The 55,085-nt window shown below is 48.2% G+C and overlaps 2 protein-coding genes across 7 annotated transcripts; both read right to left on the bottom strand.

The window, feature by feature from the left end:
- Positions 1-658: 658 nt before the first annotated feature.
- PRG2 (proteoglycan 2, pro eosinophil major basic protein) lies at positions 659-3,986 on the bottom strand. Of its 5 annotated transcripts, XM_002799553.4 has the most exons (7): positions 3,938-3,979; positions 3,442-3,546; positions 3,228-3,297; positions 2,329-2,636; positions 1,865-1,996; positions 1,052-1,163; positions 659-831 (listed from the first exon to the last, which is right to left on the bottom strand). In XM_002799553.4, the coding sequence occupies exons 3-7, from the start codon at positions 3,283-3,285 to the stop codon at positions 773-775; spliced, it is 669 nt and encodes a 222-aa protein (XP_002799599.3). In that variant the 5' UTR covers positions 3,286-3,297; positions 3,442-3,546; positions 3,938-3,979; the 3' UTR covers positions 659-772. The 5 variants fall into 5 exon arrangements, with proteins under 5 accessions (XP_002799599.3, XP_014969648.3, XP_014969649.3 ...); XM_015114162.3 differs by lacking the exon at positions 3,442-3,546 and having other exon boundaries at positions 3,821-3,986; XM_015114163.3 differs by lacking the exon at positions 3,442-3,546 and having other exon boundaries at positions 3,934-3,986.
- Positions 3,987-20,260: 16,274 nt separating this feature from the next.
- On the bottom strand, positions 20,261-41,516 carry SLC43A3 (solute carrier family 43 member 3). Of its 2 annotated transcripts, none has more exons than XM_015114161.3 (14): positions 41,346-41,516; positions 40,502-40,567; positions 39,901-40,266; positions 39,451-39,580; positions 37,897-37,943; positions 35,211-35,287; positions 34,875-34,967; positions 31,722-31,861; positions 30,536-30,633; positions 28,892-29,065; positions 28,574-28,690; positions 23,283-23,469; positions 22,521-22,644; positions 20,261-21,231 (listed from the first exon to the last, which is right to left on the bottom strand). In XM_015114161.3, exons 3-14 carry the CDS (start codon positions 40,082-40,084, stop codon positions 21,127-21,129), a joined length of 1,476 nt encoding a protein of 491 aa, XP_014969647.2. In that variant the 5' UTR covers positions 40,085-40,266; positions 40,502-40,567; positions 41,346-41,516; the 3' UTR covers positions 20,261-21,126. The 2 variants fall into 2 exon arrangements, with proteins under 2 accessions (XP_014969647.2, XP_001102854.2); XM_001102854.5 differs by lacking the exon at positions 41,346-41,516 and adding an exon at positions 40,979-41,339.
- Positions 41,517-55,085: the final 13,569 nt, after the last annotated feature.

The raw sequence follows: 55,085 nt of genomic DNA, 5'->3' as shown, positions 1-55,085 counted from the left end.
CTCATTCAGAGTCTGACACATGGCAAGCTGTCTTATATCAGGTTTCCCCAGAAGGAGATCCTGAGACAGGGAGTTGCGTACAAGTGTTTATCTGGGAGTTGCAGAGAGTAGGAAGGAGCAGAGAATGCAGCTGAGGAAGGGAAGGCAACCCATAAAATGCATGAAATAAGGCCAACTAGCACAGCAGGCCACTGGGAAACGGTGCCCAATACATGTTAGGTTTATTCCACTTGAGGGGTCGGGGATTGGGGTACTTATACATTCATTCCTGAGAGTTGTGGACTGTTCTCAGGGACATGTTAATTTCCTTACATATCAAACCAACCACAGTTCTGGGGTTGGAGAGAGAGAGAGAGAGAGAATGCCTTTGAGTACAGAGACGCAAACTGGGCCATTGGGAGTCTACCTACAACCTTGAAAGGCCCTAGCAGCACCTATTTAGGTGCCCAGTAATGAGATGTTCTATGAAAAGAGCCAGCTGAACCCATTCCTCCATCTCCAAAAGGCTCCATAGACCCAACTCCACCCTCCATCCTCCTCCTCAAGGAGTGTTAGCTTCTGACCCTTCTATGAAAGGTGTGGTGTGGGGAGAGATGATAAGGAAGAAGTTTCAATGAGGGCTAAGTAGAGTGGATCAGCAATCAGATGAGAAACTAAATCTGTTTTAGTAAAACTCATTTTATTGCAGGGAGGTGGAGGGAGAAACGGCAAGCAGAGGAGGGGAGGCAGCTGCCCAGGGGAGGATAGCTCTGAACTGCTGGCTGGGACCAGCTCAGTAGGAACAGATGAAAGGAAGTCTTCTGAGGCAGTGGGCTCGACGCCAGTGGCCTCCTGTAAAGGCAGAACAGAAAGGGACTTTCAGCCTCTTGTCCACCCCAATTCAACCCACAGGAGGGCCTCTTCTCCCACCCACACACCACTGTGGAGTCGAAGTATACAAAAGACCCAGGAAACCTCTCCCTCAAAGGGTCAGGCTCTTCGTAGCAACTCCTCCTTGGGGCACTTCCCACCTCCCAGACCTTTCCATCGTTCATCCCCAGCCCCACCTCACCTCGGGTACACAGGGACACACAGTGACCACCGCGGGACCAGGGCTGGTGAGCAGCCCAGTACGCAAAGTTCCAGCGGCTGCCGTCAACCCACTGAAAGCGTCTGCAGCGACCCTGGAGAAAGCAAGAGGGGAAGAAGGGATGGGGCAGAGGGAAGGCAGAGAGGCAGATCTGGCCCTGTATCTGCCAGCTCCTCCTGCTGCCCACTGGGCAATGGGCCCTTCCCTGCTGGACCATGATGGGAACTGTCCTGGTCATCTGAAATGCTGATCCATGGCAATCATCACCATCAGATTCTATGCATCCCAGTGACAGGCTTATCCTTCCAGCCCTAACAAAAGGTTGGCAACAGGGGTTGCCAACTCATCCTAGAGAGGAGGAAGCAAACTCACGGTCTTGTTTTTATTTATTGTTATTTATATATTTTTTTGAGGCGGAGTTTTGCTCTTGTTGCCCAGGCTGGAGTGCAATGGCTCGATCTTGGCTCACCGCAACCTCCGCCTCCCAGGTTCCAGTGATTCTCCTGCCTCAGCCTCCCGAATACCTAGGATTACAGGCATGCACCACCATGCCCTAATAATTTAAGTTACGTAGATAGTGAGAGATGGAAAGGAACTTATACCCAAACCTCCTGATTCTAAATTCTTAGCTCTTCCCTGAATGCCCAGGCAGCCCCCTCGGTGTTGTCTGTGGGTGTCCATCTATCCCCGGTTCGTCTGGAGATTATAGAGGAGAAAAACAGACAAATCTGCCGCAAGTTCAGTACTGGCTGAGATCAGCAGGTGCACACCATTTAGTGTTCACACCTCTCTTACCGAGCCTGTGATCCTGCCTCCAATCCAGACTTGACCCTGGTTGAGCGCTCTGACTGACCACTGGATTTGGGAATTAGTATTGAAGTTGTGGATGGAAGCCAGGTTGCCCCTGTAGCACCTCTGGCAAGTAAACTGCAGGGCAGGATAAAAGACAAAGAATGGAGCATCCTTCCTACATGAATTCATGTGGGTCTTGAGTTCCCACAATTCATGTCCTCCCTCCCTGCCACAACCATTTAAAGGTTGGAGACCAAAATGCCACCTCTGTTTCTAGGTGGACTTCCCCTCTTACCCCAACACCTCTGTGAGGCTCAGGTTCTACTGAGCCCTCACATCTACTGAGACAGGGCCTCTGGGACATCTACTGAGCCTCAATGGGGAAAAGAGCCAGTGATAGCAATGCTGGAGACATGTCCCACACCCCTCCCATGCTCCCGCCTCAGCCTCAGCCACAGGTCACTCACCCAAGCTTGGTTAAACGTGTGAGGACTTCTCACCAGGAGGTAGCGGCAGGTCGGGCACCCAGGGATGCCCACCACTTTTACTGTGTCCTCTTCCTCAGGACATGTAAGGTTTTTGTCTACCATATCTGGGACTGAGATCAACTTAACAGCCCCATCTTCCTTGGAGGCATCTTCACTTCCAGAGCCCCCCTCCTCCTCTTCCTCCAGCTCCCTGGAAAGGATCTCCTCCACCTCCTGTTCTGGCATCTCCTCATCCTCAGGCAGGGTCTTAGCACCCAAAGTGCTCTCAAAGGTGGAAGTCTCAGGCCCTGGCAGGGAGGATGGCCAAGTGTCCTTCCTTCACATCTCCCCTTGTTCCTCCCCAGAACCACGGACAGCTCCCACCTTGCCCTGGGCATCAGAGTGCTCAATCCTGCCTGGGAAGAGGAACCCGGAACCCAGTCTCCATGAGGGGAACCCAACATGCCTGACAAGGTCAGGGTGGTTAAGAGTATGGACTTAGAGTTGGACAGTCATGGGCTTGGGTACTGGTTCTATCATCCACTAGCTTTATTTATTCATCTGTGAAATGGGTATACAATACCACCTACTTCATGGAGATGCTAAGAGAGTTAAAGGAGAGAAGGCATGGAAAGTGCTGTGTACCCAGTAAGCTCAAAGTAAGCATCATGGAGAAAGGACAAAATTGGGGGTGTCACAGCAAAACCAAGACCACAGACATAACAGAGGCCCTGAAAAATTCTTTCAACTCATGGCCATAGGGTCCCCATCCCTTTAAGCACACAGAAATTCAGAAATAGAAGACGATCAAAGAAGGGGGTGGGTGTGTAACTCTGATCTCATTTACTATAGAAAGGAAAAAAATGGAGAAAGAAAGACTGAAGGCAAACAACACTTACTCAGATGAAGAGCAGAAACTGCCCCAAATAGAAGAGCCAGAAGTAGGAGGAGTTTCATCTTGGCTTTATCCTGCAATGGAGAACACAGTTTGTCATTGACACACACAGACACACACACACACACACATCACAATCACACCATTAGGGGACTGTGGGAGTCAGGTGGAGAAAAAGAAGGCCTGAATAGAAATCGGGATGGGCCAGAAAATCTCACGCCACGCTCAGCTCCTGATGCTCCAGGATCCGGAACACAAGGACCTCTTTCCAAACAGGACGCAGCAAACCCTGAGGGGTGGCTGAGGCTGGCTTTCCTTCAGGCCTGGAAGTAAAGAAGGAACTATTACACTTGTTTGTTTGTACTTAATGGGTCCCTCAGAGTCTATGACATAAAAGAGGAGGGAGAAGCAATGATTATTGGCTTTCCTAGGAACACACAGGACTTAGAAGGTATGTCCCCTCCTCAAAGCTCAAGAAGCCATCCATGCTCTCCTTCATGTCTCCACCGTCTTCCCCAGCCAAGGAGCGCTTTCACATCCCACAGAAGGAATGTGCAAGGCAGAGGATGCAGGCTGCCCCTGCCGACACCTCGTAACCTGAAAGCCACTGGTAGACCCCTGCCAGCCCTCCAGAAACCGTCAGCCACAGCTAGGGACCTCCTGGGAGAATAAACTGTCGCCAGCTCCACCACAGCAGAGAAAGCACTCACTCACCTAGAGACCTTCCTGGGTCTTTAGATCTTCCCAAAGCCCAGGTCATTCTCGGCTCCCTCTCACAAAGACATCTTATATAGAGGCCTTGGAGGAACTTCCCCCAGGGGGAGAGAGTTTGCCTGTGTCAGAGGGAGATAGCAAGGCTGATAAGGACCATTTCATCACTTCACTGGGAAGTCCACTCATTCAGTGAAGATTTCTCTCCTGGTACCTCCTTCAGGAACCCAGGGACCATCTGCAACAGCCCTGGGCAATGGTTCTTATCCTGGTCTACACTTCAGAATCGCCTTGGGTGCTTTTCCAAAATGCACATCTCCCCTGCTTTACTGGTGTTTTGAATTGCCACAAACATTTTGAGAGCAAATCTGTCCATATCTATTAGAATAAAAAATGCACATTTGATCAGTTTCACTCTTTGGAGACCATCCTTTAGACATAAAAGCACCTATAAGTAAGAAAACTTTTACAGAGTTGTGTTACTGCTTGTCTGTTTGTAGAAATGAAAGCAATCTTGAGATCCATCAATCGGACACTGAATAAAATGTGTTCTCTCTCTTCTACAGAAAGTTATATGGCTATGAAAAGAAGAGCTGGACCTGTATCTATAAACCTGAAGAGATGTGTGCGTGACATTATGAAGTGAAAAAAGGCAAGATACTGAGGAAAGTATTTAGTATGTGAATAGTTTTACAAGGAAAACAAACCCACACAGGTGCTTATCTGTGGGCGTCCTTATGTGGCCATTGATGGAGGGAATGCCAAGAGGAATCATACCAAATAGTTGACCTTGTTGCCTCCAGAAGCAGGGGAGGAGAGGGAAGAAAGCGGGAGGCAGATTGTTGTTTATCCTCTTTTTATAACTTTGCACTTCTTCAGTGATTATGGCAAATGTGTGCTGAACCTGTAATTTTGAGGCTGCCTTAGTAAATATTTTTTAAAATATGCAGATGCCCTGACCAGAAACTTCTGATTGGCTAACAGGTCTAGAGTGAAGGTCAGATGTCTGCATTTTTGCTTAAAGTTTCCCAGCTGATCGTGATGGAAGATGGGTCTAGGAGTGACTGTCCTGAGGATATTCAAGTACAGGAAATGTTCACATACGTCTAACTGCTTTCCTTCTGAATCACACCACTGAGTTGGCCAACCTACCAGCCTTCATGTGGTAACATTTACTGAACATTTTTAAATGCCATGCATGGCAAGCGGCTGGATGCAGTGGCTTATGCCTGTGATCCCAGCAGTTTGGGAGGCCGAGGTGGGCGAATCATTTGAGGTCAGGAGTTTGAGACCAGCCTGGGCAACATTGCGAAGCCTCGTCTCTACTAAAAATACAAAAATTAGTCTGGTATGGTGGTGCCTGCCTGTAATCCCAGCTACGTGGGAGACTGAGGCAGGAGAATCACTTGAACCCAGGAGGTGGAGGTTGCAGTGAGCTGAGATTGCACCACTGCACTCCAGCTTGGGCAACAGAGTGAGACTCCATTTCAATCAATCCATCAATTAATCAATAAAATGCCATTCATGGCAAGTATCACCTCATTTAGCCTCTTTTTAAAAACCTAGTGAGGTAGGTGGTTGATACCCCATTTTCCAAGTGAGAAACTCAGGCTCTGTGTGGCTCCTGACCCCCCCGCAACACTGCCCTTATTGGATCAATGCCCTGTATACACCCTTTTGTAGCTCCAAGGGCTTGTCCTTATCACAGTCATTTTACTTTTCTTGTGAGATTACTTGGTTAATGGATTAACATCGGTCTTCCTTCATGATGGAGAAGGCTGCATCTCTTTACTCACCATTGTATCCTTGGTGCTTAGTATAGTGCCGGGCACATAGTAGGTACTCAATAAACATATGTTGAAGTAATTAATGGTTAAGTAACGTGGTCAGGTAAATAACAGGGTTAGAATTCAAATCCAGTTCTTTCTGGCACCAAACTTCTCTCCCCTCCCGTGTGTCTGCTTATGTGTCAAAAATGATGCTGTCCAGGTGGAGATAAAAACAGAGCGAAGCATAGATCCTGTATTCAATTTGCTTACAACCTAATTTGTAAGATGAGTAAATCGACGTCAAACAAAAGGAAAAGGGTTAAGACCAACCTAGGGAACACCCTCTGCTAATTCAGAAGGAAGTCCATCCATAGTAAAAGAGAGCAGAAAAGGCTCCATGAACCAAGGAGCTGATTCCTACCTGGATGGAAAGGTGCAACTAAAAGGGAAGGAAACAGGCATTTCAAGTAGAAGGAACAGCTTGAGCAAAGACGTGGAGGTTGGACAACCTTGGCGTATGCACAGGACACTGTTATTGCCTTCATAACTAAAGTTAACAGTACACACATTGGGAAGGAATCAGCAAAACAAGGAAGGATGCATTTCATCTTGAGCCGAGGATGGAGATAACCGTCCACTGTCTCCATTGATTTAAAAGACAGAAGCAGAAGAGGACAGACTCAACAAGAGCCTCGTCAGGAGCTTCGAGCTGGGTTCTGCCCACTCCCATCTGCAAGCCCTCCCCGCAGGGCCTCTTTGGCAGTTGGACAGAGGATTACCGTCAGAAGGTGATGAGAGGGAGCCCATTCTTGGAAGCCAGTTGACTGCTCAGGGACACTCACCCCTAGGGAAGTCTCTCTTTTAGGTCACACAATCCAGGATCTGAAATCCACAGCTTAGCCACCCTGAAAATTTCATTTCATCAACATTCACTGGAAGTATACAGCAGCGTCTGAGAGGGTGGGTTCTGGAGTCAGACAGTCCAAGTCAGACTCAAAGTGACTGGGTCTAGCTCTTAATAGCTGTGTGTCGTGTCCCTGGACAAGTTCGTTAAACTTTCTGTACTTCATTATCATCATTTATGAAATAGAGATGACAATACCTACCCCACGGGGTAGGGTGAGAAATGAATGAGATAATTCACATGTAGCATGCATGCTGTGAGATGCCCAACCACCTCACCCTTTTCTGTGGTTTCTGGGATTCCATTTCTTATGGATCTTGGTGGAGGGTAGGCCTCTCATTTTTTAAGACAAAAGTGCCTAATAGATTTCCAGCTTCCTTTGCAGCTAAGGCATATGACTGGGCTCTATCAAAGAGAAGAAGCGTCTGTTCAAGACTTTGAATCTGGAGCTAGTGACCAAAAAGATGGAGGCCAAGAAGGCCTCTCTCTGGCAGTGGCGTTGGCAAGATTGAGTACCTGGAGTTGCAGTACCCACAGAGGCACTGCAGGATACATTGATCCAGGGTCTGAGCCCTACAACATCCTGGGTGCCAGCCACAAGGTCTAGGTCTCAGCAGCAGTGGGATTCTCCCTAGACCTGTTCTGCAGCCTGACTTTGGCTCCATGTCTGGTTTTCTGGCCCTTCCTGCAATTTCATGAGCTACTCCATTTCCTTTCGGTCCTGGATTTTTCTACTCAGATCTGCCGTGAAGAGTTTCTGTTGCCTGCCATTAAGAGCCCCGACTGATGCAGCATTTAGCTCAGGAACTGGTATTTAGTTATTGCTTAGTAAATGAATGCTACCCAGGGTCTTTGGGTGTGACCGACATTAATCAAACTCTCAAGAGACTGATGTCTGCTTCTGGTGCCAATGACATAAATGAGGTTGAACTGTACTCACACGGGGCCCACTTGCCCAGGCTCTCTGATAAGTACATTCTCTCTCTGCATCACAACTATGGTGTGCTCAGGACTTGAATTTTGAATAGGAGCAAAGAGCTGGAGGCCTTTGGGTCCGGTGCCTTTGAGCAAGAGAACTGATACCCATCATCTCCATTTAATCCTCGGCCCTGCCTCCTTCCCCAAGAAATGTTGACTCAACACTGCAGGATCCTGAATCTTAGGCATCCTCCTTTCTAGCCCTAAAGTTACTACAGAGGCTTGGAGGTTCCTCAACAGACTCAGTCAATCCTCTCCATACCAGCACTCCCAAAGGGGACCTGACAGATCACCACTGCATTTAGTCTTTTCTGATCTCATTCTCGGGGACTTGTGGGAGAGTGTGCTATAGCCCCTGGTACAACCTGTCTAGTGTCAGACCTGGCACTGAGGGATCTGCTCCTCTACAAGGGTAGGCTGCTGCAACAGGAGAAAAACGTGTGCACCAGGCAGAGCACAGATCACCTTGGAGATGGTGCCAATACCAAGGAGCTCTCGGGATGCCCCTCGCATGCCCAACCCCCAACACATGGCAGCTTAAAGACTAAAAAAAAATCACAGCTCTAGATACGCAGCTCACACTATTTAGCCCTCACCTCCACCTGCATCCCTCCCCACACCCTGCAGCAGAACTTTTCAAACTGGAAACTACGAATAGGCTTCAAGGGACCATGAACCCTGCAATTATAGACAACATATGGTGTGATGTTTCTAGGGTGAGGGTCCAAACCCTCCATGAGATTCTGTGATGACTTCCCAAAAGGCAAGAGAACCTCTAACTTTACTGGGTGATTTTTTTCCAGAAGAACCAAGAATGACATCCCACTGTTCTTCACCAAAATAATTCTTCTTGGCCCTTTTGATAGGCAGGATTCAGTTGTCCCCTGGTGCGCTCTGCATAATCGCTGGGACTGTAAATAGGATGGATTTTACTCCTGTGGTTGTGTGATGTTACATGCCACAGTTGACTTTAAGGAAAAGGGACTGCCCTGTATGGGTACGATCTAATCAGGTGATCCCTTAAAAGGCACAGGGCTCTCTTCCTGAGGTCAGAGATTCCAACCATGTGTGTGATTCAATACAAGGGAAATTCTCCATTGCTGGCTTCAAGGATGGAAAAGACCACGCACGTGGCAAGGAATGTGGGCAGCCTCAAGGACCTGAGAGCAGCCCTCATCTGACGGTCAGCAAGAAAACAGGACCTCAGCCCTGCAACAACCCCAGGGAACAGAATTTTGCCACAACCACATGAGCCTAGAAGAGAACCCTAAACTCTAAATGAGCACACAGCCCAGACAACATCTTGATTTTAGCCTTGTGAGACCCTGAGCAGAAAACCCAGCCACGCTGGGCCCACACTGCTGATGGACTCACGGTGAGCTAACAAACATGAGTTGTTTGAAGCTGCTAAATTTGTGGCAATTTGTTATGCAGAATAGAAGACTAATACAGCCCTCAAGGCCCATCTCCCTCCCATGGTGAAATTTACAGTGGGTGCAGGAATTGGCAGAGAAGGGTCCCACAAGAATGGGCTGAGCAGCTGCTGGAAAATAACCCAGGGACAGCAGAGAAGTAAGATGGACAGTGAGAAAGAGAGGTTTGATTCAGGCCAGAGATCTCACCATTCTCTCCCTCAGACCACAGGAAGCCAGGTGGCCCTTCTAGTTACAAGTTCTGCTCCAGGATTCTCTCCCTGCCCTCAGAAAAGTGATGGACTCCAGGGACCTGCCCTCTGGGGCTGATCAACTGCTTGTTAGCTGGGCTTGGCCAATATCCTCACGGGGCAGATAAAAGCTGGTGAAAGTGCTAACACCACCGCAGGGGCGAGTGGCCCGGGAGATACGGACTGGGCTGTTGTTCTGTGAAATTGGCCTGGACAACAGTTCCCCATTTGGATGCCCCAACGATTGACATAGACCAAGACTATTGGCATGTGAGATCTGGAAGGCCCCTTAGAAACGAGCCAGCCCTGTCCCCATGCTCAGATAGGTTCTTCCCGCTTCCTCAGGAAGTGACATTATCCTCCTTCCCCTCCAGGGACCTCTGCTCCCAGAGACCATGAACATTCAGTGAGCTTAGAAGGAATATGACTTTGCAGTAATTGCCTCCCCTGCCCCACCTTCCACCTTCCCCAGTCCATCTACCTCTCCCCACCTCTGCTGCCACCTCACTAGCCCCTGTGACCATATTTGATAACATGTATCACAAGCCATTGTCCCCATGCTTCCCATTCAAAGTCTTCCCACATACTAGCAATTAACTCAAACCCATTACAACCATCTGCAAAGTCTTTCATGATCAGGCTCTTGTCTACCAGCTCAAACTCACTGGCATGCCAAGTGACCCTTGTCATACTGGTCCCCGCTCCATTGGCCAAGCTAAAGCATTTGTACTGGTTAAAAGTCTACCTCCTCAGACGAGCCTTCTCTGAGAACTCTTTCTAAAAGAAGCCCACCTACCCCATTCTCCTATTTGGAACTTTTGTTCCACATCATCATATTTATTTCCACCAGAGCATTTACCAAAATGATACAATCTTGCTTTCTTACTGGTTTCTTGTTTATTGTCTGTCTCTTTCAGAAATTAAACTTCATGACAGCAGGGACCTTGTCTGTCTCGTTCACGGCCCTATAACTTACCCAGATCATAGAAGGAGTTTTTCCATTACATCATGAATTAATTAATCAATTGACTAATCAACTTGAACTTTACCCCCTGGAGAAAGTTTAACTGTGTTTAGGTCAGAGTACAAGTCTATTTATTTCGATTCTGCAGGTATTTTCTGAGCCTCATCCACCATGCACACAAGCCTCCGCCAGACTCTGGATCATCCATTCATTCATTCATTCATTCAATAAATACTTAAAGAGAACCTCTAGCTTCAGGGAGGTTTAAGGTAGCTGATAAATAAGGCAAACAGGATGAACATATTAGTAAAACAGGGCAATGTATTGAGGAGACACTCAGAAGTGTAGAACTAACATGAATGGAAGACACACACATTTTCAGTGCTGCCAGGATCACATAAAGGGCAAGGGCAGGCAGAATAAGGCTTTCTTGAGGAGAAGTGCTTATCCTGGGCTCAACAGACTGACAGACAGGATAGGATAAGCAGAGGAGAAGTGGGATGGCATTTTTGGGGGCCAACCATGTCCTGGTAGTGCTGGAATTTGAGCCAGGATATGGATGATTTTGTGTTTCTTGGAGGTTAAGTCAATGAGTGAGCGGGCTTCTCTGATTTGCACCAAAGCCAAGCTCCTCCAGCAAGCAGTGTAGACTCGCTGACCACTTCCTCAACACCCTCTTCCTCCTCATACCATAGCAATCTTGTTTCTGTTATCCCTATTGCTCCACCAAAACTGCTTTTGCCAAGGTGCCCACTGACCACCCCATTGCCAAACCCAACAGACATTCTTCAGTTATTATTCAACTTGACCTCTGCAGTAGTGATACCTCTTCACTTCCCCCTTCTTAAGAACTACTTCCCTTCTCAATAGCCTTTGTGGCCATTCCCTCCCAATTTCTGTTGGCAGGCTCCTCTTATTCTTCTGGATGGTTAAATATTGGGCATCACCTGGCTTCTTGGTGCACGTCTTTCCCAACTCTGCACACCCTCCACAGGTTATGTCATCTCTCGTGGCTCAAGCTACCAAATATATACACAGGTCATTCCCAAGTCTTCATCTCCAGCCCCAGGCCTGCTTCTGAGATGCACTCACACATATAATCACCCAAGATGCTTCTCCACTCCCATGGGCATTGTGAGTCCAACACATCTCAGACTGAGCTCAACACACAAACACACACACACCACACACACACACACACACACACACACAAACCCGCTTCACTTTTTGTGGGCACTTTCTCAGAAGAAATCATCACCTTCCAACTAGACCTGCAAGGCAGCACTCTGGGCATCCTTCATCCCTCCTGCCCGTCATCCACACATTAGTAAGTTGTAGTGCTTTCTTCACCATCTCATCCAGCCACCCATCCCCATTTCCTCTGCCACTTTCCTAGTCACCTGCTGACCATTTTTCATCTGGATCATTTCAGTGGCTCCCAAATTACTTTCCCTACCTCCAGTCTTACCAACTCCTCCACCTCTGATGCACTGTCTACAAGCAGCCAAAATGAGCTTTCTAAAACCCAGAACTGATTACACCAGCACTTTCCAATTACTCCTTCTTGCTCTCGGGCACACTCTCTTTATGTTTTGGCCCCTACTTACCTAAACCTCTCAACACTGTGGACATTTTTGACTGGATACTTTTTTGTTACAGAGGCCTGTCCTGTGCGTTGTTAGATGTTTAGCAGCCTCTCTAATCTCTACCAAAACGGTACTAGTAGTACCTTCTCTGCTGGGCTGTGACAATTAAAACATGTCTCCAGACATTACCAAATGTCCCCTCTGGGGCAAAACTATGCTCAGCTGAGAACCACTTCTTGACAACCTCAGTTCTCCCCCTCACCACACACACACAGTGCTCCAATCATGTTGAACACCCTGCTGTTTTCCTAACGTGCCATGATCGCCCATATTTTGTCACATGTCATTTCACCTGCCCAGAATGTCCTTTCCTCCCCAACCACTGCGCTCATTCCTTTTCTTCATGGAAATTTCAACCAAGGATCACCTCTTCCAGGAAGCCTGCCTTGGCTCTCCCGGAGAAAGGTAGCAAGGAGACCAATCAGGGCTTCTCTCTAGTCCAGCCCCCTTCCCACCTCATTGTAGCAATCTTCTTGCTGTTTCCCCAGTACAGCCAGAGCCTTGCCTCCTTCACCTGTGCCTCTCTGGTCCCGCACAGTTCCGGAAACACAGTAGAGGCTCAATGCATGTTTGCTGTGTAAGTGAATACATGAAGAAAAACAATTTTTGTTTAAGCCTGTCAAAGATTGAGTTGGGCTCCCTGAAATGAGATCTTAGGCAGGAATTTCTAGGTGCTAAGTATGTTAAGTGCTCCATATCATTCAATCTTCTAAACAACTTTAGGATGCAAGTGCCATTAAACTTCCTAAATTACAGACAAAAGACTGATCCTGGGAACGGTTAAGTCACTTGCCAGGCAAGTGTCAGAGCCAGGGTCCGAATGAAGAGGCTGCGTTCTTGTGCATGCCTCACTTCCCCGTGGTAGTGAATAACTAGCACAAAGCCATTTGCCTACAGTTCTTTAATGGAACTTACCCTTTGCTTACGTTCTTTGTGTGTACATTCTTTAATGTAACTTACCGTTTGGGTATGTACATTCTTTAACGTAACTTACCCTTTGCTTATGTTCTTTGTATGTACATTCTTTAATGTAACTTACCCTCTGTGTATGTTCTTTAATGTAACTTACCCTTTGCATACGTTCGTTAATGTAACTTACCCTTTGCGTACTGTTCGTTAATGTAACTTACCCTTTGCCTATGTTCTTTAATGTAGCTTATCCTGTAAGTTGCATGGGGTAGGTGATGATTTGGAAAGCACAAAGAATGTGGTCCTTGGATTTTAAAAGACCCTGGTTCCATTCTTGGTTCTGCTGGACCACCTTGGTAGTTCCCTCATCCCCCCCAGTCTCCTGTTGCTCATGTGTGAGTTGTTAAGGATGACCACCTCGCAGATGTTGCAGGGCTTGAGGAGGACCAACTGAAATGTGGTGACTACTAAGTGCCTGAAACATGGTGCCCCCAACAAACAAACAACAATCCTGAATATTGTCCTATGTTAGGGATAGAAAAAGCAAGGCCTGGAAAACTTAAGTGGTGGTCCAAATTTTGCATGCCAGTAAATGGTGGAGCTTGGAAAAGAACTCTAGTTGTTCGTGAGGAGAAATTTTCTGAGCCTCTTCTACATAAATGCTCATTACCACGTGAGACACATCACAGTCCCCACCATCAGGGAACTAGAAGCTCAGAGTTGGGATTGTAGGTTGAATCTCTCTCTCTCCCCCCCGCCATGTGTCCAGTATTTATGAAGCCTCCATTCTGTGCTAAGTAGGGTACAAAGTTCTTAGGATACAGTAGGCAATAAAAAATATACAGTTACTGTCTGTGTGGAGTTCCCAAATGAAAGCCTAATGGAAGACACACCTGAATATTTTTAAAATCCTATGATGGTACATTAAACTGCAACTGTGACAAGCTCTATGCCAGAGAGGTACCTGGTGCTATGAAAACCAGTACTAGGAAACAGTACAGAAAGGAAGGGATATCTGAGCTGAGAACTGAGGGAACTATAGGAGTTAGCTATAGGTTAGGTAGGATGCATTCCACAGAAACACAATAAAACTGTTTCACGGCCAGGCCTGGTGGCTCATGCCTGTAATCGCAGCACTTTGGGAGGCTGAGGTGTGTGGATCACAAGGCCAGGAGTTTGAGACCAGTCTGGCCAATATGGTGAAACCCTGTCTCTACTAAAAATACAAAAAAATTAGCCGGCGTGGTGGCGCATGCCTGTAATTCCAGCTACTCAGGAGGCTGAGACAGGAGAATTGCTGGAACCTGGGAGGTGGAAGTTGCAGTGAGCTGAGATCACGCCATTGCACTCCAGCCTGGGTGACAGAGCAAGACTCTGTCTCAAAAACAAACAAACAAATAAAAAACTGTTTCACTGTCATATAGTGTACTTGACCTGTAATATGATTTTGCATATGTAATAAAAATTAGTAACTGCCATTAATGAAGGACCTACTATGTGCCAGGGCCGAGCACTTTTCACGTGGAGACTTACGTATCCTTATTACTCTCTGAGGTGGGCACTATAGGTAGCAAACAAAGGCACTAAGATGCTTCATGACTCCTAAAATGACACCTGATCTGAGAACGTGATAACAGGACTCAGATCTGTCTGCCTGCACTCTTCCCCAGGCCAGGGCTCTGAAAGGAATTCATAGCCTCGCCCCTGATAACTGACATTCCTGTGCACTTGGATTCTCTCTGTTGACTGCTGGGGAGACAAAAGTATCGCAAAATTTGAATGTAAAGATTGATATTTTTCATTGACTTTGGCTTAAGATTTGGAGTAATTCGAAAGTCTTTTTTTTTTTTTTTTTTTTTTTTTTTTTTTTGCCTTTGAAGTTTTCCCATTCCAAATAGTAAAGAACTTGTGTTATTTTGTTAGGTGGAAACAAGCTAAGGCAAGTGCTTGCGGGGAGGTTTTCCATCCTGACCTATAGTAGTGGCATTCCAGACTCCACCAGGAGTGAAATGTGGTGCAAGCTCTGAAGGGCGCACAGATGTTACTAATAACACCTGCGGCCACACACAGCACATCTGCTACAAGCCAGGTGGTTGATATTGATCACTCACTACGTGCCAGGTCCTCTTTGAAGTGCTTGATGTTCGTCCAGCCACTCAATCCTTACGACTCTATAAAGTATTCCTATTGTTACTCCATTTTACAGATGAAGCAGTGGAGGTACCAGGAATCTAAGTGCCAGAGCTTGTGTTGGGAGGAACTGGAAGTTGGTCTTGGACAGTCCATTTCCAGATGGACTGTCCAGAGCCCAAGCTGCTGCTACCTTTTATTCCCAAGGTTAGTCCTTGCAACAAACCCCTGTGGTACCTATTTCCATTACAGCTGAGGAAACTGAGGCTCAGGGTGGTTAAGGTCACACAGCTGGTCAGTGCCTGCAAAGCACAGAGCCTTTCCCACACACCCTACTGCTCTAGCCTACCTGCAGGCCTGGGAGGTGACACTGGACCCAGGAAAGAATATGCTGAGGGGCCTGTGCGCAGATGTTTGGAATTAGAACATAAAAACTCAAAATCGGGCCGGCTGCAGTGGCTCACGCCTATAATCCCAGCCCTTTGGGAGGCCGAGGCGGAAGAATCACGAGGTCAAGAGATCGAGACCATCCTGTCCAACATGGTGAAACCCTGTCTCTACTAAAAATACAAAAATTAGCTGGGCGTAGTAGCACCCACCTGTAGTCCCAGCTACTCAGGAGGCTGAGGCAGGAGAATCACTTGAACCAGGAGGCGAAGGTTGCAGTGAGCAAAGATTGTGCCACTGCACTCCAACAAACAAACAACAACAACAACAACAACAAACACCTCAAAATCCCTGAAGAGTCTGGTGTGAACACAAGCCATGGTCCTGGGTTTAAGACTCACTCAGACATTGTCCTGTCTGTGAACTCCTTATCACCAAAGGACTGGAGCTTATTATGCCTGGAAGCCTGGATGGAAAATGTTCTTCCCAAAGAATGTCAGAGGAATGACTCACTGCTGTGCCCATGTCACACCTGAAGCATTTGAGAATCATCTATCCCCTGAGGGGCTGGCAGGAAAAAGGGCTCCTAGACATAACCACTGGGACCATCACTCCAAGCTTTGAATTTGGGAAGGATTGCTCGAGCCTGGGAGGTCAAGGCTGCAGTGAGCCATGATCTTGCCACTACAGTCCAGCCTGGGTGACAGACTGAGACCCTGTCTCAAAACAAAAAAAAAAAAAAACAAAATAAAACAAAAAATTGTTGCAGGAGGAAGGCTCTTAGGGCAGAAAGATGAGATCTGTGCCTGTGGGTCACTTCTCCTGCTTACTCCCTCTCGCCCATCTTCCCTAGAAATCATCTCTGATTCTCACAGAATAGAAGCGTTCGTGGCAGCACCTGGGCAGGACCTGCCAGCACCTTCATCTAAAGCACAGTTAGCACCAGATTATGGATGGTGATTAGCAGGTGTGAGGTCGTTCTCTGGAATATCCCAAGGTGCTCTTTTGTGATAAGCCCACTTGACAACTGCTCGCCCGTCCGCTGAGTGTTATTATTATTTGTACTCTCTAGTCTGCTGACCGAAGCTGCCCTCTGGCTCACCACCATCTAGGACCCCTGCAAAAGCAGGGAAGGGGAAAGGGAGTAGGGGGTGGATGGGGATAAATAAGGTATGGCAGAGCCATGAGATGGAGTTGTGAGCAGCCATTTAAAATCATGGTTTTGGCTACTATTTGATTACATAAGGAAAAGCTTATGAGATAATTTTAATTATCACATACATCCAGTCAAATGACAGGAGGGAACATAGCAACATGTTAACCATGATTATCTCTGAGTTGTCCATTTAATAGTGATGTGTCTTTTTCACGCCCCTCTTTATTTTCTCATCTGTTTTACAATGATATCTTTCTTACAAGAGAATAAATGCAGGCTGGGCATGGTGGCTCATGCCTGAAATCTCAGCACTTTTGGAGGCCAAGGCAGGAGGATTGCTTGAGGCCGGGAGTTCAAGGCTGCATTTAGGTATGATGATGCTGCATTCACTCTGGGCAATAGAGCAAGACCCCACCAGAAGAAGAAGAAGAAAAGAAGAGGAAGAAGAAGAAGGAGGAGGAGGAGGAGGAAGAAGAAGAAATGTAAAGTAAAGGTAATGTCTAAATGAATGTGACCTTGCAAGTCAGACAGACCTGGTTTAAATACCAGCCCCACAATGCACTAATGGGTAAACCTGACTTTCTTCATCTGTGAAATGGGGCTGATCATATGCACTTCCCTGGGCTGAATAGGCTTAAAGGGGATCATCACACAAAGTTCCTATTTCATGCTGTTTTCTGTTCCTTACACAGCAGGTGTTCTCCCCCGATGGAAGGGCCCAGGTTGGCACTGCGGGGGTGTGATGGGGGCCAATTCATCTCCAGTTCCTCTCTACTGAGGCTGGTTGCAGGAGAGAAGGGTTGCATTGGAAGCCCATTGCTGATTGAAATCAAAACTTGTGAAACCCCTGGGTTGCTTGCTTCCTCATTGGTTCCACTTGAGGAAGAAGTTGCAGGAGGTGCCAGGTACAGTGGCTCACACCCATAATCCCAACACGTTGGGAGGCCAAGACGGGAGGATCACTTGAGCCCAGGAGTTTGACACCAGCCTGAGCAACAGAGTGAGACTCCCCAATCTCAATAAATAAATAAATAAATAAATAAATAAATAAATAAATAAAAGATTAGCCAGACGTGGTGGCATGAACCTGTAGTCCCAGCTACTCAGGAGTTCAAGCAGGAGGATTGTTTGAGCCTGGGAGGTCGAGCCTGCAATGAGCTGTGATCATACCACTGCACTCCACCCTGGGTAACAGAGTGAGAACCTGTTTCAAAATCAATCAATCAATAAATAAAGTTGCAGGAGAAAGCCTCTCAGGACAGAACAATGGGAGCTTCGCATGTGGCCGCTTCTCCCACTTACTCTCCTCCTGCCCATCTTCCCCAGAAATCATCTCTGATTCTCACAGAAGTGTACTGTACACTTCCTGGGGAATCCAGGCATCTTTTCTTCCTTTAAATAACAGTTTTATTGAGATATAATTAACATACCATAAGTCCACCTGTTTTCATCACCCAAAAGAAACCCCTTCCTCATTAGCGATCACTACCCATGGCCTCCACCCAGGCCTACCCAATCATGAATCTACTTTCTGCCTCTACAGATTGGCCTATTCTGGAAATTTCTTTTTTTTTTTTTTCTTTTCTTTCTTTCTTTCTTTTTTTTTTTTTTTTGAGACAGAGCCTCACTCTGTCACCCAGGCTGGAGTGCAGTGGCACAATCTTGGCTCACTGCAACCTCCACCTCCCAGGCTCAAGCAATTCTTGTGCCTCAGCCAACCAAGTAGCTGGGATTACGGGTGCATGCCACTACATTTGGCTAATTTTAAGTAGAGACAGGGTTTCACCATGTTGGCCGGGCTGGTCTGGAACTCCTGGCCTCAAGTGATCTGCCCACCTTGGCATCCCAAAGTGCTGGGATTACAGGCATGAGCCACTGCACCCTGGCCCGACATTTCATATTTAAATGGAATCATTAGCAGTTTCTTGTGTTTGGCCTTCTTTCACTTCGTCTAATGTTTTCAAGATTCATTCGTGTTGTAGCACGTCAGTACTTTTCTTGATTGCCAAATAATATCCCAAACATGGTACATTTCCTTTGTCCGTTCACCAACTGATGGACATTAGGCATCTTTTTTTGGTTTTAATATATCATCTGTAATGCTAGCTGTGATCTGTTCAACCTACCAGGTGCCGAGCATTCGACCGAATTTGTAATCCTTACAACAGCCCAGAGAGGCATGTCTATTTCTCCCACCATACTGACAAAGAAGTTGTCCATCCAAAGTCACAGAGCTGATAAAGTAAGTGACAGAGCTGAGATTTCCAGAAGGGTTTTTTTCCACTGCACCACACTGCACCTCCCCTACCCCCATGTGTTTTTTCTGGCTCCTTCTAATTGGTTCTGAGGCCAAAACAAGAATCCACTCATTCAGTGATCATTCATTCAACAAGAATTAGCTGACACCATGTGGATGGTAAGCACAGATTAATTAGAGCCAGGTGAGACCAGACCTTGCCTCCTGGAGTTTGCTGCCCAAGCAAGGGGTGGGAGGGTCATGATGTGGAGGCAGATGCCAGTCACCAGGAAGGGTGTAACCAAGTGCCAGGGACTCAGACATGCTGGAAAGCCTGAGTAATGATTGTTGGAGAAGATGACATTTTGAGCAGGATCCCAGCAGACCAGATGGATTTCACAAGCTGAGGCAGGGTGAGCCGCCCACACAGAGGAACTGGTGCACACACAGACCCAGAGACCGGGAATCTTGGTCCACGGGGATGGGTTCTGCCCCTCTGTTGGTAGGAGGTAAAGAGGGCAGGGGAGAGGTTGAGATCACACTAGTGACAGCCTTGAATGTCAGGCTAGCATCTGGGTTTTTGTCCTGTGGGCAGTGGGGAGCTGCTGAAAGCTTTTGAGCAGGGTAACAAGACCAAATTCATCCATTAGATTTAGATGCTGCTCACAGACACCACTAGCACTCTGGTGTCCACCCTCAGACCCAGGCTCTTGGGCCCCTGGAAAGTATACCCCGATGCCTACAGGAAGAAGGAAGAGCTGGGCTTCAGACCCTTCTGCATCTTTATAGCCCCAGCACCCAGGACAGGGCCTGACACGTGGCAGGTCCTTGATAAACATTTATTGAATGAATGGATGGATGCACCTGCCTGCCAGCCCCCTGCCTTCCACCCCCATCCCCGCGCCTCCCACCGTTCTTCCCTAATCCCTCTGCTAACAAGGTGGGAATGAGACAGCTGGTGTGCCCCAGATTCTCCCATCCCACCCACCTGCCATCTCTCCTCCTGCACCCTCAACTTCTCCCTCTTTGCCTCCGTCCTCCCCGAGGGTCATGAGTAAACACAGGAGCAAACCCTCATGTGCTCCCACCACGTGCTAGGCAGTCGAAATGACTTTACACTCTCACCATCACCGTCAGAGATAAAAATGATTACCTGTACTTTGCAAGTGGGGAACTAGTGTCTCAGACTGGTTAAGGGGCTTGCCCAGCTGCTGAGGGGCAGAGTTGAAACTCAAACTAGGACTTTCTGATTCCATCCAGTGCTCTAGCTGGGGATGTGGAGTGAGGGGTAGGGTTCTGCTGAAGGTTAAGGATGTGGAGAGGAAGAGGAAGCAGAGGGGTTCCTGGAGGAGGAAGTCTCTGGGCCCATGTGCCAGGACCAGCGGGGTGAATCATAGACAGGGTTCTCGCCCCACCTCTGGGTCCAGCTGCCACACTAGGATGTGTAGCCAGATTCCCTACGCTCTTCTCATGCCAGGGTAGGGCCTCCTCAGAAACACACACATACACACACATATACACATACACACACACACACACACACACACACCCCAGCCCCAAAGCCTAGAGAGATGCAAACAGTAGTTGCCTTAGACACAGAAGTTTTATTTTTCTATAAAATTATTCCCCAGAGAAATTTTCTTTTAAATGCCCAAAGTAAATAACTTATATCCCTTCTTGAAGAGGAAAACATCCCCAAAGATAGTTTGTCAGAAATCCTTCGGTCAAGCAGGTCAGCTGGCTCCCATGGCCCTTGCAGTGGCCTGACTCTGTCACTGTCCCTAAAACCTTCTAGGACATCTGCTCCAGGAAGAACCTTCAACACCAAAACTCATCTCAATTTTACAGATGGGAAAAGTGATTCTGAGACCAGACCAGGGTCAGGCCAAGGTCATCCAGCATCAGTGGCTGGGCTGAGACTGGGCCCAGGCAACCCTGTCTGCTCCTCTTTTTCCCAGAGCTGTGAGTTCTGTAGCCAAGGCTGCACTCTTGAGGGAGAGCTGGGAAGTATAGCTGAGGCCAGGACAACCTCACTCTTCACCTGAAAATTTAACCCGTGGCAGAGGATCTAGGCACACATGGGCTTCAGAGCCAAACAGGCATAAAGAAGTAGATGACACACTTCCTCCCCCGTGTCATCTCCCCTGGAGTCACCAAGGCTAAGTGCAAGGAGACACTCCTGTTTTGAAATAAAGAAGTTCCACATGCCTTTGCTTTGAGTCTGTGCAATATCAATCTGCTTGGCAACTGAGATTCTTTTCTTGCTGCTCAAACGTCCTTGTTAACAGTTAAATATGTCTTTGCGTGTGTGTGTGTGTGTGTGTGTGTGTGTGTGTGTGTGTGTGTGTGTGTGTTTGCTGGGATAGGCAGTCTTTTGGGACACGAGGTCCTCAAAGGTGGAGAAAGATGAACAAAACCATCCTCAGGGCTGAAAAGTGAGGGCTTCTGAACTATGCAATTGCAGAGGGAGTTTCTTTCCAAGTGCGGCATTCCCGGTATACCAGAAAGGGGTGGACGAATGTCAGAAGAATGGCAAGCATGAACATCACATTTACCTGCAGGGAGAGCAGAAGTGAGGTGAAATCCAGGAATTCTGAACAACAGAACTGTTGCTCAATGAAGGAAGCACTGATCCATTCCATGACCAATGAAGGGACCAGAAGTCTACCGAGTTTATATTCTACTTTTCACCCAGACACTATGGTGCCCTGGAGGAAGGATTTTCAGTTACTTTTCATTTTGCACTACGGGGTGGGGAAGGGGAGGAATATTAAGCCCATTTCACAGGTAAAGAAACAGACGCCTAGCGAGCATTCAATGTCATGTTCACGGTCACATGTGAAGCTGGTAGAGGCACCAGCTAGAATACATATCTGATTACTTGGTCATCTGATGTCACAATCAAGTCATTCGCCTCAGATTTCAAGTTTAGTCTTTTGGCCATGCACAGTGGTTGACGCCTGTAATCACAGCAATTTGGAAGGCAGAGGCGGGTGGATCGCTTGAGGCTGGGAATTCAAAACCAGCCCAGGCAACATAGCGAAACCCCAGTGTCTATCAAAAAAATAAAAAATAAAATAAAATAAAAAGCTGGGCATGGTGGCACATGCCTGCAGTGTCAGCTACTCAGGAGGCTGAGATAAGAGGATCACTTGAGCCCAGGAGATCGAGGCTGCAGTGAGCCGAGATTGTGCCACTGCACTCCAGCCTGGGTGACAAAGCAAGACCCTGTCCCCAAAACAAAAACAAAAAACATTTAGTCTTTCTTTTCTCCAATGATGGACTTAAACTCCTATTCTACAATTTGCTGCTCTTTTTTAAAAAAATGAGGCAAATAAGAGCTGTGCCGTGGTCAAAATACAGAATTCAAGGTTGAAAGGCTTTTGCTTCTTAGCCAGTGCCTCTGAACACATAAGTAACCTCTTTGAGCCTCAGTTTCTGCAAAGAGCAGGAGAGTCATGCCCACTTCCTAGAGCAGGACCTCAGAGCATCCCTCCAAGTGTAAGGACACAGGGGTGAAAGCACAGAGCTCCTGTCCCTGGGGCCAACTGTGGAAACCCTGCGTGGGCCTAGGGGAGAGGCCAGGGTGGGCCCACACTCACCACAGGCAGGCAACACCTTTGAGGTCTCAGGATTTTGCTTGAAGTTTTGTGAGAATTTCCACCCTAGTCCAGAATGTCTGTTTCCTCACACACAAAAATACTTTTGCCCCAAATATTTGAATAACACACTCTTTGGGAAGCTGCGCCACGCTACATACCCAGGCCATCACAACCAGATTTGGGGCAGCCAAGGCCTAAGGCCAAGGCCTCCTGCCAGGGATGCCCATCCTCCCAGTACTCACGTAAAATGGGTCATTCTGAAGGGGGCCTTTGATGAGCGTGAAGATGGGGAACTGGAGCAGAGACACCACAGCTGACAAGGCCATCACCAGCCCAAAGAGCTTGCCAAAGTGCTCCGAAGGGAACCTGGGGAGAGAAACCAGAGGAGTTCCCGTGAGCTTCAGGGACCCTCCCTCCAAGCAGGAGCCTGGCTTCAGGGGCCTCTGTCAGCTGCTTGTTCCCAGCTCCCCTGTCCTAGGCCTGCCCTCCACCCACACCTGTCTGGCCTTTCCCTCTTCACCTCTGCTCAGACATTTGACCCACAGAACCCAGAGAAGGCACATGCGGGGCCCTGGACAAACAGAGAGGACCCTCATGCAGGCTACACCAGGGAAGAAAAGACAGGCATGTAAATGGATAGCACGCCAGACAATGCACGTACTAGCAAAGGAAGTAAGACTAGAGTACTAAGGACACAAAGAAGGGAAGACACTTCTCCATCTCTTCCCTGGAGAACTGGAACAGAAGTGGGCCTCAGAGGATGAATACAAGTTCACCAAGTAGAAAACAGAGGGAGAGGGCACCGCAGATGTAAAGGCTCAAGTGCATGAATGTTCTATCCTTCCCACCGCCTCTGGTCTCACCCCCTCCACACCTGCCCCCAAACCCAGTCTCCCGCACCTGACTGCTTCCAGGCCCAGCCTCACATCCCAACTTATTTACCTCCAGCTTCTCTTTGCCCCAGTGTGTCCCATTGCATAAGAGCCCGCCCCAAGGCCACTTACGCAATGGTGAGGAAGGCCGCGTTGCTCCCATAGAGGAAGGAGCGGCTGATCACTTGCAGGATGAAGGTGAGATACTGGAGAGGGAGGACGGGGACTGAGGCACAGAGGGCGAAGCCCAGGCACAGCAGGGATGTCAGGGCCAGCGAAGGCACCGTCGAGCAGAGAGCCACTGCCAAGGTGGAGGAACCTGGGCGAACAGAGAGGAAAAAGAGGGTCTCTGTAGGCCAACCCAACAGAAGTCAGGGAAGGGCCAAGGAAGACTGGAAAAGGGGGAGGAGCCACTATCCATTCACTGCCCCAACAGAAACCTGGGAGTCATCCTCGAATCCCTTCCCCACAGGCCCCACCTCAAATTCATCAATGATGCTGATCATTCACCTCCTACATACCATTCAAATGTGCCCACTCCTCTGCAACCCCACTGACTTGTCCTAGCTTTAAACCACCATTAACTCAGTCATGGATTACTGCAATGCCCTCCTTACAGGCTACACACATCTGCCCCTCCCCGCCCTGAACATGTGGCCAGATCCTCTTTGTAACACTACTGGTAATAGCAAAAGGCTGGAAACAATCCAAATAGCCGTCAGTACGGGAACGCTGCAGCAACTAGGTTGCAGCCATATAATGGAGACCCAGGCAGTGGTTAAAAGGCATGAGGAGAGGTCCCTGCTACACAGCACCCTCAGGATAGAGCTACACCAAAAAAAAAAAACAAAACAAAACAACCCTGCGGAATAGTGTGTACAGTATACTACCTTTTATCTAAAAGAGAGGGAGACGTATTGACATGGTTTGGCTGTGTCCCCACCCAAATCTCACCTTGAATTGCATCTCCCAGAATTCCTACCTATTATGGGTGGGACCTGGGTTGGGGAGGTAATTGAATCATGGGGGCCAGTCTTTCCCATGCTATTGTTGTGATAGTGAATAAAGCTCACGAGATCTGATGGGTTTATCAGGGGTTCCTGCTTTTGATTCTTCCTCATTTTATCTCGCCACCACCATGTAAGAAGTGCCTTTCACCTCCTGCCATGATTCTGAGGCCTCCCCAGCTATGTGGAACTGTAAGTCCAATTAAACCTCCTTTTCTTCGCAGTCTCAGATATGTCTTTAGCAGCAGCATGAAAACTAATACATGTATATACACCTACGCAATGTTTATATTAAAAAACATAAAAATGGTTACCTAAAGAAGACGAAAAGGGGTACAAGAAACAGAGAGGGAAACTAAACTTTTTTTTTTTTTTTTTTTTTTTGAGACGGAGTCTCGCTCTGTCCCCCAGGCTGGAGTGCAGTGGCCGGATCTCAGCTCACTGCAAGCTCCACCTCCCGGGTTCACGCCATTCTCCTGCCTCAGCCTCCCGAGTAGCTGGGACTACAGGCGCCCGCCACCGCTCCCGGCTAATTTTTGTATTTTTTTAGTAGAGACGGGGTTTCACGTGTTAGCCAGGATGGTCTCGATCTCCTGACCTCGTGATCCACCCACCTCGGCCTCCCAAAGTGCTGGGATTACAGGCTTGAGCCACCGCGCCCGGCCAACTAAACTTTTTTGAATATATCTTGTTTCACAGTTTTAGCTTTGGGAAAATGTAAATGTCTGATATGTAAATGTTTTACAAATACAATTAAATAATAATAGGAAGAAAACAAGTAAAACAATCTAAAAAATCGGAAACAAAATAAAATAAAATGAAACCAATGAACATAACTCTATACCAAGCTGGTAATCCTTAAAATACAGTAATTTGGCCCAGTGTGGTGGCTCACACCTACAATCCCAACACTTTGGGAGGTCAGGGCAAGCTTGAGCCCAGGAGGTCGACATTAGCCTGGGCAACACAGACCCTTTCTCTACAAAAAAAAAAAAAAAAAAAATTAAATTAGCCAGACATGGTAATGCATGCCTGTAGTCCAAGCTACTTGGGAGGCTGAAGGGAGAGGATCACTTGAGCCGAGGAGGTTGAGGCTGCAGTGAGTCGTGATCGTACCACAGTACTACAGCCTGGGCAACAGAGTGAGACCTCATCCCTAAAAATAAAAAAGAAAATATGGCAACTTGACTGTACATCTCTCATGGGATATATCCTAAGGATGAGAAAGGAATAAGAAAGGACAGAAAAAAGGAAAGAAAGAAGTAGCAACAGTATTTAGCAATTGTACTGTTATCAAGTAACATCAATATTGCTAAAACCAGTAATTATATTTAAAATACTATATATGTGTATGTACGTGTATATATGCATATGTTAGGAACCAAGATTATCAGAGGAAGAGAAAGGGCTGCAAATGTAAAATCAAGGAAATAAAAATTCGAATAAAAATATCAGTATTAAGTATTTATGATATTTTTCTTATCAAAAATTATATACATGTTAACTCTATCCAAAGCACAAAAGCAGTGACAATGCAGGAGCAATAAGAAACCTCGGCATCCAGACTGTAGCCTCTAAATACCATTTCCAATTAAAGAAACCCAGGGTTAGTTGGGAAAAAACGACGATTTCAGGTCTGGGGCAGGAAACACACCTAGTGAAATGGACCTGAACATTTAATTGTGCTAGAAAGTAAGGATACTGTCTAGAAATCATATGATTTTGTCTAAAAGACACAGATTCTGGCTTGGTAAAGTTTTCAACGGCCAAAGGTGAGACAATTTGAGCATCAAGAAGAATCATGACAGAACAGATTGAAACATGTCAAATATATTTTAAAATGAAATTTTATTTAAAAAAAATTAGTAGCCATGTCTGGAGGTCACTAGGGTACCAATTCATTATTTCGGACTGGTAAATAAACATGTAAACCAAGCATTTATTTCTAGGTAACAAAATAGTAAAGAATGTTTTTCTTTCTAAAAGAATTCTAGTGATTAAAAGCAGAAGATAGAAATAGAAAATCATCCTTTTGGCCAGGAGCAGTGGCTGTAATCTCAGCACTTTGGGAGGCCGAGGCGGGTGGATCACCTGAGGTCAGGAGTTCGAGACCAGCGTGGCCAACATGGTGAAACCCCATCTCTATTAAAAATACAAAAATTGGGCCGGGCGCGGTGGCTCAAGCCTGTAATCCCAGCACTTTGGGAGGCCGAGACGGGTGGATCACGAGGTCAGGAGATCGAGACCATTCTGGCTAACATGGTGAAACCCCAGTCTCTACTAAAAAATACAAAAATCTAGCCGGGTGAGGTGGTGGGCGCCTGTAGTCCCAGCTACTCGGGAGGCTGAGGCCGGAGAATGGCGTGAACCCAGGAGGCGGAGCTTGCAATGAGCTGAGATCCGGCCACTGCACTCCAGCCTGGGCAACAGAGCGAGACTCCGTCTCAAAAAAAAAAAGACAAAAAAAAAAAAAAAATTAGCCAGGTGGTGGGTGCCTGTAAAGCCAGCTACTCGGGAGGCGGAGGCAGGAGAATCGCTTGAACCTGGAAGGCGGAGGTTGCAGTAGGCCAAGATTGTGCCACTGCACTCCAGCCTGGGCAACAGAGTGAGACTCTGTCTCAAAAAAGAAGAAAGAAAAGAAAATCATCCTTTTGTAATCCTAATAAAATAATGGGCCTAGGCATTGATCATTAATGGCTGCTAAAATCACTAAGTATATGGTTGATGGGAAACTTTACAGCGGATGGATCAGACTGGCAATGTCTAAACCAGTTGATCAATCTTAACACAGCAACAAGACAACAGACACCAGGGCCTGCTGATGGGAGACCAGAGGAAACCCACAGCTCTACCTCTGAGTTATTCATGCAAAAAAAAAAAAAAAACAAAACCCAAACAATTAAACTGCGTTTCCTCCAAGTTTCTAATCCCACTGTTTACAGGAAATACCCAAGGAAAGGAATACTTTTAAATAACACATTAAAACAATGCCAAATCCAAAATATGGGGAAATGGCCCAGTTTCTTCAACAAATAAATAAGAAAAGCGGGGAGGACTCTTCTAGATTTTAAAAGCTATAGAAGACACAGCAACCAAATACACTGCATGGACCAGGCATGGATCCTAATTTGAACAAACCAAATGTAAAAAGATGTATTTGAAATGATTGAAGGAATTTGAACAGTGACTGCACAGTAGGTGATATGAGAAATTATTGGTTTTTTTAGGTGTGGCCATGATTTTATGGGGATGTTTAAGTAAAAGAGGCCTTATATGTTAGAGAAACATTTATGGGTATAGAGAAATATTTACAGATGAAATGATATGATGTCTAAGATTTGCTTTGAAAACTCTAGCAGGTGTGGGAGAAGCAGGTGCATGGGGTGGGAGAAGGGATAGATGAAATAAGTATGTAAAATGTTGGTCTACTTTTGTCCCTCCTGCCCCAGCAGGTTAAAATACCTCAGCATATCTCTACTCCTCCAACCATGTCCAAGGACCAGGCCAAAACTCCCTGATGTGGTAAACAGCCTGACCCCTTCTTACCTCTCTCTCTCCAGCCACTTCCCTAAGATTCCCCAGGGCTCTGTGTCCTAGCCAGCCTGATTCACCTGCCCAGATCCCTCAGTGTTTCACTCTGTCATTCACCATTTCGACCCCATTGTGCTCCTGGGCCACTCTCCAAGGCCCCACTTCTTCATCTCCTCCCTTCTTACTCATCCTTCAGGTCTTGGTTTAGATGCCACCTCCTCCAGGAAGCCTTCCCTGGCACCAATCCCATCCTCACCCAGAATAGATTATGTGCCCTTCTTTGTGCCCCCATAGCCCCCTGTGGGCTTGCTTCATGGATTGTAACTGCCTATCTGCCTTTCTCCACCCTCTAGACTGAGAACACCTTGAGAAAAAGAACACATCTGTCTTGTCTGCTGTTGAATTCCTGGTATCTGGCACCATGGCTGACACATAACTGTCACTCAGTGACTAGTGTTTTAATGAATCAATGAGTGTAACCAGACAGGGTTAAGAACACAAAAGAAGACTGAGCATGGTGCTTCACGCCTGTAATCCCAGCACTTTGGGAGGCTGAGGTGGGCAGATCACCTGAGGTCAGAAGTTCAAGACCAGCCTGACATGGTGAAACCCCATCTCTACTAAAAAGACAAAAATTAGTAGGGGATGGTGGCACACGCCTGTAATCCCAGCTACTCGGGGAGCTGAGACAGGAGAATCTCTTGAACCCAGGAGGTGCAGCCTGCAGTGATCCAAGATCACACCACTGCACTCCAACCTGGGCAACAGAGTGAGACCCTATCTCAAAAAAAAAAAAAGAGAGAAAGAGAGAGAGAAGACGTCATGGGGTAAATGAAGACTCCCTTTCTGGTTCTCTGACCAGCCCTGCCCTCCCCCGCATCTCACCTGTCTTTCTTGCTTCCTTCTGGTACTTCTGTTTAAGCCGGTCCATGAGCAGGCCATTCCAGGGAGCACACAGCACTCCGAACTGAGTGAAGGCAAAGGCATTTGTGTAGGTGCTGACTACAGAGGGAAGAGAGAGGTTGGTTGATGAGAAGTTTCCAAAACTCCCTTCCAGGCAGGGACTCTCCCACCTTGCTCTTGTCTGCACGTCCCTCCTCCCCACACCATCAGACCCTCCTCTGGTGTGTACAGCCCTGCTGGGAGGCTCTGTGTTCCCAGCTGGGATGTGCAGATGGGCTACCTCCCAGCCCCACCACATACCTCGTGCCACGTCCCCACCGGCCATGTTGGTCAGCAAGGAGTTGAGAGTGCCAATGAAGAGGTAGTGCCACAACTGTATCACAGACAGCCACACCAGGTGCCAGGCAAAGCGCCGAGACAAAGCGTAGCTCCAGAAGGAGCGGGGTTCCTGCTTCTGCCCTTTCCCTGGGGTCTCTAACGGGGAGAGGAGGATCTGGGCGTGAATTGCGAGGAAAGTGGACAGGTAGGATGGGGAGGGTGGAGGCTTCAGTGGAACATTTCAGGTCCAGGCCCACCTTCTACCCTTGGCTCCCATAACTCACCCGGCATGCTCTGCGCCTGCCTCAGACTCACACATCCCCACCTCCCTGCTTTGTCATGCTGGCCCTACCACCTTGGATGACCCTCTGTGTTCTTCTCTATTGAAATCCGATCTGTCTCTCACAGCCTGGTCAATGACACTTCTTGCAGTAATACCTTCCTGATCTTTCTCAGCCAGAAAGGTGAAAGGAATGACAAGGAGAGGAGAAAGTCAGAAGGAAGACGAGGATGAGCGTGGACACTCTGTTCTAACCTGCTCCTCAGTGCCTCCCTTTCTTTTGGTACCAGTATCCTGAGTTTCCTTAGGAAATCTTCCTCTACCTTAATCTTCATGATCCAGATGGCACCGTGAATTCAGGGTTCTGTTCCTCTCTCAAGGTTAACCAATGAGATGGTTCCTCCTAACAAGGCAGACCGGCCGTAAGTTTAGATTAGGACGGACCTAATCTAAAATAGGTCCTACATCCTGGCAAGTTCAATTTCCTCCCTTGATTTTGGAAGCTTCCCAGAACCCTATTCTTCTTTCTTTAAAACAAATAAATAAATATGTGTTTTGGATCCAACTGTCAGATGGTAAAAAAAAAAAAATCAATTTTATTGTGTATATTTAAGATATACAACATGAGGTCATAGGATACATATAGCTACTAAGATGGTTACTATAGTAAAGCAAATTAACATACCCATCATCTCACATTTCTACCTGTTTTGTGGCAAGAGCAGTTAAAATCTACTTGTTTAGCAAAGTCCCAGACACAATGCAATTTGATGACCTAGAGTCTTCATGCTGTGCATTAGATCTCTAGGCCTGTTCCTCCTGCTCATCTGCTCCTTCATGTCCTTCAGCCTGCATCTCCCATCTCCTCTCCCACCCCGTTCTTATTTCTACTGTAGCTAGCTGCGGTTTGTGATGTGTGTAATCAAAGACTCAGAACAGAGAGGAAGGAAAGGAAGCAGTGATAGAGTTGGGACAATAAGAGAGGACAGACCCAGGAGACCTGGAGAAATGGGGACATTGCACCAGACTTAGTGCAATGGCATCACAGAAGAGGGCAGAACCGAGGAGTTGGGGGAAGGGAGGGCAACCCATGGAAGGCAGGCTGGAAGTAGGGGAAAGTGAAGGGATGTGAAAGAGAGAAAAGAGGGACAGAAAAGAGACAAAAGCCCTGCCCCCTCTCTGGACCCTCCATTAAGTGAGGGGGTTGGAAAGATGCCTAAGGTCCTTTCTCTGTCCTGCCTTTCCTGATTCAGGGCCTCTGGGGGAGCTCTGGAGGTGAGGGGCCAGGAAAGGCACAAGGAGAGACTCAGGTCTGGAGGAGAGAGAGATTAGTCAGCAGGGCTCACCTTCCTTTGCTGAAAGGACCTCCTTTGACTGTAGCTCCCCGTTTTCATGCTCAGCTGTTTCCTTCTCTTTCTTCATGGTGCCATTCCCAGAGCACAGGCTATGGAAACAAAAGCCCCACCAGCAAGGCCAAGGACTGTGAGCTGAACCTGAGACTCAGACTGGAGGGAACAGTATAGTGAATCCCACATTTCACCGCACTTTGGAATCACCTTTTAGCCACCCTGACGCCCAGGCTGCAGACCAGACCAATTACATCAGTATGTCTGGAGGTGAAAGTCAGGCTTCCTTTTCTAAGATCTCTATGTGAATCTAGTGACTCTAATATGCCGCAAAGTTTGGGAACCACTGGAAGTATGAAAAGAGCAGGGCAGGCCAGAGTTCAAATCCCAGCTCTGCCTCTTCCTAGCAAAAGAAAGATGGCTCAGACTTAACCCTTCTGAGCCTCATTTTTCTCATTTAGAAAATGGAGATAAGGATATCTGAGAGGATTATTGTGAGGATGAAATCAGAGAGCACATGGGGTCTGACAAATAGTAAGTGAGCAGCAAAGGAGCACCCTTCCTCTACTCCTTGTGGCAACTGACTGCAAAAATGATCACATGTTTTCACCTCCTCTGTATTTACCCCCATTTGAATGAGACTTTGCAGCTCTATTTCCCCATGCCCTGAATCTGGGCCAGCCTCGTGAACTGCTTCAGCCAAAAGAATGCAGCAGAAGCGGTTGTGCCAATTCCAAGCCTAAACCTCAAGAACACTTGTGCGTTTCTGCGCTCTTTCAGAACCCTGAAATCACAGTGTGAATGAGCCCACGCTGGCTTGCTGGAGGATGACAGCCACGTGACCCAGGCATCCCTGTCACTCCAAACCTATGTGAATGAGGCCATCCTAGCATAGTCAGCCCCCTTGTAACCCTCCAAATGATCAGATGCATGAATGAGCCCTGTCAAAATCATCTACATCTGACCCTGATCAGTAGAACTAGCCAGCTACCCACAGACTTGTGAAAAATGATAAATGCCGAACGTTTTAGGCTGCTGAGTTTTGAGATCATTTGTTATGCAGCAATAGCTAACAGATGCACTGCTCCAGTCCTCCTCCTCTCCTGTGACAGGTTTGCTTTGCCCTGTCCATCCCACCCTAGGGCCAATGAGGGGCTCTGGCCCACAATCGCCAGATAGTCCTTACCCGTAGCTGTAGTTGGGGGGCAGTGGGTATGGGATGTGCCCCCGGGGCATCAGGAGGAAAGTGCGTGCTACATGCCAGGTACTGCAGACAGAGAGGAAGATGAAGGAGGCCTTGAGGCTGATGCCCTTTTCATAAAGAAGCTGCAGAAGGAGGAGGAAAAAGTCAGTGTCACACCATGTTCACAGCAGCACTATTCACAATAGCCAAAGGATGGAAGCAACCTAAAGGTCCATCAGCAGATGAACAGCTAAACATAATGTGATCTATACACACAGTGGAATATTATTCAGCCTTTAAAAAGGAAGGAGGCCACCATGCTGGCTCACACCTATAATCCCAGCACTTTGGGAGGCAGGAGGACCACGCGAGCCCAGTTCAAGACCAGCCTGGACAACATCACCCCTTCTCTACTGGGTGTGGTGGCACACACCTGCAGTCCCAGCTACTCAGGAGGCTGAGTGGTAGGATTACTTGAGCCCATAAGTTTGAGGCTGCAGTGAGCCATCACTGGGCCACTGCACCCCAGCCTGGACAATGAAGCATGACCTTGTCTCCAAAAAAAATAAAATAAAAAGGAAAGAAATTGACATACACTACAACATGGATGAACTTTAAGAGCACTATGCAGGGCTGAGCTCAGTGGTTCCTGCCTGTAATTCTAGTGCTTCAGAAGACCAAGACAGGAGGATTGCTTGAGTCCAGGAGCTTGAGACCAGCCTGGGTAACAGCAAGACCTCATCTCTACTAAAAATAAATAGATAAATTAGCTGGGCGTGGTGGTGCATGCCTGTAATTCCAGCTACTCGGGAGGCTGAGGTGAGAGGGTGTGATTACATGATTACATGATTACATGCCTGTAATCCCAGTACTTTGGGAGGCTGAGGCAGGCAGATCACTTAAGGCCAGGAGTTCCAGACCAGCCTGGCCAACATGGTGAAACCCCATCTCTACTGAAAATACAAAAATTAGCAGTGCATGGTGGCACGCACCTGTAATCCCAGCTACTCGGCTGATTGAGGCAGAAGAATTGCTTGAAGCCAGGAGGCAGAGGTTGCAGTGAGCCAAGATCCTGCCACCGCACTCCAGCCTGGGCAACAGAGCGAGACTCTGTCTCAAAAAAAAAAAAAAAAAAAAGGTTAAGATAGTAATATTTATGTTATGCATGTTTTATCACACACAAAAAAACATCAGCAGAAGAGGCAGGAGCTGGAACCCTGTTTTCTAAGGAGTCCGAGTACAAACCATCACCTACCATCCTGGAAGCTGATTAGGGATACCTGGTACACATATGGCACCACTCCAAGACACACCCGGCAGTAGAGGAGTCCTCATATGACCCTTCCCCACAGCCGGTGGAGCCAGTGCCTTTCTTCCCCCAACAACAGCAAAGGCCTTTTGTTCAAAGGAAATTTTACACAAAAATTCAACTTACAAAACACATCAATGGGGAGCTTGCCAGTCATCTCCCTCTTTATTCTCCTTGGTGACTGGCATGACATCAAAGAGAATCCCTAAGTTCCTCGATGCTCAGTTTGAAACCACTGACCTAGCCCAACCTCCTCCCATTTTACAGAGAGTGACATTGAGGTCCAGAGAGGTGCAGTAAATTGCTCAATGAATTGTCAGAGTAAGCAGCAGCAAAGTCAGATTAAACTAAGAATTCCCACTCCTGCTGCCTTTCCCCTTCCAACTCTAGACAGACAGGAGAGAGGTTGGGCATGGTGGTTCATGCCTGTAATTTCAGCACTTTGGGAGGTCAAGGAAGGTGGATTACTTGAGGTCAAGAGTTCAATACCAGCCTGGCCAACATGGCGAAACCCCATCTCTACTAAAAATACAAAAATAAGCCAAGTGTGGTGGCAAGCCTATGGTCCCAGTGACTCAGGAGGCTGAGGCAGGAGAATTGCTTGAGCCCACTAGACAGAGGCTGCAGTGAGCCAAGATCCCACCAATGCACTCTAGCCTGGGAGACAAAGTGAGACTCCATCTCAAAAAAAAAAAAAAAAAAAAGAGGAAAGAAGGGGAGGCATACCCAGGGGAAGGAGGAAGAGCCTGGAAAGTGGCTCTTGTGCCAGGAGTAGAAAGGCTTGAGTGCCCCAGGGACTCAGTCTCTGTATGACTCTCCAAACCTCCAAAGCTTATAGGACTAAGCTAGACTCATGTCTGGGTAGTGACTGCCAGAGATCCTCTTCTCTGCCCCCATAACCGACATGGAATGCCAACTGCCTCTGGCCTAACACTAAGCCCAGAGAGAAGTCCCAGGTTGGGTGGCTTGAGGTCCACACTCTTCCCTTCCTTTCACTCAGCCATCTGTGGCGTGCCGGCTTTAGTACTCCAGCTTGTTGTCTCATAATTGAAGCATGGTTGCCACAGCCCCAGCTATCACATCCTCACACCGCAACATTCAATGAGGAAGACTTCATTTGTACTCTGCTTTCACCCTCCGTCAGGGAAGAAAAGCCCCTTGAGTCTTCTAATATACACACCCCCTTTATCTCATTAAAAAGGACTGGATCCTATGCTGACCTCCATCCATCACTAGCAAGGGGTAAACGGATTGCCGTGGTTGGCTTTGATCAATCAGGATTCATCCCCTGGGCTAAGCAGGTCACTGCCCAGATAAAACCATTCGCAATGAATAAGGCAGAATGGTTGTTGATTGACCTCTAATAGCCTTGGCAACAGTTCATCCCCTGAAACCTCAACATCAGCCATTGGGACAGCTGGACAAGCCTCCGTGTCTGCCCCTGCTGTACCCACTAGCCACTTGCCACCTTCTTGTCCAAATTAGAAGCTCACAGCAGCAAACACCCCACTCTGAAGGGCCCCCAGCCTCTGCCCAACATTGGCCCAAGCACATCATGACCACTGCCACAAAAGCTTGGGCAAGGCTGAAGAAGGGGCTTAGCGGTTACAAGCTCAGGCTCTAGAACCAACAAGCCTGGGTTTGAGTTCCAGTATCATGGCTACTAGCGGCAGAACCTTCATTGTTAAAAGCTTTTTAACCTCGGAGACTCAAATGCTTCGTCTGTAAAATGGGGGCAACATAGTACATACCTCACCGAGTTGATGGAGAGAAATAATGCAAGGTTCACAAGACAAGCGCCTGGCATATACAAGTGCTCAATGAATGTAGGCTGTTGCTATATTTACCTTAATAATAAGGAAGACTGCCGAGGAAGAGTCAAATGCTCCATTGTAGAGAGTGATGATGGTCGAACGGTGTTGGCCAAATAGGTTCCCAATCTGCGGATGATAGGACCAGCCTGGATCACGTATTTATTCATGAAACAGATATTTCCTGAGGATCCAGCATGTGGCAGGCCCTCCTTATACCCAAAGTCACCTTCTACCGCTACAGCTTCCACCTCAGCTTGAGCCAACCCCATCTGAGGCAGCCAATTATAGAAAAGGGTCTTACCTTCCCTCCACCTTCCCTCCACCTTCCCTCCACCCTGCCAAGTGCCTGGGATTAGGGAAGACTCCCACCTGCAGGTTGGTGATGAGAAACAGGATTCCCCCAATGGTGAGCATTGGCATGGCCAGGAAGAGCAGCACAGCTGAGCCTGGACCATCAAAGTCAGAAGCAGGATGGCGTCATAGTGCAACCCAAACATGGAGCCCCAACCTCTGCTCCCACCTGCTCCAAATTCCCAACAATCCTAGTGTCCAGGCCCCAGTTCGAGCCAGCATTCCAGCGTCCTTCAAGGGTTTTTAGGATATTGGCCAAGGTTTCCCCAGATATCTCTGTGGAAGTCTCCTGAGCCACCTTCTTCCCAGCCAAAGTGGGTCCTCAGTCTGTGGCAGGCCAGGAAGTTTACAGACAGAGGCAGAGCTCTAAGTGAAGCCACCTGTCTCTTCCCTCAGTAAACCACAAGCTGCCTCTCCTTTTCATCCTTGACACTCTAGGAAAAGAGGACCCTGGACTCAGGTGCCAGGCTCAACCCTCAAGCCCGTCCCCTAATTCATGGCATTGGCCTTGAGCCTCAGTCATCTTATCTGTTTAATGGGAACAACAGTTCCTGCTCTTCCGGCTTAGGTGCTACGAGAACTGAGTGAGAAAAGGACAATGGTCTTTTCTTTGTTCACTAAACTCTGAGCACTTCCTTGGTGCCAGGCAGTGTGCTTGGCCCTGGAAATACAGGATGAATAAAAGATACTCCTTGCGCTTAAAGAGACTGACATGCAAACAAATGGTTATAACAGGTCTGGTAAGTGTGAGACCACAGCAGAAAAGCTCAAGAGCTGGGGGAGGGGAACCCTTGACAAATTATTCCTCCCCAAACCAGACTTCTGCCCACCATTATTCTGGCCATAACCTATGCCTGTCTTATTATTTGCTAAAATGTTTTAAGTTGACTCACTCTTATCCCAAAAAAAAAATCTATTTTTAAAGGACACTTTATTTCACTACTGTAGATGAAAACACTGGCATTGCTTGTCATGAATAGGAAGTAACCGTAAAAATAAATGCAATGAAAGGAAAACAATGTTATTCAATTGTAGCTGGATGCATTTGCCCTTAGAATGTTCAAAGCCTAAGACCTGCTCTTTCCATCAGTGTTAAAATCACACTGGCCCCACATCAAGACATTCTTTCATGAAATCAGAAGGACTGAAAGAGACATAAAAAGGGAATAGCTGTTCTGTCAGGTGATTTGATGTTTGTTAGTGTAGTTGATGTAGTATGCGTGTGCCCCTAACATCCTCTTAACTACCGTGCTATACCTTAAGAAGCACTGCCAAGAGCCAATTTTAGAGTATTCACACAATTTACCATTCAATTTCTGTCATTATAAAATGTACATCTCTCCTATTGCTAAAGGTTGGAGGCTTCTTTCACAATACAGTCCTTGTGGGCTCAATGCTTTTTTCAAAACCGAAAATCCCTCTACTGTGGAGGAAGAGGAAGATTGTTGCTCAGACAATTTGCAAGCACGAGTCAAATACTACCCAGCCACCACCTCCACATCCAGTCGCTTAAAAATCATTTACAGGCTTTTAGAGTAGATGATGCTGGTTTGATAAGGAGAGTGGTTTGAAACAATTGGTTTGAGGTGCCAGGCCATCTCATGAGATCTGTGTGGGCAAAGACACTCAGTCTCTGCGTTTGCCCAGCATGAGTGCAGACAATCTCATGATGCTGTTGGGCTTTAGCATAGCTTACACACACAAGAGTAATGTACTCTTCTTTCCTAAACCAAAAATTGAGCCACAGGTCTGACACTAGGGAGGAACCTCGGGAGGCATCTCGTGGCCACCATAACCAAGGCAATGAGAGAAAGAAGAGTCAGGGATCAGGAGGCCTGCATACCAGGCCCACCTCCCACTCGCTTTCTCTGTGGCCATGAACGTGTCTTTGCAAAGGGTCCCTTTGTGACCTCAGTTTCTCCTCTGTGTAATCGGTGGAAGGATGGTGGAGAACAAACCAGATTGGAATTCCGGACTTACAGACTGGTAAAATTTGAAAAAAAGATTTTGAGTACAATAGGGTTGTCAACTTTTACCCTGCTAAGTAAGGATATTTTCAAAATGGTCATTCATGTAATCATTTCATTAAAAAGAAAGAGAACATTTTAACACATATAAGATGTAAAAGTTTTTCATTGTTTTGTTTTTTAGGGTTTGTTTGTTGATAGAGTCTCACTTTGTCACCCAGGCTGGAGTGCAGTGGTGTGATCTTGGCTCACTGCAACCTCTGCCTCCTGGGTTCAAGCAATTCTCCTGCCTCATCCTCCTGAGTAGCTGGGATTACAGGCGTGCACCACCGCCCAGCTAATTTTTGTATTTTTTTTTTTAGTAGAGAAGGTATTTCACCATGTTGGCCAGGCTGGTCTCGAACTCCTGACCTCAGATGATCCACCCACCTCAGCCTTCCAAAGTGCTGGGATTTCAGGAGTGAGCCACTGCGCCCTGCCAGATGTAAAGTTTTGAATAAATTCTACTCTATAAAGTAATCCCTCTCCATTGTCCTTGCTTTTCACATTTTCTCAATAGACTAAACTGTTTTCACAGATCAGCAATAACTCAAGATCCTTCCAGGATTCTTTCAAGCTACAGATCTCTGAATAACCACGTGGTCTGTATGTCTTGCCTATAGCTCTCTGCTCACACCTGCCCCAGCCACCAGGTGCCCCTGAGCTTGCATCCCTCCCACCCACCTGACAGCACTCACCTGCAGAGGTGAAGGCTATGATGAGTGTGGCGGTGGTGTAGAAAAATCTGAAACACAGACCAGGAAAAGGAGAATATTGTCAAGAAAGGAGAAACCTGGGAGACAAACGTGATTCTGCTCACCCAGCCCACAAGTGTAGGACTTGACCGCACCCTCAGCCTGGGATGCAACGGGCACTGATGCCTCTGAGCCCCAGGCTCAAAACCAGGTGAGAAGCCGCGATGAGACTGAGATGTGGTCCTGACCTCATGGACAGTGCATTTTGCTCATTCTGAGGCCCAACGCTAGCATAGGCAGCCTTGGACAAGGAGCTCAGCTGATGACGTGGTTGGCTTGGGACTTAGCCAGGACAGAGTGGGCAAAGCCAAGATCCTCCCACCTGGAAGCCCCAACAGCCCAACCCCTTGGAGAAAGAGGTTAGTGCCTGGTCTGCAAATCAAGACCTTGAGTTCTAACTCCTCCTCACTCTGTGACCTTGGGCAAGGCGCTGTCCTTCTCTGGGCCTCAGGAGCCTTTTCTATAAAAAGAAATGATTGGACTGACTAGCTCAGAGTGCTATGATTTCAGGATTACAGTCCCAAGGTTATAAGGCTCCCTTAGCATTTAGGGGTCTTGTAAGGCATGGAGTCAAAAAAAAAAAAAAAAAAAAAAAGCAATGTCCTAAGGCTCGAGAAGAGGGAGGGGACAAAGGAAGGGGAGGAAAGGGGAGGTAGCAGGGAGCCAAGGACCAAGAAGGACTGAGATACAGTCATTCTGCATCCAAAGGCTTAAAATGTAAGGGACTGGCTTTACTCTCTGGCTATGTCCAGAAAGGCAGGCCCAGCTAGCCCTCCCGTTCCTCTCTCTGACAGCTGATCTCACATGTGCCTCCCTGGGAGCACCTGCTCTGAGCTGTATCAGTCCCCAGCAGGGCGCTGATTATCGCTGAGGCTGCCCACAGAGCACGAGATTAGGATGCAGCAACGCACTGTGTGTGTGAGATCACGTCCCGAACCTTCTGACTCATCTGCACAGGAAACCCCCACTGCCTCCCCTCCAGTCAGAAAGGACCTGAAATTCCACCAGTGGCAATACCAAGGAAACTTCCTATTAGCTAAGCCCCTGGGGAGTGATGGGGGAGGGAGGCGGTGAGGAGGATGAGGATGAAGCCTGAGCAACCTGGATGTGAGGCTGTGCAGGGGATGAGGACAAGGATCGTTGGGGTGAAGGAAGAGAAGAGCAATTTTAGTTTTTGCTAATTTTGTAACCTGGCTCTAAGCCAGCCCTTACAGGAAGTCAGCCTGGCCTCCGGCTCAGTTCAGCAAGTGATAGGGAAGCCACATTCAGGCGGAGCAGGGAAAGAGGTAAGGAAATGGAAGCGGGGCTGTGGTGAAGTGGGGAGTCTACAAATTCCCGCTGCCTGGGGCTGTTCCTAACAGCCGCTGGGAGCTAGCTGCAGGTGTGGTGCCTGGCAGGGCGGCCGGGCCATCTGACCTGGATTTCACTCCAAGCTGGGCTGCAGCCTGAAGGATTCCTATCGCCCACCTTTGCCTGGGCTGGGCCTTTCGGACTTACATGGCTATGAGGCGTGCCACGGTGGTCTTGAACCGGTCAAAGATGTAGCCAGTGGGGAATGTCATGAAGTTGTTCATGAAGGACCCCAGGGTGAAGATGAGTGAGAACCTCTCATCCTGGGCTTTGCAGTCTGGAGAAGAAAAAAGGTTTCCCATGCATCCCAGCCTTCCTGCCAAATGAGCACACAGCCTGGGCTCCCCCCTCCACCTCGGACAGCTCATCAGTCAGAAGCTCGTCCCTTCAGCTCAGTTGAAATGTGGCTGCCCCTAATTATCCCTCAGGAGCTGGTGCCTCCCTTCCAGGCACTTCCCAGACCAAGTGGGCTGAGGGCTGCTGAGCCTTCCTCTCATCATAGAAAGAGGGGTGGGCAGGGGGCAGAGTCCTTCCTGCTCCTTGCCACCACCTGGGAGCCAGACTTAACTTCCTTAGAAAAGTCATCCCTGCCCTTACCGGCCTGCCCTGTGGCATTGCCAATCGGCCCAGCATCTTGTCCACACAGCTCCTTAAAGTAATCCTCATTCTTGAAGACAAACACTAGTGAAGGCCAGCCAAAGAGGACGCCAGCAAAGCCCAGGCATTCCAGCAGCCCCGTCAGCAGTGTGGCCACGTGCAGGGGCAGGCCCTGGCCCGCCATGAGCAGAGGTGGAGTGGATCTTCAAATCCCACTTTGTCCTCCTGGACGGATCACAGGCGCTGTAAGCCTGGCGTTTGAGCACTTGGAAAATTCCTCTGGCAAGCCAAGCCCTTCCCTTCCCGTAGCTCTCTGGTTCTGTTTCAGGCCTGGGCAAAAACCGTCAGCGGGTGATTCTCTGGATCCTGTAAAATAAAGACAGAGGCTGCTGGAAGAGGAGGCCTGCGGGAAAGGCAAAGGTGGACTAGAGTTATTTGTGGGGTGCATTAAGAGGCAGGGTGATCATGGCCGCTGGCAGCAAATATGGGGAATAGATACTCCAATACACTATCTTAGGCACTGCATTTGAGTAACCACGTGGTAAGTAGAGAGGCAGATCTTAATTGCCACCTGGAGTCACAGGTGAGATAAACGACTTACCCAATAGCTCCCCGGCAGCAGGTGGAGAAGCGGAGGCTCCTGCGCTCGAATTCTGAATACCGTCCACTAAAATAATGACAGCAACTCAAGCAGGTACAGGGGCAGGGAGGCCCTACACAGAAGACACACACTCCCGCTGCCAACTTGGTGTTGTTATCTTCAGTTTATTGACAATGAAACAAAACCTCCCGCAGATTTCAGGAACTTGCCCAAGATCACAGGGCTAGTTTAGTCACGAGGCAGGCCATTCTACTGCCAGAAATACCCCAGCTCCCATGACCCTCGCCTAGGACTCGCAAACATGGTCCCCGCTGCCCTGCCTCGCATCAACTTCTACCAGGAAAGCCTCGGGGGGCCGCTCCCCGCCAGCCTCCGCACCCCGCTCCAGCCTGCGGCCGGCCCTCCCCGCAGAGGAGCCCGAGGGGCCAGCCCGGGCTCGGAGCCCCAAGGCCCCCGAAAGGGGACCCCTCGCCCTACCCGCGTGCTCCGCGCCGGGGCTCTCCGCGCCCTTTCGTTCGCATTCGCGCCTCTCGCCGCCCCTCCCAGTCCCCTGCTCGCCTCCGCCCCTGCCTGCCCTCCCGGAAGGGGTTGGGGCAGGCCTCCCATTCTCCATCACTTCCTTCTTCTTTTTCCTTGCTCACAGCCTCCCGCGCCTTTTTTTACCTCTCCCTTTTGAAACTTCTCCCTCTAGGATCCCCTATAACCCCAGCGGTGTCTTTCCCTCCCTCCTCACTGCCTTTCAGCCTCCCAGCCCCCTTGCCTCTGCCTCCCCTAACCAAGTTAGTTGAATGCTGTTACACGCTCAGGCCCACCTAGGAAAAATGTCACCCACTCACCCACTTACCCAGAGGACACGCAGACAGCACATGCGGGCATAGGGACACACACACTCTCTCTATTTGTGCATTTTGCCTTGACCGCTGGGTGGGCAGGGAACATATTTTTCCTATTTGCTCACCACCTCAACCCTCTCTCCCAGTTTCACACTCCCACAGCTGCCAAAAACATCCCAACCACAGAATCAGGCAGCCAAGAACCAGGACTGAGGGCTTTTCAGAAACCACCGCCTGGAGGACTGCCCCATCTTTTCGCTCCCGAAGACCCCTTAGATGACTCCCGGCCTCACCCCCACCCCCAGGTTCTGAAAGAACCTTCCCAGCAGACTGCATTGATTAACTATTCATTCATTGCCCCATTTTTTATTAATCAAAGACATATATAATTGCCCATCGGAGCTTGTGATCAGCGTGAGGTAGCCAGTCTAAGCAGCTGCCTTACCATCCCTCCAGTCCAGAGCACGTGAGCTGATGTCTTCTTTGGCCTGAGTGGCTGTTCCCTTGTCAAAAGCTCAGTTTGGGGGAGAGCTTCTTGCATATTAGATGCAGTCTGCAGACTCCCAACCCCAGCTACCTGGATCCCGTGGGGGCCCAGGAACTCCAGCTATTCCAAGCCCACTCCTCTTTTTTTTTTTTTTTTTTTTTTTTTGAGACGGAGTCTTGCTCTGTCACCCAGGCTGGAGTGCAGGGGCCGGATCTCAGCTCACTGCAAGCTCCGCCTCCCGGGTTTACACCATTCTCCTGCCTCAGCCTCCCGAGTAGCTGGGACTACAGGCGCCCGCCACCGCGCCCGGCTAGTTTTTTGTATTTTTAGTAGAGACGGGGTTTCACCATGTTAGCCAGGATGGTCTCGATCTCCTGACCTCGTGATCCGCCCGCCTCGGCCTCCCAAAGTGCTGGGATTACAGGCTTGAGCCACCGCGCCCGGCCACTCCTCTTTTTTTTAAGAGGAAGAAATAGAGGTTAGGATAGGGGACAGCCAGAACTGAGTATTTTCCAGATCCAACTGAGTATTTTCCAGTTCACCACCAAAACACAAAAGATAAAGTCTGTGACCACTCTAGTGACTTGACTGAATGGAGGAAGGGTGGCTGGGGTCCTGTACCCCAAGCTACTTGCTAGTTATACAACCTGAGGCAAGCTCTTTGGCTGCCCCACCTGTAAGACAAGGACAATAGGACCTTAATTATAGGAATTGTCTTAAAAGAAGTATGAGATGGGTGTATGAGGTCCCTGCATGGCGCAGGTGCTGTAGGCAGATTGTAGGGTAGTGGATTTCTAGTCTGCAGTTATGTAGACAGAGCCAGAGAAGCAGCTTTGGGGAGGAATTTTAAAGGAACTTGCCCATGGTCACTCTACGAAGCCGCAGTACCTTCCCAACTCTGAAACCTATGCTCTCATCACCCCATCTTAACAAACATTTGGACATTAGAGAAAACAAGTCTCTTCTTAAAATAACATTTTAAGTTATTTTAAGAAATACATTTTAATCCACAAAAATATAGCAGCCCGGGACAATCAGGGCTTAAGATGCAAGATTTTCTATTTTACTGCAAGACAGACTCTGAAATTAATGCATGCCCTATCTTCTGGTCTTTTAGTCTCCTGAGGACCTTGAGGGATCAGTAAGTGTGGAAGTAGCAAGGGAGAAACCGAAAAAAGTCAAAGCAAAGAGAGAATCTTATCTTGTTACCTCTCTTGACTCAGAGCCTCCACTACACACCTCCCAACAATGTCTGCAGAAGACATGGGCCTCTACTAACACACGTCTTACTGAACTCTTGGGACAGGAAATTAGAATATCCTCTGAACCATTCCCATGTTCTTTGGTTCGAATTCCAGCAGCTAGAAAAGGCAGATGCTATTCTGATCACTCTCCTGCCTGGCTCCGATGAGGATTAATGAGTAACATCGGAGAGAGAAGTGACTATAATAAGGTCTGACGGCACACCCAATGTCTTCATCCCTTTTCTCTTCGCCTCCTTCTGCATCATCTCACATCCTTCTTTTTTTAATTGATTGATTGGTTCAACAAATACCTGTGGCACCCCAGGCTCTGTGCCAGGTGCTGGGATTCATAGAGAAGAGATTCAGTGCCTGCCCTCAAGGGGCTCCTTCTCTAGTGGGAGAGACAAAGAAACGCAAGATTTCTGGAGTGAGAGAATGGTCTTCCAGGCAGAGGCCAGCACAGCACATTGAAAGGCACGGAACCTCAACAAAACAAGAACATTTGGGAACCAGCTAGAGCACAGGTTTGTGAAGAAAGTGGCAAGATTTGAGGCCAGCGTCACTGTCTAAGTGAGGACATTAACATTTCAGCCCACATCAGTCAATCATGTCCTATTGATTTCACCCCTTAATATCTCTCCTATCCATCCTTGACCACTGCTCTATGCAGACACTTATCATCTCTCACGCAGGCATCATCTGCTTCCAAGCCATCGCCATTCTGTTGCAAGAGTTTATTTCCATGGTTGCCACTGGATGACTTCACTTAACTGCTCAAAACCCTTCTGAGGTCCAGTCAACTGGCTGGTAAGGACCAGTCCAGGGTCTGGGAACGCCAGCCATGGGACATTGCTTTGAGGGGAAGAGGGAGCATAGAACGGGGTCTCCTGTATCCTGCTACCGAAGTACCAATGCAGGAGGCGGTTCTCCTTCCCATCATCAGCAGATCTGGATACCCAGGATCCACCCTATGGATGTTTTTATGGGCGGAGTGGGAAGATGGATATGTTGAGGTCAGGGAAAGAGGGTTTGCCAAACAGGGCAGTGTAAGTGAGCTGCACTCCATCATCCCCCTGGCACAAGCAAAGGCTAGTATCCTCTAGTCCTCAAGAGCACCACCTTCCAATGCAGCCCCCACCTCTCCACGGACCTCTCTCCTCAAGCTTCCTCTGAACAACCTCAGAGAGGGCAGCTGCCACTCCCTGGGCCAAGTCCAGATGTTCTCTCCTACCCTCTGACATCACTTTCTAAATTTGAATATGCAGATAAACTCTGAGCCATTCACATAAAGGGCTTTGATTTCCCATACCCCAAACACATAAACAAACAAACATCAGCTTTCCTTTCACAGTGGGCTCCTGCAAATTAAAATGTTTAGTTTTCTCACCTACGGTCTTGAAAGGGATTTCTAGAGCCTGTTTTGGAAGTCAGAGAGCAAAAGGTAAATGCAAACATCATTTCACCTGCAGAGAAAGTTCTAATCCTCTTGAGGCAGTGCCAAAAATAATACAAGCACACTGCTATCAAGCCAATGACTGATTATCTCCGAGCTTCCGTCTCCTCATCTGTAAAATTGGAATTGAGTTGTATGGATTAAAGATAATGTATGAAAACTGCCCAAGTAGTACACTATTAATAAATAGCAGCTACTGTTGTTAACAAATATGATTGACTTACCAGAAAACAAAGTCACATTTAGGGAGAATTTTAAAGTGTTCCTAACCCAAAAAAGAAATAAATTAGGAGTGAAAAAAAATCCACTAAGTAATGGGTGAGCTCAGTTTACCTTGCTTAAGAAGCCCCACCCTAGAGACCTGATCTCTAGATAACACCCAAATGTTATCCCCCAAGTGCAACCCCCCAAGACTGTCTGGGCTTAAGGCAGGGGCTTGGATTGTCCTGTAAGCTGTGGGAAGTCTGCTGGTGAGCCAGAGTAGACAGGAAGGGGATGGAGCCTTAGAGCTGCACTCTTCAGGGTATCTCCTAGTGTGTTCAAAGCAGTTCTCAGGAGGGTGGGGAGCTACTACACAGCCAACATGAGGCCTCCTTGCTCTGGGGAGACCTTTCTGTTTAACAGAGAGGAATCTGAAAGGACACCCAAAGAGGCACTGGAGGGAGGGGGCCACTCTGGCCCCTCAGAGCAGCCAGCTCAGCTTCAGTGGATGCGAGAGGCAGCAGAGGTTGTACCTGGATCAGCCTCCCTTTCATCATGCAGAAGACAGAGCTCCTCCACCAGACCAGACACTGGAAGCGCTGGGCCAGGCCTAATAGAAAGAGGAGCCCCAGGCCCCATCACACCTGGCCGTATGAGGCTACTGCTACTCACCCTCCCAAGCCCCAGCTCCACTTCCATGTTCATCAAGCAACCATTTACTGGTAACTGGACTTCCCAATAGACTTTGCCAGAAAGGAATGCCTCAATGCACTGACAATATCTAAACCTGCAACTCTGAGGACCAGGCTGGGGAACAGTGTGTCAACGTGCAGGCACGTCCCGTCCCTGAGAAGAAAAAGAAGAAATATCAATAATACCTGCAGTGCACTGAGCAATGACTATGTATCTGATTCGAAGCGCTTTTTGCTTAATCTGTCACTGAATCTCACGATAGGTGTTGTTATTAGCATCTATTATCTGGGCCAACTGAGGCCCAGAGGGATGAAGCAGCTCCCCCAACATCACCAGGTAGCAGTGCCAGGACTGGGACAGAAACCTGATGCTCTGAATGCAGCGAATGCTTTTTGTTTTGTTTCGTTTTGTTTTGAGAGAGCATCTCACTCTGTCACCCAGGCTGGAGTGCAGTGGTGTGATCTCAGTTCACTGCAGCCTCCACCTCCCAGGTTCAAGTGATTCTTCTGCCTCAGCCTCCCGAGTAGCTGGGATTACAGGCGTGCGCCACCATACCCAGCTAATTTTTTTTTGCATTTTTAGTACAGATGGGGTTTCATCATGTTGGCCAGACTGGTTTCAAACTCCGGGGCTCAAGTGCTCTGCCTGCCTCGGTCCCCCAAAGTGCTAGGATTACAGGACTGAGCCAACATGCCCAGCCAGCGGATGCTCTTAATCTGTGCCCTACGCAGCCTTCCTGGGAGGCTTCCCAAGAGCTGGACAGAGCAGGAACTCTGGAATCGGGTTGATGGGGGTACCAGTTATCACCAATAGGAATGAAGATGGGTAGTTCTTTCAGATGGCACCCTTGATGAAAACAAAGAGAGTAATGCTGCCTGTCTGTGATTCTGTGTCTCCCTGCTCTGCTCACACTGACACCCACACCCACCCACACGCATGATCATGAAAAGAGGAAATGGATCCAGGAGGAGGAGACAGGACTCCTGAGTGAAAACAACGGGGTTTTTCACACTGGGAGCTTTGCCCAACTCCCCCAAGATGAAAAGAGCAGGAAACTGCTGGGGCCAGTTAAACATTGGACTTTTGTTGTGAAAAAAGGCAAAGGGAAGCAGGAAAAGACTGGAACAGTTTCCATGGCGCTGGCGGGTGGGGAATCAGGTAGGGATTAGCTGGAGGGAGAAGGAGAAGCTGGGGCGGAGGGGAACCTCCACTTGCCAGGAGAGCCCATGTAGGATGGGAACCCCAGATGATACTCGAGGCATGGCATTAGACTGGAAGCAAGTCTGTGGTGAAATTAGGGAAGGCTCCACTGGGGACTGTAGACAGAGCACTGGACAAGGAAGTGGGAGACCCAGGGTCCAGTCCCGGCTCTGGAGCCCCCTGGGTGGGCTACCCCGGGCACCTTTCTCTCCTGGGGCCTCCATTCCTACCTCTGTGAAGCGAGTGCCGAACCTCTCTTAGCCCTGACTTGCTGAAATGCTGGGACTCCATACAGAGGCTGACAGTGAGCAGGGATCTGTCGTGGGGTGCAGGAGTGTGCCTCCAGATGCGGCACGGGAGAGGGCAGAAAAGGCCTGTATGGTGAGTCTGCCCTGGGAGCCTCTGCTTGGAAGCTCAAGTGGCCTGAGAGCGACTCAGAAACCACGGAAGTTCCCGGGGCTGATGGGTTCTTATAGATTGTACATGCAGCTCTCCTCGTGGGTTGCAAAACCGCAAGATGGGCTGTGACCACTCTCAAGGAAAGAGCCCTATCTGCAAAAAGCATTCTGCCCTCCAGGTCTTAAAGCAAACACAGACTCAATTCTTATTCCTTTTAAGACAAAATTGCCTCAGGGGCCTCAGGGAGGCAGCAGGCCTCAAATGTGTGCCTGTCTAGAATTCTCAATGAAAGCACCCTTTTGGGTATTAATAATGGCAACAGTAATGACGATCATTTACTGAGTGTTGCTTTTGGGACAGGCATTGTGCTGAGAGCTCTATGTAATATATATTATTATTTAATGCCCACAGCCACCCCATAAGGAGGGGAGGTACTATCATTATGCCAACTTTAAAGACGAAGAAACTGAGGCCTCAAGAGATGAAGTCACTTGGTCAAGTCACTCAGTCAGTGAATGGGAGGAGATAGACTTCCAGCCCAGATAGGCAGACTCCAGAGTCCATGTTTTCACCATTATGCTGAAGGACCTCTTTTCCTGTGCCAGTGTGATCTGCCTCCAGGAATCCTGTCTTGATGTTCCCTTCCCCATACAGAAGTCCTCTCTGTGTCCTCTTCAGCCTAATAGTATATCTTTTCATACCATTCTTTGGACATCTCTGTTATACTACTCCAGTGGTGTTCCCTTCCCCGCCCCTCCCTGGGAGCTTAGTTGTTGTGATTAAGTCTAGGGGAAATGACCCACACTAAGCCAACTCATAAGAGACTGATTGATAAACCTGAAATGCAATTTATTAATTTACACTGAGAAATAAAACCACCCAGCAGACGGGAATCCTAAGGCTGACTGGTCAGCACAATCTCTTTCAGGAAGGACAGGCTTTTGGGAAAGGAAATCAATACCAGAAGGTTCTTTGTTGAGTACAAAGTCAGAGGGAAGGGAGTTGATGGATTAACACATAGGTGAAGCTTGACATACCACTATAAAGCCTCCATCCAGCCAAGGATCAGAATATCCAAGGCAAGGAGCCATCTGGGTGTCCTCTCCTTTGGACAGTGCTGGATTTTTCTGGATCCTAGGAAGAGCTTACTTTTCTGGCTCCATTTATCATGATTGTGGAAGGCTTGTGTTTCCTTGTTTGCTTAGATTAATTTCTGCATATTTAATAGAACTGAAAGGCAATTTCCCATTGAGACCCACCGAAGAGAAATAATCAATACACACTAGCTGTGCTGCCCTTTGCAGATAATTCACTTCCGTGTTGTCACTGTATCCTCGCGCTTCCTTACCATGGAGGGACAGAGGTGGTAAAAGCATGGACTTGGAAGCCAGACTGTATGGGTTTGAATCCTGGCTCTGTTATTTATAAGCTTTGTAACCTCGGGCAGATTACCTAAGTCAGTTTCCCTTTCTCCGAATTGGGGATAATAATAGCACCCACCTCAACATTTGTCAAGAGGATTCAATGAGGGGATACACATAAAGTGCTTAGAACAGTGTCTGCCATCTGGTAAGCAGTCAATACTTGTTAGCGATGATTAAGAATTCATTTCATAGATGAGAAAACTGAAGCCTAGAGAGAGAAAAAGTCAACTAAGATCATACAGCCAATAAGTGGTGAAGATATCACTGAAAATCAAACTGGCATCCTTTAGGCACTGAATTCTTTCCTCAGACTAGTTTCTTACCCACTTGCTTTCATAACAAGCTGTTCAAAACTGCAGGTATATCCACCCACTGGAATGGGTAAAATTTTAAAGAATGAAAATATCAAGGTGGGGCTTGGACACAGAACAACTGGAGGGAGTGAGCAGTAACAGCCACTTTGGAAAAGTGTCTGGCAGTTTTGAAATGAGTTAAACAAACACTTAATGAATCAGCCAAGTTCAACCAGGGATGCGGAACCACTCTCTCTGTGGATTGCTGCAGGGATTTGGCCTTACTCAATTGTAAGAGGTGGTTAAGCAATCTTGTAAGGCTATTATCTTTGCATGTCATGTTGCAGTTGAATGCCACAGGTCAGGCAGTTGGGAAGGGAAGATGCATATAAAGTGGGGAAGACAGAGCAAGCTGAGGCCCATAAGTATGAACTGGAACTCCAGGAGGATGAACTGAAGCCTTTAAATCCACATCAGCTTTTGTTGTCTCTGTCGTTGTTAATGTGAGTATTTTGCAGAAGCCCGGATTCACTGCATGGAGCTAACCACAGGCACACCTGGCCCTACGGTAGGCGAAGCCAAAGGAGAAGCCAGCTGCCTGCCAACCAGGTGTACCAGCAGTTCAGCCACAACGTGTGTGAGCCACAAACGGATTGCTGCTTCCCTTCTGCCCTCCACATTCCTCCAAGAGTCACCCTCATGTTCCAGTCTAACCAGAAATGCACAAGAAAGGGAATTCAGGATAACCAAGTCAGCCCATTACAAAGCCAACACACCTACCTTATGATCAGGTAATTCCACCCAAGGTATTTACATGAGTGAAATGAGTGCATATGCTCACCCGAAGTCGTGTACAAGAATATCCATAGCAACTTTATTCATAATAGCCAGAACCTGGAAACAGCCCAAATGCCCACCGATAGGAATACAGATAAGCAAATCATCCTGTAGTCACACGACGGAATACTGCATCACAGCAAAAAGAACCAACCTTTCATACGCACAGTGTAGATTAATTTCGCCGATGTTGAGCAAAAGACACCAGATGCCAAAAAGTACATAATGTGTGTGTGTGTGTGTGTGTGTGTGTGTGTGTGTGTATATATATATATATATATATTTTTTTTTGAGGCAGAATCTCACTCTGTCACCTAGGCTGCAGTGCAGTGGTGCAATCATGGCTCAATGCAGCCTCAGCCTCCCAGGCTCAAGAGATTCTCCTGTCTCAGCCTCTCAAAGAGCTAAGACTACAGGCATGCACCACCATGACCAGCTAATTTTTTTTTTTTTTTTTTTTTTTTGTAGAGTTGGAGGTCTCACTATGTTATCCAGAATAGTCTCCAACTCCTGGGCTCAAGTGATCCTCCCGTCTCAGTCTCCCAAAGTGCTGAGATTACAGGCGTGAGTCACCATGCCTGACAATGTATATCTGTGTGAAATTCAAGAATGGCCAAAACTAATTGATAGTGAGAAAAGTCAGAATAGTGGTTCATTAGCACTGGAGCAGGAGAGGTGGGTCTGTTACCTCTGCTGGGGAGGGGTATGATGGAGTCTGAGTGCCTGGAAAGTGTCTTGATCTAGGTGGTAGTTATATAGCTGTATAGATGTGTAAAATTTCATTGGGTTGTATGCTTAAGGTCTGTGCCCTTAACAGTAGTATGTATGACATACTTTCATCTTTTTTTTTTTTTTTTTTGAGACAGAGTCCCGCTCTGTCACCCAGGCTGGAGTCCTGTGGCACAATCTTGGCTTACCGCAACCTCCGCCTCCCGGGTTCAAGAAATTCTTCTGACTCAGCCTCCCGAGTAGCTGGGACTACAGGCGTCTGCCACCATGCCCACCTAATTTTTGTATTGTTAGTAGAGACGGGGTTTCACCATGTTAGCCAGGCTGGTCTCAAACTCCTGACCTCATGAGCCTCCCACCTCGGCCTCCCAAAGTGCTGATATTACAGGCGCGAGCCACCGCGCCCAGCACCGATGTACTTTAATTTTAAAATAGATTGTAGATTCCTAAGCTCTACCCACAGAGATACCTGATGGCCTGGGTGCAGTTCAGGGGTGACTCTTGGGAGAGCTCTGAACTGTGCCTTATTTCTTCCCAAGTTTGCTCCCCATTCTGTATGGTCAGTCATTCTTGAATTCACCCTAAAACCAAATTTTTCAAGGATGGAGAAGAGCCAACTTTAATCTTACTTCTCTGGGATTTGAAAAAGCAAATTCCTGTTCATAAAGGTACCCACAGGGTGGGATGTCATCAAACAGAGCTTCTTCCTAATAATGGTGACGGTGTTGTAAGGTGTGTTAACAATCTCCAAACTGGAACCACTCTTGGTTTTAAGATGCCAAGTAGCTTAATGCTTTCCTATCACTAGGAATTGGAGCATCTCTGGTTTCATAAGACTTTCCCATGTCCCAAACACCACTCACTTGCCCTCTCCCAGTGTGAACAGAACCCGCCCAGGCCTGGAACTGCTGCCTCCATTTTGAAAGGCTGAATCTTGTAAGGACTGGAGGTCCTCACCCCCTTAGGGGAGTGGTGTCCTCCCTGGGGAAAACTCATGAAGCTCATAAGAGTCCTAGACACAAATGGCCCAAGCTTCCACAAAATGCACATTATCCCCTTTCCTCCCATTTAAAACACAGATGTGGCCAGGCGCAGTGGCTGACACCTATAATCCCAGCACTTTGGGAGGCTGAGGCAGGTGGATCACTTGGTCAGGATTTTGAGACAAGCCTGGCCAACATGGTGAAATCATCCTGTCTCTACTAAAATTACAAAAATCAACCAGGTGTGGTGGCGGGCACCTGTAATCCCAGCTACTCGGGAGGCTGAAGCAGGAGAATCACTTGAACCCGGGAGGCAGAGATTGCAGTGAGTCAAGAGCGTACCACTGCACTCCAGCCTGGGTGACAGAGCGAGACTCTGCCAAAAAAAAAAAAAAAATTTAAATAAAAAATAAAATAAAATAAAACACAGACATGCCTGTGGAGGAAAGGGCACTAATATGAACTGAAGACCCTGCTGGCTCCTCCCTATACCCCTCCCAGAGCCTCAGTTTCCATTCTTCATAGCTGAACATGGGCCGTGGGATGCTGATTCCTGTTGGAAAGAAAGGGAAGGGACAGAATAATCACTCCTATTTACACAGTTCTCTACATTTTGCAAAGCAAGGCACTTCCACTTGCCCTCCCTGAGGCCCCCTACTCCATTCCCACCCCCACGCTCCAGCCCCCGCAAGCCTGAAGTCATGGAGGAAGCGTCGTTTAGGCGGACTTGACCTTGCTTTTTGTCTGGTTTCGGAGTTCCCAATAAGAAGCAGATACCTCCCCCGAGTAACTATTCAGGTGTCAGCACCCACCTGATAAGTATTTGGGCTCAGGGGAGGTGATACCTAAGAGGTGACACGGAGAAATTAGGTGATTAGGCACACGCCTAGCACCTGAGCAGGTGGGCCGGGGCAGGGGTGGGGAGCGATACCCAGACTCCATGTTGCAGTCAGAGGCCCAAGGCTTTTGGAAGAGCAGACCCAGGTTAAGTGTTCTTTACGTGCAATCTCATTGTGCCATTAGGTGACAAGTCAGAGAAAGAACCTTTCTTTTTTTTTTTTTTTTTTTGAGACGGAGTCTCGCTCTGCCGCCCAGGCTGGAGTGCAGTGGCCGGATCTCAGCTCACTGCAAGCTCCGCCTCCCGGTTTCACGCCATTCTCCTGCCTCAGCCTCCCGAGTAGCTGGGACTACAGGCGCCCGCCACCTCGCCCGGCTAGTTTTTTGTATTTTTTAGTAGAGACGGGGTTTCACCGTGTTAGCCAGGATGGTCTCGATCTCCTGACCTCGTGATCCGCCCGTCTCGGCCTCCCAAAGTGCTGGGATTACAGGCTTGAGCCACCGCGCCCGGCCTTAGAAAGAACCTTTCTTTCTTCTACCAAAGCCAGGCAGCTGGGGCAGCCAGAGCACCTGGGCTGCTGCAAGAAGGAAGCCTTCCTGTATGCTCCACCCTCAACCACGGAGCGGCTGGGCAGGCCTCCCTACACTGCGGCCTGGGCTGGTTGTGGCTGGACTTGTCTAACCCTCCAACTTGTGCACCTCAACGTCGGGGCTCCTCGGTTTTTTTTCTACCTCTGACAGGGTCTGCCATTAAGCCATATTAAGGGGCAAAGGGCAAAGAAGGGACCTGAAATCAAATCTGAAAATTTTAGATAAAGCAACCCACCCAACAAAGAAGTCTAGGCCGGGCGCGGTGGCTCAAGCCTGTAATCCCAGCACTTTGGGAGGCCGAGACGGGCGGATCACGAGGTCAGGAGATCGAGACCATCCTGGCGAACACGGTGAAACCCCGTCTCTACTAAAAAATACAAAAAACTAGCCGGGCGAGATGGCGGGCGCCTGTAGTCCCAGTTACTTGGGAGGCTGAGGCAGGAGAATGGCGTGAACCCGGGAGGCGGAGCTTGCAGTTAGCTGAGATCCGGCCACTGCACTCCAGCCCGGGCGACAGAGCGAGACTCCGTCTCAAAAAAAAAAAAAAAAAAAAAAAACAAAGAAGTCCAAAGTAAGTGATGGGATTGGAGGAATTGCTGACAAGTAGAACTCAGGGACGCCAAGCTGGCAGATTGCTCTGGAAAGGACAACAGCAACGAACGGCTACCAGGAGGCTCAGTCTGTACATCACCAAGCCAATGGATTGGGTCCAGCGAGGATGCAAGATGTACTGAGTGTGGTGTGCCTCTTCTGCACGCACCTGCAGCTCGCTGGGATTCAGGACAAGGAGGGACCGAGAGCTGTGACGAACCAGGTCAGGCCACAGACTCTGATTTAGGACAATCAGAAAGTAGGTGGGACTCGTACCTGGGGAAAGTGTCCAGGGAAGTTGGAAACTGACCCTGAGGCAATTCTGGAGGTGTCTAGGCCCACTGCTGCAGGCACTGGCTTGACAGTGCTTTCGAGAAACACACAAAGTATACACTGTTTTTTGTTTGTTTTTATTTTTGTGTTGAGAGGTAGTCTGGCTCTGTTGCCAAGAGGCTGGAGTGCAGTGGCCCAGTCTCAGCTCCCTGCAACCTCTGCCTCCCAGTTCATGTGATTCTTCTGCCTCAGCCTCCCGAATAGCTGGGATTACAGGCATATACCACTGCACCTGGCTAATTTTCGTATTTTGTAGAGACGAGGTTTCACCATGTTGGCCAGGCTAGTCTCAAACTCCTGACTTCAAGTGATCTGCCACCTTGGCCTCCCAAAGTGCTGGGATTACAGGCGTGAGCCACCGCACCCGGCCCACACTGTTTTCTGTCCCTGGCCCTGACTCACTTGTCCTGATTTCTCAAGAGAGGGACTTTCAGAAAATGAAAATAGAGAAAAAAGAGAACTTTTACTAAAGATCTTCAGTATTGGTAAGAAGAGAACCCATCCTCTGTCAGCAAGGACAGAAGATCTGCGTCATGGGAAGGGGACAGCACAGCATCAGCAGGAGGGGGAGCGACAATGTCCCCAAGACCACAGACACCTGTCAGGCGTGTTTGGGAGGGCCTGGCCCCCACCAAGTCTACAGAGTTGAGGCTTGCTGGTCAAAGTCATTAAGATCTTTGTCCAAGCCTTGGATGGTCACCCTTTCTCCATAAACCTCCGCCCCGCACTGAAACACTCCCTGTGTGTCCTTGAACAAATCCTGCCTCCTCTGAGCCCCATCTCAACCAAAAAAGAGAAACGAACTTGCACTGAGCTCCCTCCCAGGGCTCCATGAACATCTCATGAGATTCGAACCCCTAGCTCTAGGCTATCACAGTCCCATCCTTTATGCACTCCATCGTCATCATAGGATGTAAGCCCAAGAGCCCTGGCAGAGTGAGAGCTACTCACTGAGAACAGCTTGGTGCTGAGACCCTGGGGCATGCAGAGGGCCAGGAAGTGGCCAAGGCGGGGCAGAGCCACTTGTTTTCCCTGAGATGGTCTGCCTGGGCCCTAGCACTTCCATGGCTGCCATATCAATGCTGAGATCCCAGAGGTCCTGGGAGGAGCCATTGCTCTCCCTTTACTAAAGTGACCTGAAACTTTGGACAGGCTGCCAGTGCTCCCTGGCCTTTTCTTTATTTATTTGTTTTAATTGTTATTTATTCTTTTCTTTCTCTCTTTCCTTCCTTCCCTCCCTCCCTCCTGTCTTTCTTTCTTTCTCTCTCTCTCTCCCTCCCTCCCTCTCTCTCTCTCTCCCCCTCCTCCCTCCCTCCCTCTCTCTCTCTCTCCCCCTCCTCCCTCCCTCCCTTCCTTCCTTCTTTCCTTTCTTTCTTTTTTTGATGGCGTCTCACTGTCTCCCAGGCTGGAGTGCAGTGGCGTGATCTCGACTCACTGCAACCTCTGCCCACTAGGT

This window comes from Macaca mulatta, chromosome 14, assembly GCF_049350105.2.
Source record: "Macaca mulatta isolate MMU2019108-1 chromosome 14, T2T-MMU8v2.0, whole genome shotgun sequence".
NCBI classification, from domain to species: Eukaryota; Metazoa; Chordata; class Mammalia; order Primates; family Cercopithecidae; genus Macaca; species Macaca mulatta.
Note: the sequence above shows the minus strand (reverse complement) of the source record. Positions and strands in the feature narration are given on the sequence as shown.

Coding starts and splice junctions, on each gene's coding strand:
- PRG2 (XM_015114162.3), bottom strand. CDS start 3,285: ATGAAACTCCTCCTACTTCTGGCTCTTCTATTTGGGGCAGTTTCTGCT. Junction 1,164..1,864: donor GAGGCAGGATCACAGGCTCG/GTAAGAGAGGTG, acceptor TGCTTTCTCCAG/GGTCGCTGCAGACGCTTTCA. Junction 832..1,051: donor TGTGTCCCTGTGTACCCGAG/GTGAGGTGGGGC, acceptor CTGCCTTTACAG/GAGGCCACTGGCGTCGAGCC.
- SLC43A3 (XM_015114161.3), bottom strand. CDS start 40,084: ATGGCGGGCCAGGGCCTGCCCCTGCACGTGGCCACACTGCTGACGGGG. Junction 39,581..39,900: donor CAATGCCACAGGGCAGGCCG/GTAAGGGCAGGG, acceptor TTTCTTCTCCAG/ACTGCAAAGCCCAGGATGAG. Junction 21,232..22,520: donor TTCAGAATGACCCATTTTAC/GTGAGTACTGGG, acceptor CTCTCCCTGCAG/GTAAATGTGATGTTCATGCT.